This window comes from Pleurodeles waltl, chromosome 7, assembly GCF_031143425.1.
Source record: "Pleurodeles waltl isolate 20211129_DDA chromosome 7, aPleWal1.hap1.20221129, whole genome shotgun sequence".
Taxonomy (NCBI): Eukaryota; Metazoa; Chordata; class Amphibia; order Caudata; family Salamandridae; genus Pleurodeles; species Pleurodeles waltl.
This window is the reverse complement of record NC_090446.1, coordinates 1,508,054,191-1,508,126,049: the sequence shown is the minus strand read 5'-3', so window position 1 is coordinate 1,508,126,049 and position 71,859 is coordinate 1,508,054,191. Positions and strand designations below refer to the sequence as shown.

General features: G+C 47.9%; 1 protein-coding gene across 1 annotated transcript; it reads right to left on the bottom strand.

Annotated features, from left to right (window-relative positions):
* Nucleotides 1–19,136: 19,136 nt before the first annotated feature.
* On the bottom strand, nt 19,137–49,392 carry LOC138246594 (phospholipase A2 inhibitor gamma subunit B-like). The gene is made up of 5 exons (XM_069201291.1): nt 49,237–49,392; nt 29,969–30,082; nt 23,789–23,938; nt 21,804–21,944; nt 19,137–21,303 (listed from the first exon to the last, which is right to left on the bottom strand). Exons 1-5 carry the CDS (start codon nt 49,289–49,291, stop codon nt 21,113–21,115), a joined length of 651 nt encoding a protein of 216 aa, XP_069057392.1. The 5' UTR covers nt 49,292–49,392; the 3' UTR covers nt 19,137–21,112.
* Between the last annotated feature and the right edge of the window lie 22,467 nt (nt 49,393–71,859).

Genomic DNA, 71,859 nt, shown 5'->3' with positions numbered 1-71,859 from the left:
CTGGCTGTAGGAAGTTGGCTCTATATGTACTATTTCAAAGTAAGAAATAGCATGCACAGAGTCCAAGGGTTCCCCTTAGAGGTAAGATAGTGGCAAAAAGAGATAATTCTAATGCTCTATTTTGTGGTAGTGTGGTCGAGCAGTAGGCTTATCAGAGGGTAGTGTTAAGCACATGCAATAAATGAGGAACACACACTCAAAGACAATTCCAGGCCAATAGGTTTTTATATAGAAAAATATATTTTCTTAGTTTATTTTAAGAACCACAGGTTCAAGATTTACAAACAATACTTTAAATAAAAGGTATTTCACTCAGGTATCTTAAGAACTTTGAATCATCACAATAGCATGTACAGTTTTGGCAACAATAGCAATAAGCTATTTTAAAAATGGACACTGTGCAAAAATCAATAGTTCCTGGGGGAGGTAAGTATTTGTTAGGTTCACAGGTAAGTAAAGCACTTACAGGGTTCAAGATAGCCTACCTTTGGGGGTTCAGGGCAACCCCAAAGTTACCACACCAGCAGCTCAGGGCCGGTCAGGTGCAGAGGTCAAAGTGGTGCCCAAAACACATAGGCTTCAATGGAAATAGGGGTGCCCCGGTTCCAGTCTGCCAGCAGGTAAGTACCCGCGACTTCGGGGGGCAGACCAGGTGGGTTTTGTAGGGCACTGGAGGGGGACACAAGTAGGCGCAGAAAGTACACCCTCAGCGGCAGAGGGGCGGCCGGGTGCAGAGTGCAAACAGGTGTCGGGTTTGCAATAGGATTCAATGGGAGACCCAGGGGTCTCTTCAGCAATGCAGACAGGCAAAGGGGGGGCTCCTCTGGGTAGTCACCACCTGAGCTAGGAAGAGGGCCACCTGGGGGTCACTCCTGCACTGGAGTTCGGTTCCTTCAGGTCCTGGGGGCTGCGGGTGCAGTGTCTTTACCAGGCGTCGAGGTTCCTTGAAGCAGGCAGTCGCGGTCAGGGGGAGCCCCTGGATTCCCTCTGCAGGCGTCGCTGTGGTGACTCAGGGTGGTCAACTCTGGCTACTCACGGGCTCGCAGCCGCCGGGGAGTCCTCCCTGTAGAGTTAGTTTTCCGCAGGTCGAGCCGGGGGCGTTGGGTGCAGAGTGGAAAGTCTCACGCTTCCGGCGGGAAACGTGTGGTCTTTAAAAGTTGCTTCTTTGTTGCAAAGTCGCAGTCTTTGTGGAACAGGGCCGTCGTCCTCAGGAGCTTCTTGGTCCTTTTAGATGCAGGGTAGTCCTCTGAGGCTTCAGAGGTTGCTGGACCCTGGGGGACGCGTCGCTGTTGCAGTTTTTCTTGAAGTGGGGAGACAGGCCGGTAGGGCTGGGGCCAAAGCAGTTGGTGTCTCCGTCTTCTCTTCAGGGCTTCAGGTCAGCAGTCCTTCTTCGTCTTCAGGTTGCAGGAATCTATCTTCCTAGGTTCTGGGGGGCCCTAAATACTCAATTTAGGGTGTGTTTAGGTCTGGGAGGTTAGTAGCCAATGGCTACTAGCCCTGAGGGTGGCTACACCCTCTTTGTGCCTCCTCCCGGTGGGGAGGGGGCACATCCCTAATCCTATTGGGGGAATCATCCATCTGCAAGATGGAGGATTTCTAAAAGTCAGAGTCACCTCAGCTCAGGACAACTTAGGGGTTGTCCTGACTGGCCAGTGACTCCTCCTTGTTTTTCTCATTATCTCCTCCAGCCTTGCTGCCAAAAGTGGGGTCAGTGGCCAGAGGGGAGGGCATCTCCACTAGCTGGGATGCCCTGTGGCGCTGTAACAAAGGGGGTGAGCCTTTGAGGCTCACCGCCAGGTGTTACAGTTCCTGCAGGGGGAGGTGAGAAGCACCTCCACCCAGTACAGGCTTTGTTCCTGGCCACAGAGAGACAAAGGCACTCTCCCATTGTGGCCAGCAACATGTCTGGTGTGTGGCAGGCTGGCAAAAACTAGTCAGCCCACACTGGAAGTTGGGTATGTTTTCAGGGGGCATCTCTAAGATGCCCTCTGGGTGTATTTTTACAATAAAATGTACACTAGCATCAGTGTGCATTTATTGTGCTGAGAAGTTTGATACCAAACTTCCCAGTTTTCAGTGTAGCCATTATGGTGCTGTGGAGTTTGTGTATGACAGACTCCCAGACCATATACTCTTATGGCTACCCTGCACTTACAATGTCTAAGGTTTTGCTTAGACACTGTAGGGGCATAGTGCTCATGCACCTATGCCCTCGCCTGTGGTATAGTGCACCCTGCCTTAGGCCTGTAAGGCCTGCTAGAGGGGTGACTTATGTATGCCATAGGCAATGTGAGGTTGGCATGGCACCCTGAGGGGAGTGCCATGTCGACTTAGTCATTTTCTCCCAAGCTGCACACACAAGCTGGCAAGCAGTGTGCATGTGCTGAGTGAGGGGTCCCCAGGGTGGCATAAGACATGCTGCAGCCCTTAGAGACCTTCCCTGGCATCAGGGCCCTTGGTACCAGGGGTACCAGTTACAAGGGACTTACCTGGATGCCAGGATGTGCCAATTGTTGAGACAAAGGTTCAGTTTAGGGAAAGAACACTGGTGCTGGGTCCTGGTTAGCAGGCCTCAGCACACTTTCAAATCACAACTTAGCATCAGCAAAGGCAAAAAGTCAGAGGGTAACCATGCCAAGGAGGCATTTCCTAACACAACCCCCCCCCAAAAAAAATAAAATAAAGAGGATGAGACTAACCTTTCCCAAGAGAGTCTTAATGTTCTAAGTGGAAGAACCTGGAAAGGGCATCTGCATTGGCATGGGCAGTCCCAGGTCTGTGTTCCACTATAAAGTCCATTCCCTGTAGGGAGATGGACCACCTCAACAGTTTTGGATTTTCACCTTTCATTTGCATTAGCCATCTGAGAGGTCTGTGGTCAGTTTGAACTACAAAGTGAGTACCAAAGAGGTATGGTCTCAGCTTCTTCAAGGACCAAACCACAGCAAAGGCCTCCCTCTCAATGGCACTCCAACTCTGCTCCCTGGGGAGTAACTTCCTGCTAATGAAAGCAACAGGCTGGTCAAGGCCATCATCATTTGTTTGGGACAAAACTGCCCCTATCCCATGTTCAGAAGCATCAGTCTGCACAATGAACTGCTTGGAGTAATCTGGAGCTTTTAGAACTGGTGCTGTGCACATAGCTTGTTTCAGGGTGTCAAAGGCCTATTGGCATTCTATAGTCCAGTTTACCTTCTTAGGCATTTTCTTGGAGGTACGTTCTGTGAGGGGTGTCACTATTGATCCATATCTCTTCACAAACCTCCTGTAGTAGCCAGTCAAGCCAAGGAATTCCCTGACTTCGGAGCTACCCAGTCCAGAATGGTCTGGATCTTGGGTTGGAGTGGCTGAACTTGGCGTCCACCTACAAGGTGTCCCAAGTAAACCACAGTTCCCTGCCCTATATGACATTTGGATGCCTTGATAGAGAGGCCTGCTGCTTGCAGGGCCTGCAAAACCTTCTTCAGGTGGACCAGGTGATCCTGCCAGCTGGAGCTAAAGACAGCAATATCGTCAAGATAAGCTGCACTAAAGGACTCCAAGCCAGCAAGGACTTGATTCACCAACCTTTGGAAGGTGGCAGGGGCATTCTTTAAGCCAAAGGGCATTACAGTAAACTGATAATGCCCATCAAGTGTGGAGAATGCTGTCTTTTCTTTTGCTCTTGGTGCCATTTTGATTTGCCAGTACCCTGCTGTCAAGTCAAAGGTACTTAAGTATCTAGCACCACCTAGTTTGTCAATTAATTAATCTGCCCTTAGAATGGGATGGGCATCTGTCTTGGTGACAGAATTAAGTCCTCTGTAGTCCACAAAAACCAAATCTCTCTCTTACCATCCTTGGTGTGAGGTTTGGGGACTAAGACCACTGGGCTAGCCCAGGGGCTGTCAGAGTGCTCAATGACTCCCAATTCCAGCATCTTGTGGACTTCCACTTTGATGCTTTCCTTAACTTAGTCAGACTGTCTGAAAAGTTTGTTTTTGACAGGCATGCTGTCTCCTATGTCCACATCATGGGGACACAAGTTTGTCTGACCAGGGGTTTGGGAAAAGAGCTCAGCAAACTGTTGTAAGACCTTCCTACAGTCAGCTTGCAGTTGGCCAGAGATGGTGTCTGAATAGATCACTCCATCTACTGAGCCATCTTTAGGGTCAGTGGAGAGGAGATCCGGGAGAGGTTCACTCTCAGCTTCCTGGTCCTCATCTGTAACCATCAACTAGTTCACATCTGCCCTGTCAAGAAAGAGCTTGAGGCGGTTCACATGGATCACCCTTTTGAGGGTCTTGCTAGTACCTAGGTCTACCAGGTAGGTGACCTGACTCTTTCTCTCTAGCACTGGGTAAGGGCCACTCCATCTGTCCTGAAGTGCCCTGGGAGCCACAGGCCCCAGAATCCAGACTTTCTGCCTGGGCTGAAACTCAACCATAGCAGCCTTTTGGTCATACCACATCTTCTGGAGTTGTTGGCTGGCCTCAAGGTTTTTACTTGCCTTTTCCATGTACTCTGCCATCCTGGAACGTAGGCCTAGTACATAGTCCACTATATCTTGTTTAGGCTCATGAAGAGGTCTCTCCCAGCCTTCTTTTACAAAAGCTAGTGGTCCCCTTACAGGATGGCCAAACAGAAGTTCAAAGGGGGAAAACCCTACTCCCTTCTGAGGCACCTCTCTGTAGGCGAAAAGCAGACATGGCAAGAGGACATCCCATCTCCTTTTGAGCTTTTCAGGGAGCCCCATGATCATGCCCTTCAATGTCTTGTTAAATCTTTCTACAAGACCATTGGTTTGTAGATGGTATGGTGTGGTGAATTTGTAAGTCACCCCACACTCATTCCACATGTGCTTCAGGTATGCTGACATGAAGTTGGTACCCCTGTCAGACAGCACCTCCTTAGGAAATCCCACTCTGGTAAAGATACCAATGAGTGCTTTAGCTACTGCAGGGGCAGTAGTGGACCTAAGGGGAATTGCTTCAGGGTACCTAGTGGCATGATCCACTACCACTACCACTGTTTACCAGGCAGGTCGCTCCCCTCACCGCCACGCAGCCCCTGTGAGAACGCTGACCGCTGCTTTATTCCTGCGTCCTTTTGCTGCCTTGTACTGCTCCCCTCACCTTTTTCTGCCCAGTTTGTGGTCCTAAATCTCTGTTTCCCTGCGCACCGTGTCTCCCCCTCGCCGCCCGTTTCCTGCCGCCGCCTCCCGTAGCTCCGCCCCCCTCGCACCCCATTGGCCGCCCCGCTCCCACCTCCCAGCTGCTCCTCCCTCCCTCTCCCACTCATATGGAGGCTGCGCTGCGGTAGAGAGAGCGACCTCTGACCCTGTTTACCAGGCAGGTCGCTCCCCTCACCGCCACGCAGCCCCTGTGAGACCGCTGACCGCTGCTTTATTCCTGCGTCCCTTTGCTGCCTTGTACTGCTCCCCTCACCTTTTTCTGCCCAGTTTGTGGTCCTAAATCTCTGTTTCCCTGCGCACCGCGTCTCCCCCTCGCCGCCCGTTTCCCGCCGCCGCGTCCCGTAGCTCCGCCCCCCTCGCACCCCATTGGCCACCCCGCTCCCACCTCCCAGCTGCTCCTCCCTCCCTCTCCCACTGATATGGAGGCCGCGCTGCGGTAGAGAGAGCGACCTCTGACCCTGTTTACCAGGCAGGTCGCTCCCCTCACCGCCACGCAGCCCCTGTGAGACCGCTGACCGCTGCTTTTTCCTGCGTCCTTTTGCTGCCTTGTACTGCTCCCCTCACCTTTTTCTGCCCAGTTTGTGGTCCTAAATCTCTGTTTCCCTGCACACCGCGTCTCCCCCTCGCCGCCCGTTTCCCGCCGCCGCGTCCCGTAGATCCGCCCCTCTCGCACCACATTGGCCGCCCCGCTCCCACCTCCCAGCTGCTCCTCCCTCCCTCTCCCACTCATATGGAGGCCGCGCTGCGGTAAAGAGAGCGACCTCTGACCCTGTTTACCAGGCAGGTCGCTTCCCTCACCGCCACGCAGCCCCTGTGAGACTGCTGACCGCTGCTTTATTCCTGCGTCCTTTTGCTGCCTTGTACTGCTCCCCTCACCTTTTTCTGCCCAGTTTGTGGTCCTAAATCTCTGTTTCCCTGCGCACCGCGTCTCCCCCTCGCCGCCCGTTTCCCGCCGCCGCGTCCCGCAGCTCCGCCCCCCTCGCACCCCATTGGCCGCCCGCTCCCACCTCCCAGCTGCTCCTCCGTCCCTCTCCCACTCATATGGAGGCCGCGCTGCGGTAGAGAGAGTGACCTCTGACCCTGTTTACCAGGCAGGTCGCTCCCCTCACCGCCACGCAGCCCCTGTGAGACCGCTGACCGCTGCTTTATTCCTGCGTCCTTTTGCTGCCTTGTACTGCTCCCCTCACCTTTTTCTGCCCAGTTTGTGGTCCTAAATCTCTGTTTCCCTGCGCACCGCGTCTCCCCCTCGCCGCCCGTTTCCCGCCGCCGCGTCCCGCAGCTCCGCCCCCCTCGCACCCCATTGGCCGCCCGCTCCCACCTCCCAGCTGCTCCTCCGTCCCTCTCCCACTCATATGGAGGCCGCGCTGCGGTAGAGAGAGTGACCTCTGACCCTGTTTACCAGGCAGGTCGCTCCCCTCACCGCCACGCAGCCCCTGTGAGACCGCTGCTTTATTCCTGCGTCCTTTTGCTGCCTTGTACTGCTCCCCTCACCTTTTTCTGCCCAGTTTGTGGTCCTAAATCTCTGTTTCCCTGCGCACCGCGTCTCCCCCTCGCCACCCGTTTCCCGCCGCCGCGTCCCGTAGCTCCGCCCCCCTCGGACCCCATTGGCCGCCCCACTCCCACCTCCCAGCTGCTCCTCCCTCCCTCTCCCACTCATATGGAGGCCGCGCTGCGGTAGAGAGAGCGACCTCTGACCCTGTTTACCAGGCAGGTCGCTCCCCTCACCGCCACGCAGCCCCTGTGAGACCGCTGACCGCTGCTTTATTCCTGCGTCCTTTTGCTGCCTTGTACTGCTCCCCTCACTTTTTTCTGCCTAGTTTGTGGTCCTAAGTCTCTGTTTCCCTGCGCACCGCGTCTCCCCCTCGCCGCCCGTTTCCCGCCGCCGCGTCCCGTAGCTCCGCCCCCCTCGCACCCCATTGGCCGCCCCGCTCCCACCTCCCAGCTGCTCCTCCCTCCCTCTCCCACTCATATGGAGGCCGCGCTGCGGTAGAGAGAGTGCGACCTCTGACCCTGTTTACCAGGCAGGTCGCTCGCCTCACCGCCACGCAGCCCCTGTGAGACCGCTGACCGCTGCTTTATTCCTGCGTCCTTTTGCTGCCTTGTACTGCTCCCCTCACCTTTTTCTGCCCAGTTTGTGGTCCTAAATCTCTGTTTCCCTGCGCACCGCGTCTCCCCCTCTCCGCCCGTTTCCCGTCGCCGCGTCCCGTAACTCCGCCCCCCCGCACCCCATTGGCCGCCCCGCTCCCACCTCCCAGCTGCTCCTCCCTCCCTCTCCCACTCATATGGAGGCCGCGCTGCGGTAGAGAGAGCGACCTCTGACCCTGTTTACCAGGCAGGTCGCTCCCCTCACCGCCACGCAGCCCCTGTGAGACCGCTGACCGCTGCTTTATTCCTGCATCCTTTTGCTGCCTTGTACTGCTCCCCTCACCTTTTTCTGCCCAGTTTGTGGTCCTAAATCTCTGTTTCCCTGCGCACCGCGTCTCCCCCTCGCCGCCCGTTTCCCGCCGCCGCGTCCCGTAGCTCCGCCCCCCTCGCACCCCATTGGCCGCCCCGCTCCCACCTCCTAGCTGCTCCTCCCTCCCTCTCCCACTGATATGGAGGCCGCGCTGCGGTAGAGAGAGCGACCTCTGACCCTGTTTACCAGGCAGGTCGCTCCCCTCACCGCCACGCAGCCCCTGTGAGACCGCTGACCGCTGCTTTTTCCTGCGTCCTTTTGCTGCCTTGTACTGCTCCCCTCACCTTTTTCTGCCCAGTTTGTGGTCCTAAATCTCTGTTTCCCTGCACACCGCGTCTCCCCCTCGCCGCCCGTTTCCCGCCGCCGCGTCCCGTAGATCCGCCCCTCTCGCACCACATTGGCCGCCCCGCTCCCACCTCCCAGCTGCTCCTCCCTCCCTCTCCCACTCATATGGAGGCCGCGCTGCGGTAGAGAGAGCGACCTCTGACCCTGTTTACCAGGCAGGTCGCTTCCCTCACCGCCACGCAGCCCCTGTGAGACTGCTGACCGCTGCTTTATTCCTGCGTCCTTTTGCTGCCTTGTACTGCTCCCCTCACCTTTTTCTGCCCAGTTTGTGGTCCTAAATCTCTGTTTCCCTGCGCACCGCGTCTCCCCCTCGCCGCCCGTTTCCCGCCGCCGCGTCCCGCAGCTCCGCCCCCCTCGCACCCCATTGGCCGCCCGCTCCCACCTCCCAGCTGCTCCTCCGTCCCTCTCCCACTCATATGGAGGCCGCGCTGCGGTAGAGAGAGTGACCTCTGACCCTGTTTACCAGGCAGGTCGCTCCCCTCACCGCCACGCAGCCCCTGTGAGACCGCTGACCGCTGCTTTATTCCTGCGTCCTTTTGCTGCCTTGTACTGCTCCCCTCACCTTTTTCTGCCCAGTTTGTGGTCCTAAATCTCTGTTTCCCTGCGCACCGCGTCTCCCCCTCGCCGCCCGTTTCCCGCCGCCGCGTCCCGCAGCTCCGCCCCCCTCGCACCCCATTGGCCGCCCGCTCCCACCTCCCAGCTGCTCCTCCGTCCCTCTCCCACTCATATGGAGGCCGCGCTGCGGTAGAGAGAGTGACCTCTGACCCTGTTTACCAGGCAGGTCGCTCCCCTCACCGCCACGCAGCCCCTGTGAGACCGCTGACCGCTGCTTTATTCCTGCGTCCTTTTGCTGCCTTGTACTGCTCCCCTCACCTTTTTCTGCCCAGTTTGTGGTCCTAAATCTCTGTTTCCCTGCGCACCGCGTCTCCCCCTCGCCACCCGTTTCCCGCCGCCGCGTCCCGTAGCTCCGCCCCCCTCGGACCCCATTGGCCGCCCCACTCCCACCTCCCAGCTGCTCCTCCCTCCCTCTCCCACTCATATGGAGGCCGCGCTGCGGTAGAGAGAGCGACCTCTGACCCTGTTTACCAGGCAGGTCGCTCCCCTCACCGCCACGCAGCCCCTGTGAGACCGCTGACCGCTGCTTTATTCCTGCGTCCTTTTGCTGCCTTGTACTGCTCCCCTCACTTTTTTCTGCCTAGTTTGTGGTCCTAAGTCTCTGTTTCCCTGCGCACCGCGTCTCCCCCTCGCCGCCCGTTTCCCGCCGCCGCGTCCCGTAGCTCCGCCCCCCTCGCACCCCATTGGCCGCCCCGCTCCCACCTCCCAGCTGCTCCTCCCTCCCTCTCCCACTCATATGGAGGCCGCGCTGCGGTAGAGAGAGTGCGACCTCTGACCCTGTTTACCAGGCAGGTCGCTCGCCTCACCGCCACGCAGCCCCTGTGAGACCGCTGACCGCTGCTTTATTCCTGCGTCCTTTTGCTGCCTTGTACTGCTCCCCTCACCTTTTTCTGCCCAGTTTGTGGTCCTAAATCTCTGTTTCCCTGCGCACCGCGTCTCCCCCTCTCCGCCCGTTTCCCGTCGCCGCGTCCCGTAACTCCGCCCCCCCGCACCCCATTGGCCGCCCCGCTCCCACCTCCCAGCTGCTCCTCCCTCCCTCTCCCACTCATATGGAGGCCGCGCTGCGGTAGAGAGAGCGACCTCTGACCCTGTTTACCAGGCAGGTCGCTCCCCTCACCGCCACGCAGCCCCTGTGAGACCGCTGACCGCTGCTTTATTCCTGCGTCCTTTTGCTGCCTTGTACTGCTCCCCTCACCTTTTTCTGCCCAGTTTGTGGTCCTAAATCTCTGTTTCCCTGCGCACCGCGTCTCCCCCTCGCCACCCGTTTCCCGCCGCCGCGTCCTGTAGCTCCGCCCCCTCGCACCCCATTGGCCGCCCCGCTCCCACCTCCCAGCTGCTCCTCCCTCCCTCTCCTACTCATATGGAGGCCGCGCTGCGGTAGAGAGAGCGACCTCTGACCCTGTTTACCAGGCAGGTCGCTCCCCTCACCACCACGCAGCCCCTGTGAGACCGCTGCTTTATTCCTGCGTCCTTTTGCTGCCTTGTACTGCTCCCCTCACCTTTTTCTGCCCAGTTTGTGGTCCTAAATCTCTGTTTCCCTGCGCACCGCGTCTCCCCCTCGCCGCCCGTTTCCCGCCGCCGCGTCCCGTAGCTCCGCCCCCCTCGCACCCCATTGGCCGCCCCGCTCCCACCTCCCAGCTGCTCCTCCCTCCCTCTCCCACTCATATGGAGGCCGCGCTGCGGTAGAAAGAGCAACCTCTGACCCTGTTTACCAGGCAGGTCGCTCCACTCACCGCCACGCAGCCCCTGTAAGACCGCTGACCGCTGCTTTATTCCTGTGTCCTTTTGCTGCCTTGTACTGCTCCCCTCACCTTTTTCTGCCCAGTTTGTGGTCCTAAATCTCTGTTTCCCTGCGCACCGCGTCTCCCCCTCGCTGCCCGTTTCCCGCCGCCACGTCCCGTAGCTCCGCCCCCCTCGCACCCCATTGGCCGCCCCGCTCCCAGCTGCTCCTCCCTCCCTCTCCCACTCATATGGAGGCCGCGCTGCGGTAGAGAGAGCGACCTCTGACCCTGTTTACCAGGCAGGTCGCTCCCCTCACCGCCACGCAGCCCCTGTGAGACCGCTGACCGCTGCTTTATTCCTGCGTCCTTTTGCTGCCTTGTACTGCTCCCCTCACCTTTTTCTGCCCAGTTTGTGGACCTAAATCTCTGTTTCCCTGCGCACTGCGTCTCCCCCTCGCCGCCCGTTTCCTGCCGCCGCGTCCAGTAGCTCCGCCCCCCTCGCACCCCATTGGCCGCCCGCTCCCACCTCCCAGCTGCTCCTCCCTCCCTCTCCCACTCATATGGAGGCCGCGCTGCGGTAGGGAGAGCGACCTCTGACCCTGTTTACCAGGCAGGTTGCTCCCCTCACCGCCACGCAGCCCCTGTGAGACCGCTGCTTTATTCCTGCGTCCTTTTGCTGCCTTGTACTGCTCCCCTCACCTTTTTCTGCCCAGTTTGTGGTCCTAAATCTCTGTTTCCCTGCACACCGCGTCTCCCCCTCGCCGCCCGTTTCCTGCCGCCGCGTCCCGTAGCTCCGACCCCCTCGCACCCCTTTGGCCGCCCCGCTCCCACCTCCCAGCTGCTCCTCCCTCCCTCTCCCACTCATATGGAGGCCGCGTTGCGGTAGAGAGAGCGACCTCTGACCCTGTTTACCAGGCAGGTCGCTCCCCTCACCGCCACGCAGCCCCTGTGAGACCTCTGACCGCTGCTTTATTCCTGCATCCTTTTGCTGTCTTGTACTGCTCCCCTCACCTTTTTCTGCCCAGTTTGTGGTCCTAAATCTCTGTTTCCCTGCGCACCGCGTCTCCCCCTCGCCGCCCGTTTCCCGCCGCTGCGTCCCGTAGCTCCGCCCCCCTCGCACCCCATTGGCCGCCCCGCTCCCACCTCCCAGCTGCTCCTCCCTCCCTCTCCCACTCATATGGAGGCCGCACTGCGGTAGAGAGAGCGACCTCTGACCCTGTTTACCAGGCAGGTCGCTCCCCTCACCGCCACGCAGCCCCTGTGAGACCGCTGACCGCTGCTTTATTCCTGCGTCCTTTTGCTGCCTTGTACTGCTCCCCTCACCTTTTTCTGCCCAGTTTGTGGTCCTAAATCTCTGTTTCCCTGCGCACCGCATCTCCCCCTCTCCGCCCGTTTCCCGCCGCCGCGTCCCATAGCTCCGCCCCCCCCCGCACCCCATTGGCCGCCCCGCTCCCACCTCCCAGCTGCTCCTTCCTCCCTCTCCCACTCATATGGAGGCCGCGCTGCGGTAGAGAGAGCGACCTCTGACCGTGTTTACCAGGCAGGTCGCTCCCCTCACCGCCACGCAGCCCCTGTGAGACCGCTGACCGCTGCTTTAGTCCTGCGTCCTTTTGCTGCCTTGTACTGCTCCCATCACCTTTTTCTGCCCAGTTTGTGGTCCTAAATCTCTTTTTCCCTGCGCACTGCATCTCCCCCTCGCCGCCCGTTTCCCGCCGCCGCGTCCCGTAGCTCCGCCCCGCTCCCACCTCCCAGCTGCTCCTCCCTCCCTCTCCCACTCATATGGAGGCCGCGCTGCGGTAGAGAGAGCGACCTCTGACCCTGTTTACCAGGCAGGTCGCTCCCCTCACCGCCACGCAGCCCCTGTGAGACCACTGACCGCTGCTTTATTCCTGCGTCCTTTTGCAGCCTTGTACTGCTCCCCTCACCTTTTTCTGCCCAGTTTGTGGTCCTAAATCTGTTTCCCTGCGCACCGCATCTCCCCCTCGCCGCCCGTTTCCCGCCGCCGCGTCCCGTAGCTCTGCCCCCCTTGCACCCCATTGGCCGCCCCGCTCCCACCTCCCAGCTGCTCCTCCCTCCCTCTCCCACTCATATGGAGGCCGCGCTGCGGTAGAGAGAGCGACCTCTGACCCTGTTTACCAGGCAGGTCGCTCCCCTCACCGCCACGCAGCCCCTGTGAGACCGCTGCTTTATTCCTGTGTCCTTTTGCTGCCTTGTACTGCTCCCCTCACCTTTTTCTGCCCAGTTTGTGGTCCTAAATCTCTGTTTCCCTCCGCACCGCGTCTCCCCCTCGCCGCCCGTTTCCCGCCGCCGTGTCCCGTAGCTCCGCCCCCCTCGTACCCCATTGGCCGCCCGCTCCCACCTCCCAGCTGCTCCTCCCTCCCTCTCCCACTCATATGGAGGCCGCGCTGCGGTAGAGAGAGCGACCTCTGACCCTGTTTACCAGGCAGGTCGCTCCCCTCACCGCCACGCAGCCCCTGTGAGACCGCTGACCGCTGCTTTATTCCTGCGTCCTTTTGCTGCCTTGTACTGCTCCCCTCACCTTTTTCTGCCCAGTTTGTGGTCCTAAATCTCTGTTTCCCTGCGCACCGCGTCTCCCCCTCGCCGCCGCGTCCCGGAGACAGACCGGTAGGGCTGGGGCCAAAGCAGTTGGTGTCTCCGTCTTCTCTGCAGGGCTTCAGGTCAGCAGTCCTTCTTCGTCTTCAGGTTGCAGGAATCTATCTTCCTAGGTTCTGGGGGCACCTAAATACTCAACTTAGGGGTGTGTTTAGGTCTGGGAGGTTAGTAGCCAATGGCTACTAGCCCTGAGGGTGGGTACACCCTCGTTGTGCCTCCTCCCGGTGGGGAGGGGGGCACATCCCTAATCCTATTGGGGGAATCCTCCATCTGCAAGATGGAGGATTTCTAAAAGTCAGAGTCACCTCAGCTCAGGACACCTTAGGGGTTGTCCTGACTGGCCAGTGACTCCTCCTTGTTTTTCTCATTATCTCCTCCAGCGTTGCCGCCAAAAGTGGGGGCAGTGGCCGGAGGGGCGGGCATCTCCATTAGCTGGGATGCCCTGTGGCGCTGTAACAAAGGGGGTGAGCCTTTGAGGCTCACCGCCAGGTGTTACAGTTCCTGCATGGGGAGGTGAGAAGCACCTCCACCCAGTACAGGCTTTGTTACTGGCCACAGAGTGACAAAGGCACTCTCCCCATGTGGCCAGCAACATGTCTGGTGTGTGGCAGGCTGGCAAAAACTAGTCAGCCCACACTGGAAGTCGGGTATGTTTTCAGGGGGCATCTCTAAGATGCCCTCTGGGTGTATTTTTACAATAAAATGTACACTGGCATCAGTGTGCATTTATTGTGCTGAGAAGTTTGATACCAAACTTCCCAGTTTTCAGTGTAGCCATTATGGTGCTGTGGAGTTCGTGTATGACAGACTCCCAGACCATATACTCTTATGGCTACCCTGCACTTACAATGTCTAAGGTTTTGCTTAGACACTGTAGGGGCATAGTGCTCATGCACCTATGCCCTCACCTGTGGTATAGTGCACACTGCCTTAGGGCTGTAAGGCCTGCTAGAGGGGTGACTTATGTATGCCATAGGCAATGTGAGGTTGGCATGGCACCCTGAGGGGAGTGCCATGTCGACTTAGTCATTTTCTCCCCTCCAGCACACACAAGCTGGCAAGCAGTGTGCATGTGCTGATTGAGGGGTCCCCAGGGTGGCATAAGACATGCTGCAGCCCTTAGAGACCTTCCCTGGCATCAGGGCCCTTGGTACCAGGGGTACCAGTTACAAGGGACTTACCTGGATGCCAGGGTGTGCCAATTGTGGAGACAAAGGTACAGTTTAGGGAAAGAACACTGGTGCTGGGGCCTGGTTAGCAGGCCTCAGCACACTTTCAAATCATAACTTGGCATCAGCAAAGGCAAAAAGTCAGGGGGTAACCATGCCAAGGAGGCATTTCCTTACACTGGCACACTGCGCTACTGAAGTGTAAAACAAAATGACGCTCCGGTGGCGCAGTGTGCTACTAGGGCCTTGAAAATGAGGCATTTAATGTTTTTGTTTCAATTGCAATACATTCTTTTTTAAATAATATATATATCTTTTTTTCTTTTAAACAATACACAGAATAATGTATCTGGGCATGCCCAGTGTCACCTCTCTCATGGTGTTGCACCTAAACATATATCACATAAAGCAGTCTAATTCACATTTCCTTTACCTTGGACAATTCAGCATCCAACAAATACTATTTAATCATTTCTCATTACGTAAGATTTCTAAGCTTCATTCTTGCGCTGTTATAGTATTGCCAATCGTCAAATTTTTTACATAATATTTACACCACGGACCCCAGACCTTAGTAAAGTTCCTTGGGCAACCTCTGGCTTTACACGACTTGTTCTGCAACCATGTAGAGGTCCATTCCCCTCTGTCATTCCGCTAAGATGGGAGTCTCTGCTGCTTCCCAGTGTTTCACTAGGTCTCTTTTAGCCACAACGAGACTGAGGTTGTTAAAGAGAAGGTGAGCTCTCGGAATATCTATCTCCATAGGGATACAAAGGAGTATGCATTTGGGGTCTGCCAGTTTAGATATGTTGAGGACCATACCCATTATTTGCAATACATTCATGTTAACATACACACAGGATTCTAATCAAAAAAGCTCTTCAACAACAGGAAGAAGAGGCAAATGACTGAGGTGTTCTAGCCACCAGATGGGGGGAGGAGCATGCTGTGGATTTTTGAACTTGCTAAACCTGTCTCGGTGAGGCATAACACCTTACATGGAGTGAGAGGAATGAGGAAGGGGACGAAGAGATAATTGGACTTCTTGACACTACATGTGTTTTTTTCACAAGTGAAAGACAGATTAGATGCTGCTCTTTCAGACTGCCGCGGTAGTGGAGGTCCTCCCGCCATATTATGACCCAGGCGGAGATGCCATGGTGGAAACGCCACCACCGCCAGGCTGCCGCCACCAGGCAGCCAGGCGTGATTGGCGTTTCAAATCCAACGGGGCAGCACTGCCCTTGGGATTATGAGTCCCATTCTGCCAGCCTTTTCTTGGCGGTTTACACTGCCAGGGAAAGGCTCGCAGAATGGGTGACTCGGGCCCCCATGCACAGCCCCGTTGTGAATTTCGCTGCCCGAATTACAGGCAGTAAAATGCGCAATGGGTGCTGGTGCACCTGCCGCACCGATGTAAAGGCCCTGTTTCCCGCTGGGCCGGTGGGAAAATCATAATAGGGCCGGCGGGGCTTCACCGCACTGGCAGTGAAGTGGGGGGAACTCATAATGACTCCCATAGTCTCTGTTCCACTCACAGCTCTTTAATGCACTACCAGACACTCCCTGATCCTCTTTCAATCTTGCACGTCCCTGCAATCTCCCTTTGTGATGGTTCTTCTGTCTCCTTTCTCTTCCTCCTTCTTTACACTTTATTTTTCCCTCTCCTGCTCACGAAAAATTCTGTGTCCCAATCACACGCTGCCAACACTTTCTCTATTCCAACAAAGAAAGGCCAGTGTAAAAGAGCATTTAAGGAAGCATCCTTTAAGGCTCGCCAACCGACGATGAAGAGGGGAAAAGAGGGTTATGGGGAGCATGCTTTGACTTTTTTTACAAGCTAGCCAGTATAGTACATGAGAGCTTGAACGTAATATCCTCCATCAAAAACTTTCCAGTCAATCATGGCATGTTTAGTTAGGAAAATCAAAAAGGATGGAACTAGGGGTCTTGTGTATGGCAAAGTTACACTCTTCCACTGTTGTTGTGCAATTTATGAATGCTACAAAAACAGATGGATGCAATGATTTTCTTTGAATTTTTGTAAGTCATTCTTATGTGTTTTAGGAGTGCATCAAGCAGATAATGTTATAGCTGCTTTCAGGACCCTGTGGCCCAGCGGGAGTAGTTCTCCATCACTGTAATCCATTAGGCATATTGGTCCGGAGCTAAATGATATATCTGGATTCAAGTTTTCTCAATTTCAGAACCCAATCTCCACCTCTGTGAACAATGATGAGGAAGTACCTGCACATTTGTAATAAGACATATAAACTCTGATGCTACAACAAGATGGAGATTTGACAATTCAAGCAAAATAGCGGTAACTCAAAAATTAAAACAACAAACAACATCTGAAATCCAAGAAATGTAAACTGGTCCCACTGTGGGAACAATAGATACATTGAAAATCATGATGGTCTGTCAATTTAAGAATTGAACAACAGTCATCAATTAAATAATAATATCAGCATAGAGACACTACGAATTCTGAAAATCATATTTTAAAAAAGGAACACACTAAGTACCAATCATGGAGCAGTTTTCCCACAGTGGTAATGGCTGCAAACAATTGGATTGACGGTAGCAATCGATATCAGCTAAGCACATCAAGAATTGAAGAAACAAGAGTATTTGATGCTATATTTTAAGATCATGATTTTGTTGACAACAAATGAAAGACCTTGCTCAATGAATGTCATATGTACTGAATTTAAGATACATGAACACTACATATCCCATAAGGCAATAGGTCAACTTGTGTAGGATATAAAGAGACACTAAAGAAGGACTCAGATTAACTGCCGTGATCAAGACCATTGAGGGTCGACGCGCATCAGAGTGCAGCTGATTCCTTTGTTTTTCTAGAAGTGATTATACAGTGGTTAGAGTTAACCTCTCAGCAAGCAAGGACCTGAGCCCCCGCTATGACTTGGGGGTCAGGGTGCAAAGTTATAGTTATAACTGAAGAAACCAAAGGTGACAGTTAGGTGCACATTTTACACACACAAACCATAGCAATTCAGAAGTTATGCAATTATAGTTATACTTATGTTAAGAAACTATAACTCGTGGCCTAACGTTACTTTACAGCACAAGTTATAATTTTCTTCAGATAAGTATAACTCTAAAAGCTGAATTTCTAAGGTTTTGTGTGTGTAAAATGTGGAGCAAGTAAAACATCTCTGTATCCTTTGCTGAATTTGTATGTTTTTTAAAATATTTAATTACCATATGTTAATCCAGCTGCCGGTGCACACAGGTGGCCGCACTGAGCGCCGCGGAGGATCCGCAGATCCTCACCTGGGCCTAAAAAAAAAAAAAAAAAAATGGGGGACATTTCTTGCACATTAGGGGTCCGTCAGAGACCCCTCCATCTGTATATTGGGTCAGGATACCTGTATCCTGACCCCTTATGTCTATTTTTATTTTGTTCCCCCCCGGCTGACCGATAAACAAATGGCAGCTGAACTTTTCTCTCAGGTTGCAGCCAGCCAATCAGGGCCTTGCTTTTTGTTCAGGATCCGCGGATCCCCGCAGATGGATCAGAGGAGGATCGGCGTCCTTGATATACATAAATATTTTTTTCTTCATCAACTCCAGAACTACTGAACAGATTTTCACCAAATTACAAGAAGCACTCTTTCTGGACCACTATATAGCTTTCCGACAAATTTGGTGTAAATCCGTTCCGTGGTTCCGACTGTAGTCATGTCTAAAATCCCTATGGGAAATTGCATGGGGACCCTCCTTTTTCTCAGCCCACCCCTTGACGAATCACCCCAAAACTTTCAACACAGCAGCTGAACAGAGTGACAAATTAGTTTTGAAAATTTCTTGAAGATTCGTCAAATGGCGCCAAAGTCATAGGAATAATACAAAACGCTATTCCTATGGAAATTAGGTCTTAACTAAAAGGAAAATGGGCTGCATTTAAAAAAAATACATTATTTAAAAAACAGTCACAGACATGGTGGTCTGCTGACCCCAGCAGGCCACCATCCCTGTGAGTGTGGCCATTCCCAAACGGGCCACCAATTGCAACCTGCCTCATGAATATTATTAATGAGGCAGGTCCCTTTCGACCCATTTACCAATTGCAAACAGTGTGGTTGATACGGTCGTACATTTTGTTTTGCGACTCGCAATTTGCCATTCGCAAAATAAAATGGTTGTACATCTGGCCCAAAATCCTTAATGCATCAAGTTTACGGCCATTAGGGCTTCCCTGTCTCTGGAGCAGCTCCCAGGGTATGTAAATTGATATTACTGGTCCAAAAGAGAAAATCAAATTTTAGGGGCCATGGATCTATAAAATCTACCTAAACTAGCGTCACTCCCTATATCTTAACACTACAAGGTAACTAATCTGCATGTGCTAGTGAGATGCCTCGAGTCCACATCTTATATTTTTCAAGACATCTCTTCCATCTGTCAATTACCTGACATCAATAGACAGAGGGGAAGCACAGTCCTTTCTATGTCTGCTCATTGTTTATGAACATTTTCGTTTTCCCTCCATTTTGGACTCAATTCATCAAGTAATGTACGAGTACAAAAAAAAATAATGCTACAGGAGCACAGGAGCACTAATTTATGTAATAATGATGCCTTTGCAACTAGCCTGCGCACCTCGTGATGATAGTGGGATACAGCAAACCTTGTAATAGAAAGGAACTGAAGCCTGATGTCTGTTGTTCACTCATAAAGATGACCCATGTGTGTAAGTTTAAAAACCTGCGAGGGCTGCCCTTACGCCTGAGGGGCTCAGGGCTTATAAATAATACACAGTGGTCCTCCTGGAACTCATTTCATCAAGTTTCACTTTTTTGCAGAAAGAAATCATACATGCAATTCATGGAAAGAAAATGTTTGCAAAGCAGCCTGTGTTGTGTGTTACCATATGTGTAAGTTAGCAACCTGCTCATGCGCATGGAGGTTTTGTATTTTGTTTAGGTGCGCCATTCATCCCAAATTGTTTTCCACAGTTGATACGTTTTCCTACGAATCATGACTCCTCAATTTGAAGTTAGAAAAATAAAATCTCAGATTTAAAATCTTTATTTGTACAAGAATAAAAAATAATCAACACTACAGCCTTTTACAAAAATGAGTAATACAGTAGAGCAAGATCTGAACTTCTACTGAGGTTGATCACTGGTATACACAAACTGTACCTTCTCTGCAATGTTGTTGACCTGAAGAATCAATGTAAACACAAGGCAGGGTTAAATAGATTACAAGAACAGGATAGTGAAAATGCTAGGAATAGTCAATAACCGCAATAGGATCAACCACTTGGAGAAGAGCAAAAGCTGTAGTTAATGCATGCATGTTGCCTAATCATGAGGCGTGAAAAAGATACACTAGAACCTTACCTATCTCCTCCTAGCTGCAAGGAGACTTATCTCTTTTACATGAGACCTTTAGAGGGCATTTTCAAAAGCTGTAAAGAAAAACCTGACCCAGAGCAATGTACAGAAGCTATTTACCCAAGTTCCAGACTTAGATCCAGGATTCCCAAGCAGAGGGTGTAAAATGGCCGACTGTGATCGCTGAAGATGGCTAGGAGCGAAACCTGATCTCAACACATTTGTAGACGAAGGAAGGATCAACAAGTTGAGAAGTAACTGCACCACCGCTGCGTCAAAACAAAGTGATGCAACGGGTGGCACAAAGCCTTTGCCGATGAGGCCCTAACTTTGATAATGCTACTCATTGTGCCCTCAGTAGCACAGTGTTCTTTAGTGGCACATGCTGCATGAAGCGGGGAATCTCCTAGGCTCTCATACCTGATTATACTACATTTGGCCAATGGGACAGATTGGAGCTTCAATCTGCCAACTGTTCCTACATCATAACTTAAAACATGTATTTTCTTCCTTAAAAGCTGAAGGTAGAGGAACAACAGAATCCCCATGCTTGAAATCTCTAATTTGAAAATTAAATACAATGCAACACAACACTTAGAAATGTTGCTGCTGTAACGGGCCTGCAGGCTGCCCTGCCTCACTGGCTCCGACGTCACTTCTTCTTTGTTGAAACTGAAGACTGTTCACAAAATGGAGGGTAGCCTGTGCAAGCAAGCAGCTGGCTCGCATTAAAAGAAATAGACACACATAAGGTGCCTTGAAAATAGAAATATAACAGGCAATAAGAATAACCACTATTGAAGAACGTCCAGGGGAATAACAGGAGCACAACAAACCCTGACGATTTTCTGTCCAAATGCTTGGAATTTAGAATCATTAATCTGATGCACTTACTCCATCATTCTTTGTGTCAGATCGAGATACACAAGTCACAAGAACCAGGTCTGTATATTTATTCCTGGCATGATCAAGGAAGACTTAAGTATTTGAAGTCCCTGGCATGGTCTGACATTGCACGTTTCTTGGCGGCAGCTTTTTCCAGCATGCCCTAGTTGGTGTTGTAGTAGTTTGCACTTCCACAGTGCCTGGAGGTAGAGGAAGACTCCCTTTTGAGGATTAAGGGGTGGTGTCATCCTGGGCTCCAGCTCATTTATGCTATTCTGTTCCCCTTCCTTCCCCGCGCCACCTGTTGGGCCCAATGATAACACGTCATTCAACCCCATATTACATCTGAGATCTGTGGGGCTTAAAGGGGCTGGATGGGGATGAGAGAGGAATTTCTGCCACTGCCATCGGACAGACACATGGACCTGATGTTCAGTTCTCTAAAACGTAAAAAACATCTTCTGGCATCAATATCATGTGCATCAAGTCTTACGCCCACGGGTAAGAGGCCATGGGACAATATGTTTGTGTGTCTTCAGACCAGCCGAAGACCACTATTGCAATAACGCAGTATTGAGTCCTTACGGCGTTGAGTGAAAGTGGATGAGATGAGGTAAATGGAAGGAGATGAATGCTGGCATTGCCTGGCCTTTACCCCACTGCTGGTGCATAAAGTCGTGAGGCGCCTCGCAGACAGTACACTCGAGGAGGTTCCTTTGCTCAGGATCAGCTGCACCAGGGAGGTCTGGTTCCATCTCAGGAACCTAGTGCAGTAGTTTCAGGAGCAGGAGTGTGAAGACCGTGAAGAACAAGCCGTGCTCCGGACGGATGGCGCCGTTACTACAGCCCATGACACCATCCGAGGTTGAGCCATTGACAGTGGAGGAGAAAGTACCAATGAAACAAAAGTCAGGACTTGCACAGCCGCGGAATGCAATGTCAGAATTGGTAATACCTGCAACAAAAAAACAAAAAAAGTTATCAACGCCATCCTGCATTCCAGGTAATCCTGTAACCTATACCCCACATCATCCTGTTACCTGCATCGCGAGTGGCCCCCAGTTGGTATGGGATCACTGAATATCAGTTACAGAATATTAATTCACAAAAAATACAGTGGCCTAAATATTGCTTACAAAAATATCTCCCCGTTGGAGTGAATAAAAAATGGAACCAATGGGATTAAACATAAATATTCTGTTTATTTAAGACTATACTTCTATAGGCTTTGATCTGACCTACTACCATCCAGTTAAATCATGTTATCTGCACCTCACACTATCTTTTTACCTACATTCATGTGATTGTGCTATCTCTGCCCTTTGATTCTACTGCTGGCACCTGTTCCCACCCAACATGTAATATGTTATCTATCACACATCGGTTTAGCATTTTTGTAAGGTGCCCCTGGACTGGGGAGCGAGCACAGGCCCCAAGATCAGTCTGCCAGCTTACCTCTAGTCCGGATTCCATAGAAGGCACACATGGTCTGGATCCCTTGGCACTTCATGGTATCCGCAGTGTAACAGTACGTGCTGGTTAATGAGAGGCAGGTTCGGCACGTCACTCCGTTCAGAGTAGTACCAGTTGTTGGCACTAACAAAAACACAATGAGAAAGGCGTCAGCCCGCTGTGCCCAGAACTGGCTGCATACAGAAGGTGGTATGCCAGGAGGCAGGAACGCACAACATCAGAGCTCTTTAATATAGCCTTAGAACCCGCCGTAGCGGGCTCTACCGGCTATTAAAGGCCGGGCATTTAACAAGGGAAAGGGCCTTTAATAGCTGATAGAGCCCGCTACGGCGGGTTCTAAGGCTATTAGAACATTCTGCCACTCAGGGCAGAATGTTCTATTAAATAAAACAAATTGCTCACGGAGCCCGAGGGGATTAAAATCCCTTCGGGCTCCGTGAGACTTTGTTCACAGCTGTTTTCTGTGAACAAAGCGAACACTGGAATGTTGGCACTGCGGGCTTTTGCCGGCCAGTAAAAGCCAGCAGCACTCCATTGTTTTCAATGGAGCTGCCAACGTTCCAATGTTCTAATACCTGTGGCAAGTGGTCACCAAGCTCTCGAAATGTCTGGGCTGGCTCTCCATCTACTGCTTGACACTGAACCACTTGAGAGCTCTGTTATACTAAATTGAAGAACATACCACCTGCCTGGACATAGCGTGAAAAGTGTGTTCTTGTCCAAGAGTAGCTCAGCAATGATTTGAGTTTGTCTAGGTTCAAAAGATGTTTATAAGAGAAAGTCAATGTTTTGTCTAAAGATATTTCAATTGCCGACAAAGAAAGTGTTGCTGTCCTTACATTTCTGGGCCTAAGAGGATTCCAATGTATTGATCAGGACCAATAGTAGGGGCATTTCAATGAAAGATGGAGCAATAGCTTTATTTATAAATGTCTGCAAATAAGCGTAATAATTTCCGAAGCATCCTGTTCTCATGTGGAAATGTGTGTATATTTGGAGAAATAGCTAATATTCCTCAAAAAGGCCTACTAAGCCCCATAGATGCCAGGGATCATGGCTCCCAACTGGAGATGTACAGCCCTTGTATCATGTTTTTTGGGTGGTTGTTATAGACAAGATTTCATCTGTATGTGTATATGTATATATGTATATGACATCTGATATTTGGTATTTTGGCATGAAAGTGTAAAGCTATACCGTGTTGAAGGCAAAGATACTGTCAAGGAGTGATTGGAGCGGACGCTCTATTGTGATAGCAAAGGTGGAATCTTACTTCTTGGCGATCTGGTGTTCTTTAATGGGTCTTCAGTGCTTTCCTAAGTTGGAGCTGGGTTCGCCCAGTCCTGAGGATACAAGTATGTACCAGGCCAGGGGCGCATAAACAGAGAGTGTCTGTTGCTTTGTTTTTTGACTTCTTTGCCTCCAGCCTGGTGATCTCTGGGCTGTGGGTGTTCCTGATGCCACCGGGGTGTGGAGCTTGAAAGCACCAATCATGGTGGCTTCCTGCCATTCATGCACAATAATTGTTTAATGTTATTAATGTTATTTTAACATGCCAACAAAATCACTTTGAGGGAAGCCATCACAAATGACCTACCTTTTACAATATGCATTTGCAGACTGATGGATACTGACATAATGAATGTACACATTTATAAGGGAAAGGGCGGGGAAAGTGGGGTACAGTGATTGTATCTTTCAACCACCACCAGTATTCCTTGATCCTCCCTTGGGGCCTTAACCCTTTTCTGTGCATATGCCGTACAGGCGTGTTTTTCCTTTGGTCATGGTTGGAGCTTCTCACAGGGGTGTGCTATTATAATTAGTCACTGGAGGCTACGTTCAGACCACCAAAATCATTTCACATATTTACATCAAACAGCACAGATGGAGAAGGGAACCAATCATGTGTCCAGAGGTGTAAGTTCATAACACACACAGGATGGGATAACAATATTCATACATACCTGTGGGCTGGCCAGGGTTGCAGTTGTCAGTGGTGCAACAGGTAGAGTTTCCTCTGATTTCAATGTAGGGAGCAGTCATGCTTTGAACCTTGCCACATTTATCACTGTATTGCCCGCAACCTCTTACGTATTCTTTTTTGAGGACTCCATCTGTTAGGAAAATACAACACTGATAAACAAGACAGCCACACAAAGGGAAGGTGTCCTGACAGAGGCACAGCAGCCTTTACTCAGTCCCTAAACTGATGCTTCTTCTATATTCCTAAACTGCAGCTTCTCTTCTCTTCATAACTTGCAACATCTTCTATGTTCCTAAACAGCAGCTTGTTCTCTGTTCCTAAACTGCAGCTTGTTCTCTGTTCCTAAACTGCAGCTTCTTCAGTATTCTGGTGGCAGACATTTCCAGCACAACTTTCTGTTCTCTTTGGGGACTCTATAAATAACAAGCACTGGAGAAGACTGCTGGATTTGATGAGACGACGTATGAAAACACAGTAATGCAGAAATGAGATTTCCATGCATTAGCACATTAATCACTTGGGCGCCATGGAGATTTTTTCACTGTTCACTGTACAACACATCAGTCGCTGTGGATGGAGAGGTGATGTCCAAGCATCCAAGACTGGGAATCAATCTTCTGCTTGCACTAAAGGGATTCACTTTGAAAGTCTCCACCTTGAACTGTAAAGGAAAAGCTTCCCTTGCAAACCTAGGCTTTCTCATTTTTCTATGGCGATCAGCGTGCCATGCAGTTAGACCTGTCAGCCTTAGGGTGGTCTTGCCCTAAACATGTTGCCCTATTTACCAGCAATATTTGCTGAAATTAATTTTTGTTGACCTTAGGACTCTTGGCACCTTACCATTGTTATCCAGTGCTAAAAACTGCCATATTGACTTGGCATAGGAAACCCCTAGCCAAACCTTAAATCCCCCTTTATTACATATGTCACCCCTAAAGTAGGGTCACATGACTGGGTGTAGCTGACTTTTAGACTTTGTGAATTCCTCCAGGACAGTCACACAATAGAGGGATTAGGTGTGCCCCAATGAGCCATCTGCTGGCAGAATAGGGAGGGCGCAGCTGAGCACAGCCCCACTGAACAGCCTGTGCTCTTTCGTCACACAACGGGCCTAACTACCCTGCATTGTAACTGCACTCAGCTTGGACCAGGGAATAGGAGTCAGGAAATTCCATGCACTTCAAAGAACCTTTTAAGAAGCGTCTCCCACCATCCAGAAGAAGGGGACCAGGGTAAAAATAAATAGGACCTTCAGACACACTCTTCAGTTCATTACTGGAGCTGCGGAAGGACTCTCAAGGGGCTGCCTGCTGCTGTGACCTGCTATGCACTCTGCCAGACTGCTGCTGTACCTAGAAAGACTGCTTTGCTGCCTAGAGCCTGCCTTGAAACCTCAGAGGTAATCCCTCCTGGTTTGCCATACACTCTTACCTGCACCCAAGACTACCAGAAGTGATTATAAGGGCTAGTGTGCTGGTCTCCTGTTCAGAGCCACTGAGACATAAAAGGCTCCCACCTTAAACCCACACCTGGACACAGAGTGAGTGCGTCCTGAGCCTCCAGAAAGTGCCCTACCATTCCTGAATCCTTGGTTGTGGTGCTAATGATACCCAGATGGCCAAATCCTAAAACTGAAAAGTTTTGGCCAAAGACTGTGCTGAGAACCCGGAGGAGATCTGGACCAGCCTGCTTGCCTATCTGCCCGAGATGCATCGCCAATAGGATTGACTTTGCAGCTTCTCCTGATATGTTTTTCTCTGCAGCAGAAAATCCTTTCCAGTGGTCCTTCGCCAAAGGGGTATCTCACCTCGTGTATCTCTCTTCTGCTACAGCCCTCTGCCTCGTCCCTCGAGAGATTTTTTACTTCCATTTTTGCGACTAAGACCAAACGTAAAAATCTCACAGCTTTGACCCAAGGCCATCCGATGACGATGCTCCTTCCTTGGACACCTCCTGCAACCTGGCCCTGCTGAACTTTACGTTCTCACTTTTTCTCAGAATTTCTTCCAAGTCCAAAGGTAAGCGCTGACCAGGTCCAATCCACTTCTTTTATCAGAACAACATTCTATCGCCGTTAGGCATATTTTTCGACTTTGATCCCGTCTCGCTTCACTAGATGCCCGCAGCTTTGATCTTTTAGGCACTGGTATTCACTAAAAACTTTTAAAAATCATAACTCTGGTTTTAAGGATTGGTTTTTTTTCATTTTGGTGTCAAATAATTTATTATAATTTACTCAATTTTTCGCTTGGGATTCTTCTTGTGTTGTGTTTTCACTTTATTACTGTTTCTGTGCTGCAAAATACTTTACATATTGCCTCTAAGTTAAGCCTGACTGCTTTATGTGCCGAGCTACCCAGGGTCAAGCACAGGTTAATTTAGTGACTTTTTGTGGCTCATCCTACAAGGCATTGTGGCTGTCGATTTACCAGGGCTCACACCCCAGTCAACCAACAACTTAATTTCTCACACATGCCAAGTCATCATATGTGAAACTGAAAGCAGCTAAAAGTTCTGGCAGATCTTCAGTTTCATTGGTGCTCAGAGGCACAACTCAGCTACACTGGCAAGGAAGGGAGACATTTCCTTTCCAGTGGTATCTCCTCCTAGTGTCTCCCTGCTTGGGGATCTCTGTAGAAGGGTGACCCTCAAGCAGGGATTGATAAAGCTAGACCACTAGGCTAATTGAAGGAGGGAGGAGCCAACTGCTCCTGCCACAGCAACCCACTACGCAAAAAGAACAGATGATGGACGGAATGCAGAACAAATCAAACATTCACCCCCAGTCACAAAGATCTGGGTTTAATCCATCGTTTTTTTGCTCACCACGCCACCCCAGGTTGGCCCCAGCCATATGCAAATCAGTCTTGACCCTGTTCCTCATGGGAACAGTCCAGCCCAAAGTGCCAAGCCAGGTCATACCTGGACCGGAAACAAGCATCAAAGGGCTGGTTTCAGGGTATCACCCTTCATCAGCTAGGCTAGCTTGAATCCAGTGGGGCAGTGAGCACGGGACCCACATCTGGGCATACCCTTCCCACTTGGGGAGACAAATGCAAAAAGAACAGATGATGGACGTAATGCAGAACAAATCAAACATTCACCCCCAGTCATAAAGATATGGGTTTAATCCATCGTTTTTTTGCTCACCACGCCACCCCAGGTTGGACCCAGCCATATGCAAATCAGTCTTGACCCTGTTCCTCATGGGAACAGTCCAGCCCGAACTGCCAAGCCAGGTCCTCCCTAGACCAGAAACAAGCATCCTAGGACCAGTTTCAGGGTATCACCGTTCATCAGCTAGGCTAGCTTGAATCCAGTGACGCAGTGAGCACTATGGCAGTCTTTCTGCGCCATAGAGGGGGTTTGGAGATTTTTACTTCCAAAATTCCCTAAGAGGTGTAGAAACCCATAAGACACCAGTTTTAAAAAATAAAAATGGAAAGAGAGCTGGCTCATTCTGGCATCGGACCACAACCCCATCCCTGTGATTTCGCTTAACTCCAATGTGCCTATGGGATGAAGCAGAAAGCCCACTGGACACCAAGGACTGGTCCATCTACAAGGGTCACAAAGCTCAGATTATGGTGACTCCTGCAGCAGTAAGTGTGAGATCCCCAGTGGGTAGCCACTGATACAGATACTAACCTCAGTGGGTGATATGGAAACATCAAACCTGAACACTGAAGGTTTCTGGTTGGGCCCTACCCAAGAATAAAGACTAGTTTCCTGGTGCAGGGATCATAACACAACCCAAAACAAGTTGAGGATTTAGAAAGAAATAGACAGTAAATTGACAAACTAGCTCCAGGCCTCCTCACTGCTGTTTCCTGTCCCACGGCAGTTAGAGGACATTGCTGGGCTACCCTAGGAAGAGCAGTGGCTCCCCAGCCCTGTCAAGGAGATGTATAACCATCAAGGTTCCTCAATGGAACATGGAATGTAAGCGTGAGTGAGCCACCAGGAATGACAAGTGTATATGTGCTGTGTTCCCATGCTAAATGAGCTGTAGTAATATGCTAACCCAGCTATTCCAGATGTTTGTAGGAGGATATATAGAAATTCATGCTACATATCGTACATGTACATGGCGCTTCTAGACCAACCAGGTAGCACCACTAATTATTAATGACTAAGGGCCTGACTTAGAGTTTGGCGGATGGGTTACTCCATCACATACGTGAAGGATATCTCATCCGCCAAATTACAGGTGCAATTATATTTTATGGCACTTGTAATACTGTGTACAGGATATCCATTAAGTTTGTGATGGAGTAACCCATCTAAGAAGGTTTGAGACCTTGTATACCTATTGTTTTATTTTACAGTTCTGTAAAGCACACTACTAACCTCAAGAGCATCCTAAAGATAACAAAACAGTCAATAAGTAGAATGATAAAGGGTAATTGCAGATTACAGAACAAGTACATCTTCAGCGGTTTCCTAAATGCAAGAAGAAACTTTGTTTATTATCATTTTCTTTTAAAGGGGCGGGCCATGGGGGTGACGAGCAGTGAGGGGGAATGCAGAGCACTCCCCCTCAAAGCGCATGTGTGTTTGGCTGGCCATCTAGGGCCGGCCAAACACAAATGCGCAGCAGGCTTTCTCCAGCCCAGCAACACAGTTGCTGGGACGCCATAACAGGTTCCCCGGCAATCCTGGTGTTGCTTTCATGCTCAAGCTAGCATGAAAGCAGTGCCAGGATTGGTCAGAGCAGCAGTGACTGCCACTCAGACACAACCCAGGGGCCTGTGAAGTTTCTCCAGCCCGGCAGAGAAACCTAAGAGCACACGTGTGTATAGCTGGCCCTCTTAGGCCGTCCAAACACGCATACACACTTAGTGCACACCATTCTCATTCCCCCTCCCATGGCCCAGCTCCGCCTCTCCCTTCACATACTGGCTGAGCCAGCATCAGAAAAATAAAACGATATTCAAGTATTTTATTTTTCTGCTTCTGGCTCTTAATGACGCTCCTCCGTCATTGTGGAGAGCTACTCCTGATAGTTTTACAAATAAGGTTGATAAAACCAAAAGAAAAATATCTGCACTTAAAAAAAATAAAGAAAATCAAACTGAAGGATTCATGAAAAGATGTATCCGCTTATCACATAACTTAAAAAGCCAAATACATTTCCAAAATGGTTCTCTGTCTTGGAGTTCAACACATTCTCCTCCACACACACACACTCATGCATTAATCTCTCTTTTTTTTCTCCATAAAAACATAGCGCAATTCTTACCAAAACTAAAAGCCAAGTCTGGACCCAAAGTCCTAGACTGCCATTGACCACCAACCAACCAGCATTCCACTCTATTTCAACGCCAGCGACCACATCCTGTTGGTCGGGATCATTTTGGCTGGCAAGTAGAGTCCCTCAAGGATAAAACCAGTCACCCAACACCTACAACCTGTGCGTTGGACCACCAGGATTGCTGATCGCACAAGAGCAAACAGCAACTGCTCATCTACTTGCTGATGCATTTAGCTATACCTACAATGTGTGGGTTGGAAAAGCCATTAAAAAAAAACACCTAATTCCATTATTTTTCATGCATTAAATGCTAAAGATATCCATAGATATGTCAAAGGATAGTGTCCCCACCAATATAGGCCTAATATTCTGAAATTCTAATTCACAAGCATGAGCATGTCAGCAAATACCTTTTTCTATTAACGTCCGTGCATCGTTTTGTGTGTCCATTAAAAGCCTAATTCTACAGTTTATATTTTAAAAATGCAATCCCCTGTAAATCTCAAGAAATTCCCTGGGTTTCACATATTACAGCTGTAACAGCCTCATACATGTGGAATTTCCGCTTTTTCAAAGTAAGAAGTTGATACATTTGGTACAGTTCACGGAAGAGTCCTCTTCTATAGTGAGGCAGTTTCTATGTTCACAAGTTACTACAAGATGAAAGGAAATTGATTTTCTTCTTTAAACATTGAAAGTAGAAGCTCTACCTAAAACAAGATGGCAATTAACCAGATCTGATAAATGGGTGAATAATCTGTAAAGGTTTGAAATTTTATTTTAGTCCTGATGATGACTAGGTTACAAAGGTCTTAAAGCCGAAACATATATAAACTTTCACATACATATCATTAGCCTTCCTGTACCTGTTGCATGGGACCCTCTTATTTGGAAGTTTCTACTTACCAGAGGTAGTTTCAGTGTACTTAGTGTAACAAATATCAGTGGGAGTGGGGCAGGTAATGCTAGGGGTCGAGCAGTATATGTTGCTGGTGCATTCCACACAGGAGAGGGCTTCGCCTGAAAGATCAAATGGAGAAACTTTGTGTTAGTCTCACATGCTACTTATAATATGCCTGTGTATCCTCTTTTAGGAGTAAAATCACTGACTGCAAACACAGATTTATTAAAAGTTAAAGTCAAAGGCCTAATTTACAAAGTTTGTTTTTCCATTTGGAAAGCAAGCAAAAAATCGCAAACAGTGTGGTAACCAAATTCAGCAGACCCCAGCTAAAGGAGTGCAGATGGCATTGAGCACATACTGGTGTACATACCTAGGACTTATTCATTTGCTCTGTAAGTAGTCAGCCAGGTGGTCCTTCCATATTTAGGAGTGTGTCTCTAATTCAGCAAAGGATGCAGGTAAAAATGTGCCAGCTTGGCCCTCCTTCCCCTCTACCCGGTTTGTGTATGGAAAGCCACAGAGGAATGTGCAAGGCAGTTAGGACGACAGCTCTGACCCTCTGTCTCTCTTGTGAACTCCCCAGGTGCTGTACAAGTCAAGTCAAGCTTTTTTTCCAGTTAAGCTGCGTGCATTGAAAATTTGCATCTAGAGGTGATGGCCAGTGGTGTAACAAAGGCCTCCGCAGCGCAGTGGGTCGAATCTCAGTGAGCCCCCCTCACCACAGAACTCGGGCCTGAGAGATCCCGAGTGTATCCGAATGGGGCCCTTCCATGTATTTTGCGGGGGGCTCAAGTTTTGTCTCGCCAGTGGTGATAGCCTTTGTGTAAAAACAACTGACGTCACCCACCTGGGTTAAAGCAAAGAGGCTGTTGACGCCAGGTTGCCTCTATACCTTAATAAACAAAGGTGATGGTGTCGATGGATAACAAAGGCCCTGATTCCCAGTAGGTCAGGAAATTGTGAGATATATTGTATTCGGTAAATACCAACACCCCAATATTTACCTCATATTTCTCTAGAAAAAAACGTATAACATGCAGAGTTGGTATTTAATTCAAGCGTCTGCATGTTTTATTGTTTTCAGGCCCTTTTTTCGATATACATTTTAGTAAGTCTGACCTGACGAAATATTTCTAGGTAAAATACCGTGGGGGAATAGGGATTGAAAAACTTGGAATTCCAATCGCTGTGCAAATAGCTGTTTGCATGCGGATCAGTATTTAATTTCGGGCTCTAAATTAGGTCTTGAGTGTGCTCTGGGCACGAGAGATAAGGTGAGAATGTTGTGTTAGCTCTAGAATGGGCTTTTGAAATGTGCAGAGTGGAGAGCGACAGTTGACGGGGAGAGAAGAGGATGTTGGTTGGCGTAGGGATATTTGTTTGGCTTCTAACTAAATAAACCATCGCCACTTCCAATCATTTACTGGTGTCGTTCGTGCCTGCCACTCCGCCCACCCTTCTTACATTGGTGATGTAAAAAAAAAAAAAAAGCGGATCGGAGATGAGCGGAGTCTGCGGATGGGAACGCTGGATTGCTGACAAGTAAACAAGTGTCAGCTGAGCCCTAACAACACGCCTGTGAATCTTCCCTGTCAAGTCGTTTACATCCAGGTATTTCATTTTGTGCCGGCGTGTTTATTTTTGGCTTCAGCCCTTCCTGGAGCTTCGCCGCGCGAGGATCTAACGTGCAAACCCTAACAACAGTAACCATTGACGTGTGAGGCAACGCGTCTTCTGCTGGGGTTTGAGCTTCGCGAGGAACTCACATGCACACCCCTGGCAACAGTAACAATCGACGCGTCCTGAAACAACGCGTCTCCTACTGAGGCCCATGTTCTCAGGCAACTGTAACCTACAGTGTGCCTTCAATCGTGCCTCGCTCTGAGACACCTCAAGTTTTACCTTCTGCTCTGATTTGTGCCTATTATTCTTGTTGTGTTCGGAGTGTTGCGATTTTAAGATCAGTGACAGAACATATTTTTTTCCTTGTTTTATTTCTTTTCTTGGCAATAGAGATATCATCATCAAATTGTGTGCCATTTCATACTGCTGTTTCAAGCTACTTTAACTAATTGTGTGCCATTTCATTCTGCTGTTTCGAGCTACTTTAACTCAACTTGCCGATCACAAAATTCTCTTTTCACTGGTTGCAATGCAGAACGTACCTGCTGCACCGTTCTTTTTAACTTCTCCCGGTGACCCACCCATTCCATGGCAAAAGTGGAAAAAGGTATTTAACAACTATGCTAGAGTGTGTGGTACTTCATTGAGCGCCGAAAGGAAGACATCACTATTAATGCTCTGTTTAGGCACTGAGGGCCAAGAAGTCTTTGAAAATCTACCTGATCTTTCAGATACAGACTCTACTGGCCTCAACGAATTTGAGATTTGTTTAAGGAAACTGGATCTGCATTACTTACCAAAAGTAAGTACAGTTCTTGAAAGGTACCAATTTGGAAAAAGGATGCAACGCCAAGGTGAGACGATGGAACAATATATAACGGAGCTCAGAAGACTTGCTCCTACTTGTGCGTTTGGAAATTCTTATGAGGAACTTTTGAGGGATCAATTCATGCTTGGCTGCTCCTTGGAGAAGGCAAAGGAGAGCATGTGGCAAAAGGACAATCCATCCCTAGATTAAGTCCTAGTATTGGCAAGAACCTGTGAACACTCCAGGAAATGTGTTGAAGTTCTTCGAAAAACTCCATTGTATCTGACACAACAAGAGAAGAAGGAGCCTCTGTGAAAGCAATACAGTGCAACAATACTTACAATAAAGTTGGTGGGGATTCAGTAAAGAGAAAGAGAACATTTGCTGAGAAATGTTTTAGGTGTGGAAATATCGGCCACGTGGCCAATAACAAGGAATGTCCTGCCTGGAAAATACTCTGTAGGAACTGTGGTAGAGTTGGACATCTTGCAAAATGTTGCAGGGTGAAGAATAACACAAAGAAAATAAGAGAAGTGTGGTGTGATGGTGACACAAATTATGCCGAAGCAGTGAATGTGATTCAGGTCTTACAAACAAGTGTTGGGTCTTTTGATGGTCCTGTGGAGTCAATCTTGGTTAATGGTAAACCCCTCAAAATTCTCTTTGATTCTGGGGCAAACATTACATTAGTACCAAAAACATTTTATGATCAGTATTTAAAGGGGACAGTCGACTTGTTAAAACCAGATGTGATACCCAAGGGTTATGGTGGCGAACCAATCAAGTTGTTGAGTTACTTTTGGGGAACTATAGAATTTAAGGAACGCCTCATTCCAGCAAAAGTGTACGTCTCTGTAAAAGGGGACTCCTTAATTAGTTGGTTTCATCAACGTGATCTCCGAATTTTGCTTGATCCAAATGAAGACCCTCCTGTTAGGCTGAAGGATAACCACACAGTTCAATCCGTTTCAGAAGATGTGTGTGTTTGGGTGAAATAATTTCCAGATGTGTTTAGCAAGAGATTAGGTTGTCTTAAGAACTATGTACATAAAATTAGGCTTAAGCCTGGAGCACAGCTGAAGGCAGCGAAAGTGAGAAATGTACCCTTGTTGGTAAGGGACAAAATGAAAGCTGAGATCGATAAGCTCATCATGAATGGGATCATTCAAGAGGTTGAGGCTTCAGAATGGGTGGTGCCAGTTGTTATGACAAGGAAGGCCAACGGCGAAGCTAGACTCTGGGTTGATCTCAGAGATCTAAACAAGTCCGTCATCATAGACCACTATCCTCTCCCAAATATTACAGAGTTGTTGTGTTCGCTTTGTGGGGCAAGGCACTTCTCAACTCTAGATTTGACCTCTGCTTACCATCAAATTAATTTGCATAATTCTTCCCAAGAACTTTCCACTTTTATAACACCATTTGGCACATTCAAGTTCCTTAGAATGCCGTTTGGGTTGATTTCTGCAGCGTCGGTTTTTCAGAGGGCCTTGGAAAGAATTTTGAGAGGCATGGAGGGGGTGAAAGTGTATCAGGACAATCTTTTAATCACAGGGACCAATCAAGTAGAACACAATGAGAGACTGAGGATGGTTTTAGAGAAACTACGAAACAATGGCCTAACGCTCAAAGCTGAGAAGTGTAGGATAAATATTCCCAACATTGAGTACTTAGGTCATGAGATTTCGGCAAAAGGAATTCGTCCCAAGGCGAGTTTAGTCAATACTATAAAAAATGTACCCAGTCCACAAAATAAAGAAGAACTTGTAAAGTTTCTAGGGATGGCGGAGTTTTATAATAAATTTGTCTCACGCTTTGCAGAAAGAACCTATTACATGAGACAATTGTTGAAGAAAAGAGCAGAATTTAAGTGGGGTCAGGTATGTGAAAGAGTATTAGGACATCAAAGCCAGCCTGGATAAGGCAGCAGATTTAGGGAGTTTTGACGCACATGATGAAATTATTTTGATGACTGATGCCAGCTCAAAGGGTCTTGGGGCGGTTTTATAGCAAAAAAAACACGGTCAAATTAGGACAATCCTTTTTGCATCTAGATGTTTGAAGGGAGCAGAATTCAATTATTCAGTTGTTGAAAAAGAGGCGCTTAGTGTCTTTTGGGCAGTGAGAAAACTGAGGAAGTTTTTATGGGGACATAAATTTCAGATAGTGACTGACCACAAGCCTTTCATAGAAGTATTTACTAAAAAAGGAATAGAGATGATCTCACATAGAATCAGGAAGTGGGTAGTGGCATTGCAAGAATTTGTATTCGTGATTTCCTACATGCCTGGGACATTAAATGTTCAGGCTGATTGTCTTTCGAGACTGTGCCCAGACACGGGAAAAGATGATGAGATCATTGAAGGAGGGTGTTTTGCAGACATTGTAGCTGATGAGGAGATACAGGTATGTATTGTTACTGAGGGAACGATTTCGGAACCAATGTGGGTAGATGAATTGTCAAAAGACGTCACGTTGCAGGAAGTACTAAGTAAAATTACAAATGGTTGGGGTGTCAAGGAGAAACTATGTGAAGAAATGTCAGGTTACTGGCAGGTCAGAAATGAATTGTCTGTGGTTGATGGGCTATTGATGAAATGCAGCAAGTTGGTTCCACCAGCCAGCTTGAGAAAGGGTCTTGTTAATCGTTCTCACTCAAGCCACATGGGCATCTCCAAACAAATGAGAGATTAAGGGACGCCTACTGGTGGCCTGCCATGGACATCACGGTTGAAAGAGATGTGAGGAATTGCCATGAGTGCGTGTGTTCTGATAAGGTATTAAAATGTAGGATTCAGCCCATGGTCATACGTGAGGAGTCTTCCGGTCCCTGGGTTGACATAGCCTTAGACATTTTAGGTCCAATTAAACTTAAATCTGTTGACCGATACGTTTTAGTCTGCATTGACATGTTCTTCCGCTGGCCTGAAGTCAAATTTGTGAATTCGGTTGAATCAAGAGACATAATTAATTTTCTTGATGACCTGTTTGAAAGAGAGGGCTTCCCCTCTACTTTACTGACTGACAATGGGGTGCAGTTTGTCTCTGAAGCAACGAAGTCTTTTTTAAGAGAAAGGAATGTGGTACATAAAAGAACAGCTCTTTATCACCCAGAGTCTAATGGAGTTGTTGAGCGCTTTCTAAAAGTGCTGAAACAATGCATGCAATTAGCGCTTGGTAATAGTGTTGAGTGGGAGAGTGAAGTAAAAAAAAAAAGGTTCGGGAATATCGTTTAACACCACATTCCAACACAGGGGTGACTCCTTTCCAGTTGTTCAAAGGTAGGGTGCCTTACAGTGAGATTGAACCCAGGTGGGTAATGGAGAAAAGGAAAGAGGTTAATGATCAAGTAGATAACATTGAAGGTTGGAGAGAGAGAGAGAGACAGAGAGAAGTGAAAGGGAAAAGAAAGTTGAGGTATGATGAGCGAAAAGCTGTAAAAAGAACAGTGTTGCATGAAGGTGATTATTTTAAAATAAGGTCTCCAAGGAAGGAGGGGAAAACCATCTAAATTCAAGGGTCCATTTAAAGTCATAAGACTGTTTAGGAATGTGGTGAAAACGGAAGACCACAGGATATGGAATCTGAATAGGGTGGCTAAATGTTTGGGACCCAATGTAGATGTTCAAGACTCTCACTGGACGTTACTGCTCAAGATGCCCGAATCACTCCATGTGTTACTAAGATGCGAGACCCAGCTGAGACTTGGCCAAAAAGAAATGTATCAAAGCCGTCATGGTTCAGGGACTATGTAAAGTGAACTTTGAGCTATGTTTTATCTTCATGGACTTTGTGATGCTATGTTCAATCAGTTTGCCTTAGTTTGTAAACAACATAATTTGTTCAAGGTCTATGTGCAATTAGTATTTAGTTCTGCTAAGAATTTTTGTTAATCTGATATGGGGAAGGTGGTGTGGTATCCTAGTAACGTGTAGGTGCGTGCGCTCTGGGCACGAGAGATAAGGTGAGAGTGCGCTCTGGGCACGAGAGATAAGGTGAGAATGTTGTGTTAGCTCTAGAATGGGCTTTTGGAATATGCAGATTGGAGAGCGACAGTTGACGGGGAGAGAAGAGGATGTTGGTTGGCGTAGGGCTATTTGTTTGGCTTCTAACTAAATAAACCATCCCCACTTCCAATCATTTACTGGTGTTGGTTGTGCCTGCCACTCCGCCGACCTTCTTACAAGTGCCAGTCATGCATCTGCCTTTTATGCCGAGATAGTAGTGTATAGACCCCTTGGGTGGACTCTTCATCCCTTCTCCAGCATGCAGAGCCCCTCTGAACCAGGGCATCTGCGTGCAGGCCCATTGCACACCATGCTAAGCATTGTACTCGATGCTCTGTGCAATATTAGTCCTGGCATAACATTCCAATCCCTGGGCAAACTCGTTTTTGCAGGGATCTGAATTAAAAGCCCTGGGTGTGGTGAATTCCAGTAGGTATGGGGTAAAAATGTGTGCTTAATACTGTGAAAGTTAAGAATGTGTTTTCTGTGCATGTACAAGATGGCGGCAGGAGCTGGCGTCTCGCGCTGACAGCTTTCTCACTCCAGGAGAAGATGCTCGCTGACTGCACGTCTGTAGCTCACGTGTGGACCCCTCAAACCACATGAGCTTACAGACCCCCAGAAATACGGCCAGGAATGTATTTGAACATTTCTATGTGTACATCTATCCCCAGTGTCTTCATATGAGACTGTTTTTCATGGGCACAATTTATTAGCCATTAGCCTGAAATAGTGGATATTAAAGTGAAGTGTGCTGTGATTGGAAAATACCAATTCCAGTAAGCCCATGCTTCAATGCTATACATTACTTCTCTAATACATCTATATTGATGACCGACAACTTAAAGTTTTCGAATGCATTAGCAGCATCAAAGACGTCAATATATGGCAAAGGCTTGTCAGTCCCGGTATTTACATAGTAATGAAAATGAAACATTTATAGCAAAAAGGATTCGCAAACTCTTTCTAAACAAAGCATTCAAAATATTCAGTATGATCACTTTATAACATTAATGGAAAAAAGAGGCGGGGAAAAAATAAAAGATAGAGGAAAAAGAGAGATAGATAAAAGGAGAAATGAAATAGAATCAAACATAAGTTTTAACTATAAATTACAATCACACATCTGAAAATATCATGGTACACGTTTTGGAGGGGACGCTGGCCCCTTGTACACAACGCTTTAAAATTTTGAACCATAGGATACTGAGATCAAATTTGTAGTGTGGTTGAACAATTTTTGAATGTACTGCATAAACCTTGTGAGCCAAAAAGTATATTTTGGGGTGAGCCTGCGAGTCCACGCGCTAGTACATGCGTCTCACATGCAAGACTCTGTTGTGTTCAGTAAAGAGCTTGAAGCCCGCCTGTCACTCACCATTTGTTGGTTTGCGTGGCACTCTTCTTTACAGCCTCGTAATTCTTCAAGGCAGGCTTGGCATCATTTCAGTTTGTCTGTGTGGAGCAGGCATCAATTATTAATTGATTTCAACTTAAATAGTGCCCGTCCGCTGCTCCCGACGTGATGGAGGTACTATTTTGTTCTAATTTCCAATGCCTTGCAAACAGAAGGCTTGCTTAGATTCTGTTATCGAGTACCTGTTTTCTCCTGATGTTTAGGTTAAGTTTATACTTTTATTGAAAGTTTTAATATTGCTTTTTCGCCTATGCTCTCTATGACGAGGCGTATGCTTGATAGCACTACACACTGACGGCAGTAAAGACTATTATTATTAGAACTATTATTTTCTTTGGATACCTTGAGCAGTGTTTGTCGTTTCTCCTTGATGATACATATTCTGTTCACTTAAATTTGGAAAAAAGATATACTGGGCATTTTAATGTCATTCCTCACATGACAATGAGTTGCCAGGTAAGATCAGTCCTTCTCCTACCCAGCTGCCAAGAACTGGAGAAATCATCCCAACCACCCTCCACCTTTGCACCTCACACAATCTCCTTGTTCCATCAACTTGTACTTCTTTTCCCTGTCTGGGTCCATGATGGAACTGTTTGGCAGGTTTCTCCTTGTGATGACTGAGCTGAGTGATATCAGAGGATGGCAGTGGATTCTGTTTGTCTTGTTTCAAGTTGCTTTGTCCACAGAAAACAAATGACTGCACTCTCCCACATAGGAAGGCATTGTTGGTGTACTTTTGGGGCGTCCTACTGGTCTTTTGGGTATTGATCTGGCTATTTCTGTTTCATAGGGATTCATTTCCAAACTCCAGGAGTATCAATTGACTGAAAATAGCTTCATCCTGATCTTTTGTGGTTGTGCTATTCATCGGGTGAGACACATGCGTTGAACATCCCACATGTTGACATATGCGCTAAATAACGATCCCATTGTGCACACTAAAAATTCATAATCTGTGTTTTTTAACATCTGTGTTTTTTTACTGAATAGTGTAGCATTGTTATTTACCCTATTACCCTATAAGCAAATGCAGTGGTATTTGCCACCAAACTCGTAACCAAGGCCTTTGACTTTTCCAAAATGAAGAAGATCTGGCCTGGTTTTAGGGAGTTGGGACAGATAACCTTGAGAGAATGGTACATTGATGGTCAGATGCTGTAGGAGGCAGGCCTGGTGTGTGGTGGGTACCTATGGTACTTACACCTTATACCAGGTATCCCTTATTAGTGTAGTGTAGGTAGTGTCTAGAAGCCAGGCTCTCTAGAGGTAGCTGTGGATGAGCAGCCAAGGCTTATCCAAGAGACACGGAAAGCTCATGCAATACCACATTAGTCACACATTACGGACACACATGAAAGAAAAGACTCAGTGTTACAAAAATAAAGGGACTTTATTTTGGTGACAAAAATACCAAAAATTCCATAGAGGCTATACTCACTTAGGATTTAAGTAATACACAAATTATATACACTAGTATGCAGAAATAGGCATAAAACTATGAGAAAACAGTCTAATATAGTGAAATCACAATAGAGAATAATGGCCCTGGGGGAGCACAAACCATATACTAAAAAAAAATGGAATGCGAGAGTCGGTCCCCCACCTAGGTAAGTGGAATGTGTAGGAGAGCTGGGAGCACTAGGAATTGCCCAAAAGGTAAGTACCACATTGTAGGAGGCTGGCATGGCTTATAGTGGGTACCTTGTGGTACGTACACCCTGTGCCAGGTCCAGTTATACCTTATTAGTAGAATAGAGGTGTTTCTAGCAGCTTAGGCTGATAGAAGGTAGCTATGGCAAAGCAGCTTAGGCTGAACTAGGAGACATGCAAAGCTCCTACTATACCACTTATATCATATAGCACAATATCATAAGAAAACACAATACTCAGAGTTACTAAAACTAAAGGTACTTTATTTTTATGACAATATGCCAAAAGTATCTCAGTGAGTACCCTCAGTTAGAAGGTAAGTAATATACACATGTTATATGTACACAAACCCAAAACAGGTAAGTAATAGTAAGAAAAGTAATGCAAACAGTGTAGAATTACAATAGGATGCAATAGGTGAACATAGGTCTAGGGGCAACACAAACCATATACTCCAAAAGTGGAATGCGAATCACGAATGGCCCCCAGACCTATGGGAGCTTGTAGAGGGTCGCTGGGACTGTAAGAAAACCGTCAGGGTGTCCAAGATACCCCACCCCAAGACCCTGAAAAGTAGGAGTAAAGTTACCCTACTACCCCAGAAAGACACAATAGTAGTGATAGGGGGATTCTGCAAGAACCACAAGCACCAGCAAAACACTGAAGACGGATTCCTGGATGTGAGGACCTGCAAGGCAAGGGGACCAAGTCCAAAAGTTGCGATAGTGTCCAGGGGGGGCAGGAGCCCAGAAAACCCTGAATGAAGGTGCAAAAGGGCTGCCTCCGGGTAGAAGAAGCCGAAGATTCTGCAACAACGAAAAGGGCTAGGAACTTCTCCTTTGGATGGAAGATGTCCCACGGCGTGCTGGATGTTGCAGAAGTGTTTCCACGCAAAAATACCGCAAATAGGCCTTGCTAGCTTCAAGGGTCGTGGAAGAGGTTTTTGGGTGCTGCTGGGACCAGGAAGGATCAGGATGTCGACCCTTGGAGGAGGAGACAGAGGGGGCGCTCAGCAACTCAGAGAGCCTCCACAGAAGCAGGCAGCACCCGCAGAAGTACCGGAGCAGGCACTTAGAAGATTTGCGAACTGGAGTCCACGCAGAGTCACAAAGGAGAGTCCCACAACGTCAGAGTCCAACTCAGAGGGTTGAGCACTGCAGGACGGAGTGCTGGGGACCCAGGCTAGGCTGTGCACAAAGGAAACCTTGGAGAAGTGCACAGAAGCCGGAGCAACTGCAAATCATGCAGTACACAGGTTTGCAGTCTAGCTTGGGGAGGCAAGGATTTACCTCCACCAAACTTGGACTGAACGATCACTGGACTGTGGGAGTCACTTGGATATAGCTCCTGTGTTCCAGGGATCACGCTCGTCGAGATGAGAGGGGACCCAGAGGACTGGTGATGCAGACGTTTGGTGCCTGCATTAGCAGGGGGAAGACTCCGTCAACCCACAGGAGATTTCTTTGGGATTTCCAGTGCAGGGTGAAGGCAGACAGCCCTCAGAGCATGCACCACCAGGAAGCAGTCGAGAATGCCGGCAGGATTAGGCGCTACAATGTTGCTGGTAGACGTCTTGCTACTTTGTTGCGGTTTTGCAGGCGTCCTGGAGCAGTCAGCGGTCGATCCTTGGCAGAAGTCAAAGAGGGAAGTGTGTGGTATTGGGGTGACAATTCCATGATATTAGACATGTTACATGGCCATGTTTGGAGTTACCATTGTGACGCTATACATAGGTAGTGACCTATGTATAGTGCACGCGTGTAATGGTGTCCCCGCACTCACAAAGTCCGGGGAAATTGCCCTGAACAATGTGGGGCACCTTGGCTAGTGCCAGGGTGCCCACACACTAAGTAACTTCGCACCCAACCTTCACCAGGTGAAGGTTAGACATATAGGTGACTTATAAGTTACTTAAGTGCAGTGGTAAATGGCTGTGAAATAACGTGGACGTTATTTCACTCAGGCTGCACTGGCAGGCCTGTGTAAGAATTGTCAGATCTCCCCATGGGTGGCAAAAGAAATGCTGCAGCCCATAGGGATCTCCTGGAACCCCAATACCCTGGGTACCTAGGTACCATATACTACGGAATTATATGGGTGTACCAGTGAGCCAATGAGAATTGGTAAAATTAGTCACTAGCCTGCAGTGACAATTTTAGAAAGCAGAGAGAGCATAAACACTGAGGTTCTGGTTAGCAGAGCCTCAGTGATACAGTTAGGCACCACACAGGGAACACATATAGGCCACAAACTTATGAGCACTGGGTACTGGCTAACAGGATCCCAGTGACACATACCAAACACACTGACAACGTAGGGTCTTCACTATGAGCACTGGTCCCTGGCTAGCAGGATCTCAGTGAGACAGTGAAAACATCCTGACATATACTCACAAACAGGCCAAAAGTGGGGGTAACAAGGCTAGAAAGAGGCTACCTTCCTACACACACACCCCCAAGCAACCAGGAAAGCAGGAGTAAATCACTGTAAATTCCCCAGAACACCCACTTAAAAGAGAAGAAGAAGAATCTGAAACCCAGAAGAGACTGCAAGACACCAACAGTGGATTTCTGTACTAGAGGCGCTGTGGAAAAAGGGGACCAAGTCCAACAAGCACAGCAGAGTCAAGGAAGGGTAGGAGCCCTACCCACCAGACTGAATGTGCAAGAGATAAGTTGACGGTGATGAAGGAGAGTCAGCACTGCACCCTAGAAGATGGAGTCGAGTTCCTGGAGGATGCAGGTGAGTTTTTCAGAAAGTCCCATAATCACACCTTTGAGGGTTTTGTTAAATCTCTCAACTACCCATTTGTTTGGGGATGATAATGTAAAGTGAACTTGTAGGTTACACCACAATCTTTCCACATTGCTTTTAGAAAGCCAACCCTGGAAAAGATTCCAAAGAGGGCCTTTGCCACTGCAGGAGCTGTAGTGGTCCTCAGAAGTATTGCTTCTGTATATCTAGTGGCATGGTCCACTACCACTAAAATGAACCTATTGCCAGAAGCAGTAGGAGGGTCAAGGACGCCAACGTCAACTTCTACCCTTTCAAAGGGCACCCCAACCACTGGCAGTGGGATCAAAGGGGCCTTTGGAGTGCCACCATTCTTACCACTGGCTTGGCAAGTGACACAGGAGCGACAATACTCATTTGTGTCTTCTGACATGTGAGGCCAGTGAAAGTGAGAGAACAGTCTGTCCCAGGTCCTACTTTGCCCCAGATTCCCAGCAAGGGGAATGTTATGAGCCAGGGTCAACAGAAATTCTCTATACTGCAAGGGAATGACCAGTCTCCTGGTGGCACCAGGTTTTGGGTCCCTTGTCTCTTTGTATAGGAGAATGTTTTCCCAATACACCCTATGGATGTCACTGACATCACCTGCCTCTTGTTTGACAGCTTATTGCCTTAAACCCTCAAGTGTGGGACAGGTCTGTTGAGCCACACTTTAACTCCTCCCTGGCAGGCCCCCCCTGCACCCAAGAGTTCAGCTGTGTCTGCCTACAGCTCCTCTGGCATAGGTTCTGCACAGGGAATAGACTCCTCCTCATCAAAAGAGGGATCTTCAGTGGAGGGAGGGATAGTGGATAACTTTTTACCCTTTCTACCCCTGCTTTTGGGAAGCTCTTGGTCCACTGATCCAGGGTCCTAGTTTCCCTGTCCTCTTTGCTTCTTGGCCTGAGCCCTTGTCAAAGCAAAGATGTGCCCAGGAATGCCAAGCATTGCTGTATGAGCCTCCAACTCCACCTCAGCTCAAGCTGAAGTCTCCAAATCATTTCCTAGTAGACATTCTACAGGTAGGTCTGTGGATACCACAACTTTCTTTGGACCAGTAACACCCCACAGTTGAGATCAACAACAGCCATGGGGTGGCTAACAGTGTTGTTATGGGCGTCTATCACTTAATACTAATGACCAAGTAGGTGTTGCTCAGGGGCCACCAGTTTTTCAGTCACCATTGTGACAGTGGCACCTGTGTCCCTAAACACCATTTATTAGGGGTTGTTGCTTGTAATTATACATAAGTGGATAAGCAACATGGGTAGCAAGATAAATGCCACCATCAGAGACTAAAACAGCCTCCATGGTTTCCCTAACTAAACCAACCCCCACTACACCTCCCAGAGTGAGACCTGCTACACCCTTGGTTTGGCTATTTGTAGTGTTATTTTTCCCACCACCACTGCTATTGCTGGGAGCACCAGTTGAAGCAGTGGGGGTTGTGGTGGTGGGAGCTTTGGTGTTTTTCCTTGGACAAGTACTGTCACTTGCCAATGGTGTTTATTCTTACACATATAACATCAAGGCCTCTTAATCTGATGGTTAGAAGATGATTTACACCCACCCCCAGAGGATTTTTGTGGGCTTGATGAAGACCACTTGTTTTTATCTTTGTTGTAAGAATACCATACTTGCCTGAATCTTCTTCTCTGACAGTGAGACGTCTATCCCTCCCCTTGTCAGAAAAGGCCAACCACAGAATAGCAGCCCACTGCCTTTGTGCAGCAAACCACTTATAAATACCATCCCCCACCTTGTATGGGGGAACAATTTTGTGCAGATTTCTAGTCAATGGTGCCCTCCCTAACTCCATAACACCTGAAACTGATGTCACCATGGGGAACCAACTCTAACCCCTGCCTTTCCATTTCCACTGCCAAGGCCTCCATATCTAGGGCTAGCTGCTGCAGCCTCAGCCTGGCCTCCTCCAGTCTCAGTTGCCACAGCTCCCTATCTATAGAGTCATCACCTGGAGTTGAACCATGGGATCCCTCAGAAACTGAGGTGATATGGGAATGGGCAGAGGTAGATCTTTCCCTAGCTTCGAAAACCCTAGTGACTTGACCTCTGGGTGTTAAGGGAGCCCTACCTGAATGACTACCCCTCACACTACCAGCTACACTAGTGGGTTTACTAAGAGGTATATCTTTGGAAGAGCCCTCCCTTGAATCTGAAGGATGATTCTCTGATACTAAGGGGCTAGAATCTTCCTCCCCTCCTCCTCCTGGTTATCAGCATGTTCCTGATCATCCTGAAGGAGAAGCTCAACAGAAAATTCTTATTGGGGTTCTTCCCTACATCTAGGCTTCTTTCTGAGCATAGCCTCTTCAGTTCCTTGAAGGTCATGCCCTCATAGGGAGTACCCATGACCTCAGGCTCAGAGCTAGGCCCAGCAGTAGACATGATGTGATTGTGTGTTAGTGTAGTGTAGGAAAACCTAACCTACCTAACCTCTAGTCTCTTGGAAAGGAAAGTAAGAGATTAGAACCCTGTACTAGGTATATGTATGTATAGCATTAGGTATAGAGTACTCTTTCCTGTGGAAAGCACCAGTGACAGAGTGAAAAGGCAACTGCAAGTACTTATCCCACCGCTGCCATCAATGTAGGAGGCTGGTCTGGTTTCTAATGGATACCTAAGGTCCTTACACCTTATACCAGGTCCAGTTATCCCTTATTAGTGAAATGTAGGCAGTGTCTAGAAGCCAGGCTCTCTAGGGGTAGCTGTAGCTGAGCAGCCAAGGCTAATCTGCAATACCACTGTAGTCACACAATACTCACAGACATGAAAGAAAATATTTGGTGTTAGAAAAATAAAGGTACTTTATTTTGGTGACACAAATGCCAAAAATACCATAGAGACTATACTCCCTTAGGAGGTACATAATACACAAATTATATACACTGATATGCAGAAATAGTTGTAAAAACATTTAGAAAACAGTGCAAATAGTGAAAATCAAAATAGTTAGAAATGGCCCTGGGGGAAACACAAACCATATACTAAGAAAGTGAAATGCGAAAGTCGGTTTCCCACCTAGATAAGTGTAGTGTGTAGAGGGGCGCAGTATTCTAAAACATCAAAGGTTAGTAATAGAACCCACCCCAGAGCCCAGGAAAGCAGGAGTAAATCACAGTAACTCTCCTAGAACACACAAGAAAGAAGATAATACAAGAACCAGAAGAGACTGCAAGACACCAACTATGGATTCCTGGGCCTGAAGACATGTGGAAGAAGGAAACCAAGTCCAAGAACCACTGAGGAGTCCAGGGAGAACAGGAGCCCCTGCTAACACAGATAGAGATGCAAAAGAAGAACCACTGGTGAAGAAGAACAGTCAGTATTGCAACCAAGAAGATGGATGCAGGTTCCTGGTTGGTGCAGATGATGTCCCATGCCGGATGGATGATTGCAGTCAGCTTTGTGTCGCTGGATTCCGCCAACAAGCCTTGGCACACGCAAAACTTGCGGTTAGTGGAAAATGGTGCTGCCAGGACCAGGAGGACTCTACCCAGGAGAGTGACTCAGAGGGGGATCTCAGAAGACCAGCATGCACAGGAGTCCCACAGCACGGGGACAAAGGAGGTGCAAAAGAAGGCCCACGCAGCACAATGGCAAAGGGTCTCATTCCGCCAGAGAACCACGCAGGAAGCTGTGCGTTGCAGGAAGGAGTGCTGGGGGGCCAGAGCTGCACGGTACACAAAGAATTTCGTGGAAGGACACCAACAAGCCTTGGCAACTGCAAAACACACAGTGCATGGGGGTACTGTCTTGCATGAGGAGGCAAGCTCTTATCTCCACCAAAGTTGGACAGTTGGACTTCAGGACCATTGGGATCACTTCAGTCCACCACCTGTGATGCAGGATCCAGGCAGCTCATCAGGAGAGGGGTCCCACACAACCGGTCGTCATTGCAGAGAGGTGCCTGCTGAAGCAGGCGAGTGACTCCTTCACTCCAAGGGGGATTCCTTCGGGCTTCTGGTACAGGCTGAAGACAGGCTGTCCTCTGAGGATGCACAAACGGGGAAACAGTTGCAGTTGCCTGCAGGAGTTGAAGATGCAATGTTGCAGAAGTAATCTTTGCTTCTTTGTTGCAGTTGTAGAGTTGCTCGAGGGTCCAGATGCAGTTTTTTCAGTAAGAAGGTGAAGTACATGATGTAGAGGATTCCTGCTGGAGTCTTGCAATTCAAATCTCAAGAACCACCCAAAAGAGAGACCCTAAATAGCCCTGAAAGGGGGATTGGTCAGCTACACAGGTAAGCACTTATCAGGGGAGGGCTCTGACGTCACCTGCTGGCTCTGGCCTCTCAGATGATCCCAGAGTTCCCTACCAACTTGGAATCCAAGATGGCAAAAACCCATGGGCCCTCTGGAGGAGCTCTGAGTACCACCCCTGGGGTGGTGATGGACAGGGGAGTGGTTACTGCCCTTTCCTTTGTCCAGGCTCCCAATAGTCCTCGGGAAGCTGTAGATTGGTCACCCTCATGAGAGTGGTGTCGTGAACCCATTTCACGGATGCTGTCTTCATCCATTCCTAGCTTTTCAGCCAACATCATATTGCAGTTTTGCTTTTTTTAACACTCCAAGTATGGGCTCAAAAAACCTTTTCACGCAGGCTGCAATGGAAGTTCTGCAGAACCCTTTGCTTGGGCTCTTTATGGGTGGCAAAATATATGCTGCAGCCCGTAGGGATCCCCTGGAACCCCAATGCCCTATGTACCTAGGTACCATATACTAGGGACTTACAGCAGGGCACCAGTGTGCCAATGGTGTGATGAAATACAGAGTTTTGGGAGAGAGAGCATAATCACTAGGGTCCTGGTAAGCAGGATCCCAGTGAACACAGTCAAACACACTGATATCAGGTAGAAAAGGGGGGTAACCATACCAATAAAGAGGGTACTTTCCTACAGATGCCAAGACCGTTCACAGAGGTGAAAAGTTAGATTTGTGGACATACGCTAGTAGGATGCTTCTATACATCTTTCGGCTTAGTCTTCATCATTTTGATGATGTTTTAAATATCCATTTCTGACCTTTGGCTCTGATGATTTTTATTTTGTTGGTGAAAAAAGTGAATTAATTAGAATTGGCTACTGACATAATAGGTGTACAGGTGTTTGCTTGAATGTATTTACAAAGGGCACCCAAAGGATTAGGAAGGGGGGAGCTTTGTTCTTAGATGTAATTTGTTTTAGGTGTTAAGAAAGACAATATCCATTTCCCGTCGCTCTGACTTTGATACAGAGCATTAAAGAATATGAATTAGGCCAGACTTTAAAGTAAAATGAATTAATTTCTTAATTTCTAATGGGTAGACATTACACCGCAATTGACTTGAGTTGCTTTAGAAGTGTTTATGTGTATGGGGAGCAACAGAGACAGTGGGGTCTAAAATTCCTTTTTCGTAACCCTTCAGGATAGGATCAACACAGACAGAATTGCCTCACTCTTGTACACATCACTTGTGCGTGTATTGGATCAGATTTAAATGTTTGTATCACATTTTCATCAACAGCAGCAAAATCGAGATGTTAACCCCATGAAATGGCTGCCTTTTGATCTACACGTTACAGGTGAAGCCAGGAGCCGCAGTGATGCGCTATTCATGCTGACGCGCACAGAAGAGTGCTAGAGCAATGCGCCGCGCCCGGAGAGGCTCCCAGTAGTCCTCGGGAAGCTGTAGATTGGTCACCCTCGTGAGAGTGGTGTCGTGAACCCATTCCACGGATGCTGTCTTCATCCAGTCCTAGCTTTTCAGCTAACATCATATTGCAGTTTTGCTTTTTTTAACACCCCAAGTATGGGCTTAAAATTACTAGCATGCATAATGTTAATAGCCAACAAACAGAAAGGTGTCACACACACACCACATGGGACCACTTGACAGCTATGTGTAGAGAAGGGGGGGTCACCATCAGTCGAGGGAGCAGAAGACACTGGGTGGGTATGTCACCTCGGCAAGGGTGCGGAGGGGATCCCGGTGTCAGACAGAGGTAACTTGTCCGTTAGCCAGGGAAGTACAAAGGATACAGGGTGGACAGAGATAGGACCTCATCTTCAGCCGTAACGGCAGAGAGGATACAGGCTACAGTGAGACTGAACCTTAAGCCAGGAGAGCAGCAATGATACAGGATATTAGGAGGTCCCTTTCATCCAGGGGACACGAGAGAGACTACATACAGGCTCTAGAGAGAGGGGCAGAGGATACAGGCAGCAGAAAGCACCCCTGCATCTAGGGGAGCACACAGGATACAGGGTACAGAGACTAAGGGAAACTCGTTTAGTGAGCAGCAAGTTCATCCTTCTGAACAGACAGGACACAGAAAACCTCATCTTCAACCTGTAGTGCCTAGATCACACAGGTTACAGACAGGGAAACATTTGTATTCAGCCTGTAGAACAGAGAGGATACAGGCTACATAGAGGAGGAATCTCACCTAAAGCAGGAAAGCAGAGTTGATACAGGCTCTAGAGCAGGGCCACTACAATTATGAAGCCGTTGTGATTTTGGCATAGTTGTAGATTCGCTGCATTTGCCACATAATCCATCATCTCCTGTATAATCTATTGATAATCTACTGATTACTGATTTTAACAAAAAAAGTTTCTAGCTCAAACGCTTAAAACGTTACTAAAGATGCAGGGACACGTGTTATCGCGCAGTGGAAGGCTCTTTGGAAACCTGGAATGGTCACCTTTCTTTTGCTTAGTGGTACATTTTAGTGTTAAACTGGTATTCACGAGGTGCAGCCAATGCCCATACAGAATTAAAAATCTTAAAAATGACGAAATAATGAAGTAACACTATTACATGTGCCGCATAATTTGGCTTTTCTTGCTGCATAATTTACTGAACGTTGCCGCATAATTTGGCCATCTCCTGTTGTATAATGCCAGGGGTCCTGTTCTAGAGAGAGAATCCCACCTCCAGCCGCTGGAGAAGACGCCTGTAGGGGGGTGGGGCGCGGCAAGGCTCCTTACCTTCCACAAGGAGGGCAGCCAGGACACAGGTGAGGAGGAGGACAGCTCTCGGCATGGCGTCCAGTGTCTGCAGCGGGTGCCTGTGCTTCTGGTCGCTAGCTGGGTGTATTTACGTGCGCCCGGGTGAGGGAGGGGGCGTGCAGTGACTGTGCAGTCTTTCCAGCTCCGTGTGTTTAGCCCGGTGAGGGAGGCCGGGGAGTGGCTCCGCGGCGCCTTGTTACACAAGCGAGTTTACACACCTCACACGGGCATCCCTCGGGGCGTGTCACGTGCGGGGCTTCCCCCTTCACGCTGCCGCTCTTCTGCCTTAGGTGCAAGGTGACTGAGTGGAGGGTGCTGGCACTTCACAGACATCTAGAGCGCCCTGGCACTGCTCGAGGGCACTACCGTAGCGCAGTACTAGGACCTCTCAGCAGGGCTAATGCGAGGCCATCCTGGCACTTCTCTGAAGTGCTACTATAGAGCCGCTCTGGCGCTTCTTTACAGTACTGATGTAGTGAAGTGCCGGGGCTTCTCAGCAGGGTAGATACACAGTACTGGCGCTTCTCGGCAGCACTGCTATATAGTAGCACTTCTCAGGGGCACCGCCGTAGTGCTGTACTAGAACTTCCCAGCTGGCACTTCTCCGCAGCACTGCAGTAGGCCAGTACGGCATTTCTCAGCAGTGCTACTATAGAGCCTCACTGGCACTTCTATACAGTACTACTGTAGTGCAGTACCGGCGATTCCCAGCAGGGTAGATAAACAGTACTGGCGCGTCTCAGCAGCACTGGTATATAGCAGCAGTGGCACTTCTCAAGGGCACCGCCATAGTGCTGTACTAGAACTTCTCAGCAGGGCTGCTACAAGACAATGCTGGCACTTCTCAGCAGCACTGCAGTGGGGCAGTACGGCATTTCTCAGCAGCGCTGCTATAGAGCAGTACATCTCCTTTCCAACACCGACCCAGGCACTTCTCAGCAGGAACTCTTTGAGCAGTATTGGGAATTCCCCACATCGCGGCACTAGGACAGTGCTGACACTTCTAAACAACACTGCTGCAGAGCACCACAGGCACCACTTAGCAAGACTGCTGTTGGGTAGTGCTGGCACTGCTCAGCAGCACTTCAACAGGGTAGTACTGGCACTTCTTAGGAGGGCTGAAATAAAACATTACTGGGCTTCTCAGGAGGGAGGCATTTCTCCACATCACTGCAATAAGGCAGTTTATGCATTTCTCAGCAGGGCTTCTTTTGGTGGTACTGACACATTTCAAAAGCACTGCAACAGGACAGTACTGGCGCTTCTTCATAGGGCTGCTATGTAGCAGTATTAGCAGTTTATCACAGGGCTATTGTATAGCAGTACTCACTTTTCTTAGAAGTGCTGTTAGTGGTCAGTACTGGCACGTCTCCATAGGTCTGTATTTAAGTACAGCAGTGCCTCTTGTCAAGGCTGCTATGTGGCAGTGCTGGCACTTAGCGGCACTTCAAGACAGTACTGGCATTTCTTTGCAGGCTGCTCTGGGGAAACACCACTGCTTCTCAGATAGTCTGTGCTTAAACGGGCCACTAGTGATGGTTCCCAGAAGAAGCCCTGTAAATCCGGCCATGCTGGTAGGGCAGCCTGTAAGAAATTGGGTTATTAGCTGAGACAGTGAGAACCCTGCTCAAGTAATAAATACAATCCTTATCAGCAATGTGTAAAACATGTATGCAGCCTCAAACAGTAGTAAAGTGAAAACACAACAGAAGAAAAATCCTAAACCAATTAAGAAAAGTAGATGAAAATGTAATAAATAAGATTACATCAAAACAACAAAAATTCAATGAGTACAAGTTCTTAATTTTTACAATTTCAGGAACAAATAGCACCAAGAAGCACAAAGCGCTGCTTGCAATTATTTGGTTATGCTGGATTGGGAAAAGTCACAAGTTCAGGCTGATCGCGACGGAGCACGGGTTAGGTATGGAGACCAGGTTTGTCCCAGTGAAGAGTTTACCTTCTCCAAGTACACACGATTAACCACGGCTGAAGCTTCCCTTTGGTGGAGGACGGAAGGAAGTTGATGTCGGCACGAGGAGCAATCTTTGCTGGAGCTTCACGTTGGCAGTAGGCCCAGGCCTACTTGAGGCGCCTGCACGCAGTCGCAAAAAACCCCAAACATATGAATTTTCATTTGGAGTGCTCTTTGTAGATTTGAGGCAAGGGGAGTGCTCTCTGATGCCAGCCAAGGGTTGAGAAGTTAGAACCTCTTCGAGATCAGAACTCACTCCAGCAAAGGCCAGCAGCAGTCTTAAGCAGGTCTGGTGCCTATCAGCTGGGGAGTTGCATAGAGGCCTCTGGGAGCTTGTTGTGTTCCTGTAGCTCAAGTCAATTCATGGGAGTCCTGGATTCAAGGTAAGTAGGTCCACTTCGTTTTTGAGACAGGAGGGCAGTCCTTCTGAATCTTCCACAGATCCAGAGGTGATCTGATTAGAAGTCATGAAGGGGCTATTCTTATACCCAGGGACGGATTTAGGGTGTGTGACCAGGGTGGCCGCACTGGGCGCTGACCTGGAGTAGGGGCGCTGACCTGGGGTGGGGGCGCTGTGTTTAGCAATAACCTACAATTTAAAAAGCACCTGAAACAGAGTTTCATGTGCTCAAGCTGTCAGGCAACAATACAAATGTCAAGCTAACTTGTGTGATTAAAGTTCCTGATATAGAGGTAGAGAGAGATCAGAGTTTTGGCCAGTGGCAGTTTTGGCTCTCCATAAAGTAGCTTAGAGGGTTCAGATGCCTGTTGCAAAAAACAGATCTGTATTTTGTGTGGATAGCGGAGTAGATTAGTAAAGATGGCCTTTACCAACTCTTTAAAACAAATGAAATGTATATGAGAAAGGGGCTATGAAGAGATAAGGGGCATTTTTTGCAGGATGATAGTGCGTGAATCCGAGGAGAAGGTCATTAGGGGGGTGCCAAAATAGATTGCACACAGGGCGCCACCAACGCTAATGCCAGCCCTGCTTATACCCAGTGCCAGCATGCGGGTGGTTGATGCTCCATTTGTCTAACCTTCCCCCTTTCTTGGGTTTGGCTCCAATCTGTCTATTGGGGCAAAGGCAGGCAGACCTAGGAGTGAACTGCACATGTCAATGGCAGCGTAGGCAGCCCCTAAAAGTCAGGAAGGGGGTAGGCATAGCTTGCAGGCAACCCTTTGAAGCTCAGAAAGGGTACAACCCCCAGGCCATGCTGCCCAGGAGAGGAACCCCCTACCCCTCAGCCAAGTACTTTTATCCCCATGTCTGGAAGAAATACACATTGCACCATGGAAGAGCTATTACAGTCATGTGGCCCTAGACACTAAAAAACAGCCAAAACATATGTGAGACAAATTAGGGAGGGTTTCTTGCCCAAAGGGTACCTCTCCACCCAAAAACATCCTCGGTGGCCTAGTAGCTGCTTCCCTGCTGTGTGACCGTGGTCCTACTCACAATCGTGCAGCAGGAATGTACTCAAAAGAGACATCTGGAAAAGGAAAAACTGTTTTCTTTCTCCCGTTGTCTCCCTTCCCATTTGAACCCCCCTCCTAACAGGTGAGAGGACTTACCAGAAAGGTGCTTCCTCACTGACGCACTGGAAGCGAATGGCTTCTAGTGTGTGTCTGGCTAATAATGATGACATTGGCGTGCCATGTGTAACAAGGTAACCCAGTGTTAGTCTATGGAAAAGATAGTCTTGCTACAGTGAGAAAAAAAACTTCAGTAGTTTTTACTGTCATGTAAAATATAAGTACACATGTGCTACTTTTTGAATGCCAGGCACCCTGCCCTATGAGTTGTTAAGCCTTATCTTTGGGGTAACTTATTAGTATTAAAAAGGAAGGTGTAGGTTTGGAAACAGTTTATTTTGCCAGGTCAAAATGGCAGTTCAGACCTGCACTACAGGCTGGCGTGGCAGGCCAGAGACACATTTTACAAGATTACTTTAGTGGGTGACGGAATGAGCACGGCAACCCACTAGATGCATTTAATTTACATCCCCAGGGTACATGTAGTACCATGTACTAGGGAATTACATGTAACTTAATTGTACCAATCATGTGTATACCAATTGTACCATGTTTAAAAGGGAGAGCACAAGCACTTTAACAATGTTTAGCAGTGGCAAAGTCCTAATGCCAACTAAAACAAAATCAGTAAAAATAGCATAGGGAAGGCAAAAAAGTCTGGGGTGACATTACTGAAAGGGCCAGGTTCAACACTGCCCTATTTAAATTGGACATGCCTGGTCATGGCAGTAAAACCGGCTGCTGTAATTAAATTCAGTAGTACGGGTACTTCTCAGCAGGCTGCTGTGAGGTAGTACAGGTGCTCCACAGATGAGCTTCTGTGCTCAAATGGGGCACTAGTACAGCTTCTCAGCAGAGAGCTGTACTTAAATCAGCAGCACTAGAACTTCCCAGCAAGTTGTGTGTATTTTTTATAGGGTAGTACAAGATTTGACAGTAATGGCACATTAGAGAATGGCTGCTGTATCAAGACTTTCAGCATGGATGTTGTACTTAACTGGGCAGTACTAGCTATGTAGTACATACTGCCACATCCCAGGAATGCTGCTGCACATACATATGTCAGTACTTACACTGCTGATCAGGACTGCTGTACTTAATATGGCAGTAGCTGATATAGAGTACTGACACGTCTCAGCGAGAATGCTTTACTTAAATATTTGTTGTACTGACACTTCTCAGGGAGCAGGACCACATCTCCATAGCTATTACTATTGCTGTGATGCTGTGGACCACATGTTAGGGCCACTTCTGTGTACTTGTACTACTCAGCCTTTGGTTGGAAGGGAGGGTGGTTTGTGTATTGCTTATAATAGGGCCCATGCCACTCTTGCTAGTAGAACGTCTGCACTTAAATAGGGCAGTACAGGCACTTCTCAGCAGGGCTGCAATGGCTCAGCTGTATGCACTGGTAATCGGTACATTTGTAGGAAAAAGAAAACTGTAAGCCTGGGCTGCTTTGCTGCTATGAATCACGGACAGTGAGTTTTGCTGCTTATCAGATACACCCACACAGTGCTCACTCAGCCTCTGGCTGTTTCGACCTGTGCCGGTTGGCCTCCGTAACTTTAGTTCACATCATTAACTTGTGATTCCTAGGTTACACTACCTGGTTTTGCCTGCCTCAGGCCCTCCTTCGAACATTTTGAAAGCTGTCACATGGCTGGGCGTGAAATGGAAACAGGATCGCTGGTGAGCTCTGTCTCATAGTTTCCGATCCCTTCTGAGAAGTGCCCTTACCACGTCGTTGAACTGTGGAATCCCTTCTGGCTGTCAGTGATTACTGGGCAGTTCTGTTGTTTGGCTGTGAGTACTGCTCCTCACTGGATGGCAAGAGTTTCTTTCTAGGCCTTTGCTCTCTCAGGGGTAAACAGGGCATGTGGTAAAGGCATACCTTGGCTGGAGGTGTAGGAGGCTGGTCTGGTTTGCAGTGGGTACCTAAGGTACTTACACCTTATACCTTATACCAGGTATCCCTTATTAGTGAAATGTAGTCAGTGTCTAGAAGCCAGGCTCTCTAGAGGTAGCTGTACCTGAGCAGCCAAGGCTTACCTAGGAAACATGCAAAGCTCATGCAGTACCACTGTAGTCACAAACTACTCAGACACATGAAAGAAAATACTCAGTGTTAGAAAAATAAAGGTACTTTATTTTGGTAACACAAATGCCAAAAATACCAAAGAGACTATACTCCCTTAGGAGGTAAGTAATACACAAATTATATACACTAGTATGCAGAAATAGCTGTTAAAACAGTTAGAAAACTGCAAATAGTGAAAATCACAATAGTTAGAAATGGGCCTGGGGGAACACAAACCATATACTAAGAAAGTGGAATGCAAATGTCGTTTTCCCACCTAGGCAAGTGTAGTCTGTAGAGGGGAGCTGGGAGTATTAGAAAACACCAAAGGTAAGTAACAGAACCCACCCCAGAGCACAGGAAAGCAGGAGTAAATCACAGTAACTTTCCTAGAATACAAGAAAGAACATTATGCAAGAACCAGAAGAGACTGCAAGACAGCAACCATGGATTCCTGGACCTGAAGACCTGTGGAAGAAGGGGACCAAGTCCAAGAAGCACAAAAGACTCCAGGGTGAACAGGAGCCCCTGCTAACCTGGATGAAGGTGCAAAAGAAGAACCACTGGTGAAGAACAACAGTCAGTACTGCACCCAAGAAGACGGATGCGGGTTCCTGGTTGGTGCAGATGATGTCCCACACCGGATGGATGATTGCAGTCTGGTTTGCATCGCTGGATTCCACCAAAATGCTTTGGCACACGCAAAGCTCGCGGTTAATGGAAAATGGAGCTGCCCGGGACCAGGAGAGACCTGGTGGACTCTACCCAGGAGGGTGAGTCAGAGGGGGCTCTCAGCAACTCAGAGAGCCCGCAGAAGACCAGGCAGCGCGCACAGGAGTCCCACAGCACAGGGACAAAGAAGGTGCAGTATCCCTTGGAGTTGCTAGAACTTATTAGATGAGTTAGTAGTGTTGAATACTGTGGAAGGTCATGTATTGATAGTGGGGGGGGGGTTTCCTTTACCGACTAGGTGGTCTCACACACTATATAGTGTCATGCTTCATCATATGACCACCTAGCCCCACTCAGGTAGGACAGTGCCACCTGGGCGGACTCAACCTCACTGTTTAAGGAACAGGAGGGAGTGCGTACATTTTAACTGTTCTGAAAAATGTGGGATCCAGCTAAGCTAGGGTATTTGTACTCGATTTAGCACACCTTGCACTAACAAGGAACTACTTTGAATTTGAAAACATCTTTTATCTGCAAATTCAGGGGACCTCAATGGGCAGTACTTTTGCCCCTAGTCTGGCCTGCCTGTATGTAGACAGTTTCGAAAAACAGGTGGTTCTCCATGATGATAACCCGTTCCTAGGGCAGATCAAACTATGGAAACGTTACATATATGACATTCTATTGATCTGGACAGGAACCAGAGATGAGGCTCTTACCTTCTCGCACTGGCTTAAAACGGCTAACCCGTTTCTGAATTTACCATGACAATAGGCGGTAATCAACTGCCTTTCTTGGATCTACTAATCTATGAAAAAAATGGATCCTTAGCCACAGAGGTCTACTATAAACCCACAGATTGCAATAACATTCTCCAATTTCAGAGCTTCCATCCAAGGTCCTTGAGGGAAAACCTCCCCGTGGGGCAATCCTTACATTTAAGTCGGAACTGCTCTAACATTACAGATTACATAAAACATGCAAGCTGTCCACTAAACTTCAAGAAAACCCCACACACTTGTCAGAAGAGCCAATAAAAGAGCATGCAACAACAATAGAGACCAACTGTTGCAACCACGCATAAACAAACCCAAGATGGAACAGATAGTGTGCGTGACCACGTTCAACCCACTATATAACAAGATTCAACAAATCATCTGAGATGACTGGAAGATCCTGACATCTGGAGGCCTCCCTTTACAACAACATTTGCATGCCTTCAAGAGAGCCACCAATATACGTGACATGGTGGTTCCCACAAGACCTGCCTCTAAACCTCTTAACAAACAGACAGCACTCTGGCACCTACCACCTCCCACAGGCCACCACCCGTGTGGCAACTGTAGTGTATGCCAGTTCACACAGAAATCCACCACGGTACACCTTGGTCTTAAAACCCTGTGGGTCCTGAAATCACTCACAAATTGCAACAGTAAGAATGTGATTTATATGATCAAGTGCTCTTGACAGCTTAAATATATTGGAATGACAACGAGGAAGGTCGGCACCCATATCTCTGAACACAGGAGCACTATCCGATGCAAACGCGATGCCACAAAAACTTACAAGCCACTTTACTCTGAGTAACCATTTCCCAGATGATCTGATGTGGAATGTTCTAGAGCAACTGCCTCCCACGACAAGAAATATGACACAGAAGGTTTTTTTCTATTAACAGCAGAGGGTTTGGAGACTACACTCGGATACAAACGGATTGAACAATGAGATCCCGTGGTTTTCACTTAACAAATGCTCTCCTTTTTCCAATATCATGGCATTCAGCCAAACCATGGTGTACTATTTACTAGTCCCGTGGATAACTGTCTACCGGTGACCTCTCTCTCTTTACCCTCCCCCACAGCCCCCGTTCCTCACCCCCTCCCTCCACTCTCCTCTCTTTCCTTCTTTCTTTTTCTTCCTCTTCCTTTTTCCTTCTGTCTCTCCCCCCAGTCCTACATATTTTTCTGCACCTTATTCCCACTCTTCTCTCCACTGCTCTTTTTGGACAAACTCTCCTTTCTCCCCTCTTTCTTCCCTTTCTTTTCATCCTCTAATGTCTGTACCCTCACCCCCTCTCTCCTCTTCTTACCTTCGCTTTCCATTTCTTTCCCTCTTTTTATCTTTTTATCTTCTGTCTCACCCCCCTCTGTCTGCACCCCTTCTTTCCCACTCTTATTCTTCCCTTACCCCCTTTTTTCTTTTTTCTTTCCCTCCAGCACTCCTTCCCTCCTGTCCCCCTACCCCCTTGTGCACGCGCCTATCTCGCTAGTTGCGAGAGGACTGCAATTACGTCACCGGGACTGCTGGGAACTACGTTTCCCAGCAGACTTAGAGCAACGTGGCACCACATGACTTGTTCATGCTGACGTCGCGTATCCAACAACGCCCGGGCCCTGAGATCCAGCCCAGGATGGCGGCGGTGATTACGCGGTTTGCGCGCCGTTTTGAACCATTCTGATCTCCTTATATTCCGCCCCCACGCGGGACCAGTACCTCAAGCGGTCCAGCGAGGGGGCGATCTAGGCACACAGCGAGCGCCTCCTTTGGAGTTGTGAGTGAGAACGTTTCTTGTGGTATACTGCGACATCCTTGGCACAGATAAGATCTTTTTAATTTATTTTCTTTCACCAGCATTAGGCCTCTGACCATGGGGGTATCTCGTTGTATATCCTCATATCCTTCTATTAACCAGCAGAAAGCAGATTGTAGAAACAGATAATTACTTTTCCCGGTATATTTCCTATATGTAGTGTTTACCTGCCCCCGTTGGGATCATATATTATGCCACCTGGCACTTACAATTGTTAACCCCATAATAAGTGTGAATTACGACCAAGCAGCATCCCTTTTTTTCTCTATATTCCTATATACCTTTCATGTTCTTTCTGCCCTGTTTATCTTCTCCTTAGTGTGTGACAATAAGGGGACACTCCCCCTCCTGGAATCCTGGGGCTAGTAGCCTTCAGGTATCGGGTAAAAGATTCTCACTCCTCTTTGGATATGTTTCAAACACATGTGCAGTGCATGACTTTTGCTTGCCTTGTCAGGTTTTGGGTGCTGTGTTGTGTAGTGTTGTGTTTCACATACCTATTTATATGCTTTCTTTGTTTCATTCAGGCCTCCACAAGGTAATTCCTTGTTTAAGGAAGGCCCTTTACCTCTTGTTCTCACCCTCCCACACTCACTCCCCTTGAATGGAGTAGTTTTTGCTTACACTGCATAAGGTTTGGGGATCCGGTGCCCTGATGAATGCCCCAAGACTTTCCTTGGCTCATTATAGAGGGCAGAAACATGTTGGCCATTTCTAGATAGGCGACCCAGTGAGTCCTTGCTCTCACAGTGGTGTCCCATTTTTTTGTTTTTATTCACACCAGCAGACGCCATTATTAAAAAGTGTACTCTCATACAAGGTGACTGTCTAGGTGTTTTTATGCATACCCTAGTGTTGGACCTGGCTTTTTGACAGGGACATCCCCAAACTTTTTGCCTCCTTCCTCCTATTTTTTCTGACCTGTTGTTGTTGGCTTTTGACCTCTGGGCACTTTACCACTGCTAACCAGTGCTAAAGTGCATATGCTCTCTGTGTACATTGTACTACTGATTGGTTTATCCATGATTGACTATTTAATTTACTTGTAAGTCCCTGGTAGAGTGCACTACATGTGCCTAGGGCAGGTAGATTAAATGCTACTAGTGGGCCTGCAGCACTGGTTGTGCCACCCACCTCAGTAGCCCCTTAACCCTGTCTCAGGCCTGCCATTGCAAGGCCTGTGTGTGCAGTTTCACTGCCACTTCGACTTGGCATTTAAAAGTACTTGCCAAGCCTAGAACTCCCCTTTTACTACATATAAGTCATCCCTAATGTGTGCCCTAGGTAACCCCTAGAGCAGGGTGCTGTGTAGGTAAAAGGCAGGACATGTACCTGTGTAGTTATATGTCCTGGTAGTGTAAAACTCCTAAATTCGTTTTTACACTACTGTGAGGCCTGCTCCTTTCATAGGCTAACATTGGGGCTGCCCTCATACACTGTTGAAGTGGCAGCTGCTGATCTGAAAGGAGCAGGAAGGTCATATTTAGTATGGCCAGAATGGTAATACAAAATCCTGCTGACTGGTGAAGTCAGATTTAATATTACTATTCTAGGAATGCCACTTTTAGAAAGTGAGCATTTCCTTGCACTAAACTCTTGTTGTGCCCTTCAATCCACGTCTGGCTAGGTTTAGTTGACAGCTCCTTGTGCATTCACTCAGACACACCCCAAACACAGGGTACTCAGCCTCACTTGCATACATCTGCATTTTGAATGGGTCTTCCTGGGCTGGGAGGGTGGAGGGCCTGACCTCACACAAAGGACTGCCACACCCCCTACTGGGACTCTGGCAGACACGATTGAACTGAAAGGGGGCTTGGTGCATTTCTTAGACACTCTTTGAAGTCACCCCCACTTCAAAGGCACAACTTAGTATAAAACAGGGCCTCTGCCCTACCTCATGAGACACTTGCTGGAGAAGAAACCTGAACCAGAAACTACATCCTGCCAAGAAGAACTGCCTGGCTGCTCAAAGGACTCACCTGTCTGCTTTTCTACAAAGGACTGCTGCCTTGCTGTTGGCCTGCTGCCTTGCTGAACTCTTGTCTGGCTGTAAAAGTGCTCTCCAAGGGCTTGGATAGAGCTTGCCTCCTGTTCCCTGAAGTCTCAGGACCAAAAAGACTTCTCTCTTCCTCTTGGACGCTCCGTGCGCCGAACTTTTCGACGCACAGCTTGTTCCGCGGCAAGAAAAACACCGCACACCGACGCTGATCGATGCGACGTCTTCGGGACGACCAAAACTTTAACGCACGGCCTCACAAGGACAACGCCGCCCGACTTCCCGGGAGAAATCGACGCGACGCCTGCCGTGAGATCAAAACTTTGACGCACGGCCTCGCAAGGACAACGCCGCCCGACTCCACAGGAGAAATCGACGCGACGCCTGCCGTGAGATCGAAAATTTGACGCACGGCCTCGCAAGGACAACGCCGCCCGACTCCGCAGGAGAAATCGACGCGACGCCTGCCGTGAGATCGAAACTTCGACGCGCAGCCCCGCAGAACGACGCGCAGCCGGAAAACAAGCAGGAAAATCCACGCACAGACCCGGGACATCTGGTACTCCCCGCAAACCACAGTAAGAGACTGTCCGCGCGCCGGAAAACGACGCCCGACTCCCCGCGTGGAAAATAACGACGCAAGTCCGTGTGTGCTGAGGAGAAATCGACGCACACACCAGTTTTCCACGCACCTCTTCTCCTGTGGCCCTCTGAGGAGATTTTCCACCAGAAACCAGGTACTTTGTGTTTGAAAGAGACTTTGTTTACTTTCTAAAGACTTAAGACACTTTCTATCACTTTTCAGTGATACCTTTACAAATTCGTATTGCAACTTTGATCGTTTTGACCTGAAGATACCCAGATAAATATTATATATTTTTCTAAACACTGTGTGGTGTATTTTTGTGGTGTTATGCTATGGTGTTGTATGATTTATTGCACAAATGCTTTACACATTGCCTTCTAAGTTAAGCCTGACTGCTCGTGCCAAGCTACCGGAGGGTGAGCACAGGCTGATTTTGGATTGTGTGTGACTTACCCTGACTAGAGTGAGGGTTCTTGCTTGGACAGAGGGCAACCTGACTGCCAACCAAAAACCCCATTTCTAACACCTAGCTAAGCTGGATCCCACATTTTCCAGAACAGTTAAAATTTACGCACTCCCTCCGGTTCCTTTAACAGTGAGGTTGAGTCCGCCCAGGTGGCACTGTCCTACCTGGGTGGGGCTAGGTGGTCATATGATGAAGCATGACCCTATATAGCGTGTGAGACCACCTAGTCCAGTGGTTCCCAAACTGTGCGCCGCGGCACCCGGGTGCACCATCAAAGATAGCCAGGGGAGCCGTGAACAGATGCAAAGTGAAAGTAAATCTTTTGACTTATTAGGATATCAGGTTTCTAAACTGTAAATTGACATAATAATCGGTCTTTTTGTTCATTCCTCTCTTACTAGAACATAATATGTTGCACAACAGTGACATAATTAAAACATACAAAGAGTTACTAAAGCCCTAATTTGGGGGTTTTATCGAGGAATTAAGCTAGTCACATAGACAGTATTTCACAGGCTCTGATGCCACCTACTGGAAAGAAATTGAATAAAGTTCAAGTAAAAGGACTCCATTTATTCCTGTACGAAATTTTTAACATGGTTACCTAATGTTCTCGGTTATTCCAGTGTTCAACATGTGGGCTACCTGCTAGCTGAGGGGAAAAATTCTTACATTGATTAAATATAGAGTCTTGCCCACTGGTAGAGTGTAAGCAGCTTCATGTTTTTAATTGAACAAATACATTCCGGCTCACACATTGCAGTTTGCCTTTTATTTCTGCACATTGGTGTGGAAAACAATCTGCTTTTCTCATCCCAGAAAATTCCTCTGTCATGTTAACCACCATTCCTAGGCCCAGTTTGGGTCTATTTATTTCCGATTTTCCCCAACAATTTCCTTCAGATTAGTTAATTTATGCCAAAGCACTCTGGCTTCAAGTACTGCATGTACTGCTACTGCCTGCTTACAGCTGCTTACTCTCCTAATCTCGGAGGCTTGTGTATGGAGAGTAAATATTCTGTGCCACCAACATTGTGAAGACTTTCTGGAGCAGCCTGGCTTGCATATACAGTTGCACGATCTGGAAAAAGTATTAGATTGCTTCACTATTGGTGTGCATAAGGTTTACTATGCAAATTTAATCTCACTTTGATCCGCATAAATCAGCTATCTGTAGTAAGCATGGTTTCCCATTTATCTCATGCCTATAACTGTTTCATGATGTTTTCTTGCAAAACTTGTTTTGGAGCAGAAATATCATGCAAGAATATATCTCATGTTGTTTTTTTTTCCCTCACTGCAACTCCATGTAGGTTCCTCTTAAAGGATTTGTATGTGAATACAAACCCCAAATGCCTTTTTCTTGAGACACATTGAACAGTGGAGACCTTATATAGGACCCATAGTCTTCAGAAGTGTAACGAGCAGCCCAGGTCAGATGTAGGGGAGCCTTCCTACTAGTCCCGCTTTTGCTTCTGTTTGGAGATCCCATTATAACGCCGGGCCCAACTACCTGGCTTGTACCGAGAATTAAATAGACACAGAGGCTCTCCAGTGGAGATTCATGGAGAGTGTTACTGTGCTACCTGTCTTTCAAGCTGTACTTAGGTGAAACTAAAACAGGTTGCGGGTCCTGTTGAGGCTCTTGTTTTAGCTTGTAAGTGGTCCTGTTTGGATTCAGACGCAAGTCCTCATCAGCCCTGCCTGCTAAGGACCAGGTCGAAAAGACTGTCTTCAAGCTTGCTGCCACCACATGCTCACAGGTAACCGCGTAAAACTAGCATAGCTATCAGTAGCCTGTAGCACCATTTTGGGATTTTCGGCTTACTTGGTTATTTTGTTATTAGCTATTTGTATGATTTGTTTGACTGTCATCAACTTGTACAAAGATTGTGACTTTCGCATTGTACAGATGGCTCAACTTCCACTTGTAATTTTCCAGCAATCTCCACCGCCATTCTTGAGACCTAGAAGACAGTCGAAGTGTATGCATGTTTATTGCAGTCAAAACGTATTAGTCAGTTGTATTTCTCCATGACCTCTAAGCTCTGACAGCAGCCCTATGTATTCCCTGTGCATATTCGCAACCTTGTTTAAGAGCTGCTGCGTATCTCACCTGTGTGACCGCAACCTTAGTTCTGTCGCTCTTATATAACAAAAGTGCCTCCTCAACTAAAATGGCCTGCTCCGTATGCAATCGCATGAAAGGTGCCAATGAAAATTATTTATTTTGTTCTCCCGCCCATCTCACCCTTCACTTGGTTCTCAGGAGTAAGCCCCTAGCCTAGAGGCAATTAAAAAAAATAGTTTAAAAAAATTCCTATGTACATCAATGTGATAAAGAGTATTGTTTCTGACTTTACCAATTCAAGTTTTTTTTTTCTTAAACAAGTGTTACATTTTTTATTTTGTTACATCAACAATTATTTTTAGGGAGGAAAATGGAAGTACTGCCAAGGCCGGGCTTACATCCCCCACCCGCCAAAACAAATAACATAATAGGGAGCCACGGCCAACGGGCAATAGGTCAAAGGAGCTGCAGGTCAAAAAAGTTTGGGAACCACTGACCTAGTCCGTAAATGAAACCCCCCCCCCCCACTGTCAACACATGACCCTCCACAGTATTCAACACTACTAACTCATCTAATAAGTTCTAGGAACTCCAAGGGATACTTCCCCTGTCAGTAGCTCCTCTATTATAAAGTGAACCCCGTACTCTTGTGTTTGATTCAGGTTCCATATATAGGGAGATAAGTAAGGTTGCATTCCTTCTGATTTGTTCTAAATACAATTCTTCTCTCCCTGACTTTCTTTATGTGTTTTGATGACAAAGAAGGTGCAAACAACAACAAAGGGTCCCACGTCGCTGGAGAACTGCGCAGGAAGCTGTGCGTCGCAGGAAGGAGTGCGGGGGGGCATAGCTGCAAGGTGCACGAAGAACTCCGTGGAAGGATGTCAACAAGCCTTGGCAACTGCAAAATACGCTGTGTATGGGGGTACTGTCTTGCGTGGGGAGGCAAGCTCTTACCTCCACCAAAGTTGGATAGTTGGACGTCAGGACCGTCGGGACCACTTCAGTCTACTACCCATGACGCAGGATTCACGCAGCTTGTCAGGAAAGGGGTCACACACAACCGGTCATTGTTGCAGAGAGATGCCTGCTGAAGCAGGGGAGTGACTCCTTCAATTCAAGGTAGATTCCTTCATTCTTCCGGTGCAGGCTGAAGACAGGCTGTCCTCTGAGGATGCACAACCAGAAAACAGTTGAAGTTGCTGGCAGGAGCTGAAGATACAATGTTGCAGAAGTCGTTTTTGCTTCTTTGTTTCAGCTGTAAAGTTCCTGGAGGGTCCAGATGCAGTTTCATCTGTAAGAAGGTGAAGTAAAGGATGCAGAGGATTCCTGCTGGAGTTTTGCAATCCGAATCTGAAGAACCACCCAAGAGAGACCCTAAATAGCCCTGAAAGAGGGATTGGTCAGCTATACAGGTAAGCACCTATCAGGGGAGGGCTCCGACGTCACCTGCTGGCACTGGCCACTCGGATGCCCCCAGAGTGCCCTGCCAACTTGAAATCCAAGATGGCAAAACCCAGGGACCCTTTGGAGGAGCTCTGCGCACCACCCCTGGGGTAGTTATGGACAGGGGAGTGGTCACTCCCCTTTCCTTTGCCCAGTTTTGTGCCAGAGCAGGGACTGGGGTTCCCTGAACCTGCGTAGACTGGATTATGCAAAGAGGGCACCTTCTGTGCCCTTCAAAGCATTTCCAGAGGCTTGGGGAGGCTACCCCTCCCATGTGTGTAACACCTATTTCCAAAGGGAGAGGGTGTAACACCCCTCTCCCAAAGGAAATCCTTTGTTCTGCCTTCCTGGGCTTGAGCTGCTCATAGAACAGGAGGGCAGAAACCTGTCTGAGAGGTGGCATCAGCTGGGGCTGCTTGGAAAACCTCAGAAGGCTGAATGGCAATACTGGGGGTCCTCTAAGGAGCCCCCAGAGTGCATGGAATCATACAACCAATGATTGCAAAAGCATTGGGGTATGATTCCAATATGTTTGATACCAAACATGCCTATGTTCGGAGTTACCATTATGTAGCTGGGCATAGGTAGTGACCTATGTCCAGTACACGCGTAAAATGGCGTTCCCGCACTCACAAAGTTTGGGAAAATAGTCCTGGACGTTGTGGGGGCACCTCTACTAGTGCAGGGGTGCCCTCACACACAGGTACTCTGCACCCTGCCCTCAGGGCTAGAGGTCCTGCTATGGGGTGACTTATAAGTGACCTGGTGCAGTGTAAATGGCAGTGAAAGGGTGCATGCACCTTTTCATGCAGGCTGCAATGGCAGCTCTGCAGAAGCCTTTGCATGGGCTCCCTATGGGTAGCAAAAGAAATGCTGCAGCCCATAGGGATCCCATGGAATCCCAATGCACTGGGTATCATATACTAGGGACTTATAACGGGGCACCAGTATGCCAATTGTGGGTGAAATACTGAGTTACCAGTATGCAGTGACAACATTTAGAGTGAGTGGAGAGGGCATAATCGCTGGGGTCCTGGTTAGCAGGATCCCAAATAACACAGTCAAGCACACTGACATCAGGCAGAAAATAGGGGTAACTATGGCAAAAAGAGGGTACTTTCCTACAGGAGGTCAGAATATCAAGACTGTAAATGGAGACAGGATGTGGCATCATGGCCAGAGCTGCCCACTTTGTAAGGAGGGGGAGGGGCAGGTTCAAATCAGCGTCAGCTCATCATCCTGTCATTCTGGGCAAATCATCTACTTGCTTAAAAAATGAAGGTCGCTGTGTGTAATGTAACTTGCGTTCGCTCTCCAGTCACTGTCCAGTCAGAGCCACAACTAAGAAACAAGCATTGGCAAATCCAACAGGTCTGGCATTTTCTGAAAATGCAGATATGCTTCTATTCATGCAGTCACTCATCCATCTGTCCTTGTACTCAATCACCCACACATGTATTCATAAAAGCATTCACTCATTGTTGCATTCACAAACTCGCCCATCCACACTACACACAAACTCACAGTCAGTAGCAAAAAGCTTTCTGTTACAAGGCGACTCTCGAACGTTTGCTGCAAGTTTGCAGGGGTAGGGAGAGGTGCTGTGGAAAGCAGTGACTGATGAACTTTGAGGGGTGCAAGAGTGAATTTGAGGGTGTGTGACTGCTAGTCTATTTTGGGTGTGAGTGTTTCCAGTAGCATGTGACTGCTTATGTGTGATGTGCTGTGAGAATGCTGTTGCAGTGTGTGCCTACTAGTCTGTGAGGGATGTGAGAGTACTATCAGTAATGTGTGACTACTAGTCTTAGAAGTGTGTGAGAGTGTTTCCAGCAGTGCATGACTGTCTGCAACAGGTGAGAGAGTGCTATTGGCGGTGCAAGACCACTAGTCTTTCAAGGGTGTAAGAATGTGTTTGGTACTGTGTTGCTGCCACTCTGCATAGAGTGTGTGTTGAGAGATATTGAGGACTGTCAGTAGTTTGTGCAGTATGAGTGAGATCTGCTGGTAAGACTACTACTCTTTGAGGGGTGTGAGTGTTGTTGCACGTGAGTTGAGAGGTACAAGAGTGCTGTCTAATGTGGCTGATACTCCTATGAGTAGGAGTACTGCTGGTACGCTCAGGTGTGTAGCTTGGTCAGCAAGGTTTGGAGGTGCGAGCTTCAGATTTTCTGACAATCAGGCTGGCATATAATGTTCAAACACATAATACCACAAGCAGGGTGCATGAGAGGGGCTTATGGGGGCAGCGGAAAAGGAGAGAAATGCGTATTTGTAGGTGTACTAAGAGCGAAAATACAATATTATGTAAAATAACCATAATTTTTTAGGACTTTCAAAACAGAAAGGTAGAGTGTGCATGCATTTTTGTCTCTGTTTATGCAAAAAGTCCTGGCGAATCTGACAGACATCTCACAATACCCGACTGAAAACACATGTGCCCAGGGCCAGCTTTAGGGCAGTGCGACTGGTGCACCTGCACTGGGCGCTGATCTCAGGATGGAGCACTGTGTTTAGCAATTACTTACAATTTAAAAACACCTGCTGCAGAATTCCTTGTGTCCAGTTCTCAAGCAGCAATACAAATGTCAAGATAACTCTTGTGACTAATGTTCCTGCTAAAGAGAGATTGGAGCTTTGTTTAGTGGCAGTTTGACTCGCCATAAAGTAGCACAGGGAGTTAATAAGCTTGCTGCAAAAAACATGTACCGCTGCAAAAAACACGTACCTTGCAGACCAGAGATCTGTACGTTATGTGGATAGCTGAGTGGATTACTGCGTCATTCACAGAGACCCTTTTGTTATCACAGTTCATAAGCTACAACTCTAATATAGAACAGTGACTGCTACGAACTGTCATCAAAGAACTGCATGCAAACTACCAAATATCGGTTAGGATGTTATGTTTTTGTTCCTCAGTCTTTCATTATCTATTCTTAATGTTTCTAAAAAGGGTTAGTTTGGGTAGATATACATTCTCATTAGTAAAGCCAGCCTTTACCAGTGATTTAAAACAAGTGAAATGTCTGTGACAGAGGGGCTAGGGAGAAATGAGGGGCACTTGTGCTCTGTGGGAGTGAGGGAATCCGAGGGGGAGGTCATAGGGGTCCCAAAAATGACAGCTGCACTGGGAGACACCAGCACTAAAGCCGGCTCTGTCTGTACCCAAATAATTATTAGAATATCTGTTTTATCAGGGGGGTGTAACACGCCACATAACCCCCCCTCCGAAGCTACACCACTGGGTAAGGTGAGACTGCTTTTCTGCAAAGGATGGGGGAGCTTTTGCTAGTGTACAACTAATAGTTTGGGAGGGTGCTGTCAATGGTATGATACTACCTGTTTGTGGGGTTGCGAGAGCAGTGACTGCCTGTAGTGTGATACTGTCTTAAATACGTTTCTTATATAATCTGCCTACCTTATGAGAGTAGTTCATTTTCAGAAACAATGAAAAAGCCATTTATGAAAAGATGTGAGATTTGACGCAGGGTTTTCTGAATGACTCACGTCTTTCTATTTATTAGTACTATGGAACTGCAACTCAACACCAGTAGAGGAATGAATGATTGAATGGTGATTTCCGCTCTGTGCATACTCTAACAAATGTCTTTGCATGAAAGTCTTTAGTTGTATAACAGCTCTGGGTCGCAGTGGAAAAAATGGCAATCCACATATTATCCCAGTCCAGAGACTCAGTGCATTGAAACTTTCAAATCAGCTTCTAAATTAATGACAGGAGGTAAATTAGAAATGGACAAACCAAGATGCCCTGTTACTATGTTACTACAATAAAGAGTACACACTATAAGAGCAGTAAATGGAGATGTTGCTTCTTAAAATTGGTCCCTGCAATAATAAAGTTTTCTCACAATTACAAAACTTTGATTCCCTTTATAATAAATACAATATCATCTGTTTCTCTATATGTAGGAAGGTAGCCTCTTTCTAGCCTTGTTACCCCCACTTTTGACCTGTTTGTGAGTATATGTCAGGGTGTTTTTACTGTCTCACTGGGATCCTGCTAGCCAGGGCCCAGTGCTCGTAGTGAAAACCCTATGTTGTCAGTATGTTTGATATGTGTCACTTGGATCCTGCTAGCCAGGACCCCAGTGCTCAAATGTTTGTGGCCTATATGTGTTCCCTGTGTGGTGCCTAACCGTATCACTGAGGCTCTGCTAACCAGAACCTCAGTGTTTATGCTCTCTCTGCTTTTAAAATTGTCACTGCAGGCTAGTGACTAATTTTACCAATTCTGATTGCAACACTGGAACACCCTTATAAATCCCTAGTATATGGTACCTAGGAACCCCAGGTATTGGGGTTCCAGGAGATCCCTATGAGCTGCAGCATTTCTTTGCCACCCATAGCGAGCTCAGACAATTCTTACACAGGACTGCCACTGCAGCCCGAGTGAAATAACGTCCACGTTATTTCACAGCCATTTTACACTGCACTTAAATAACGTATAAGTCAGCTATATGTCTAACCCTCACTTGGTGAAGGTGAGGTGCAAAGTTGCTTAGTGTGTGGGCACCCTGGCACTAGCAAAGGTGCCCCCACATTGTTCAGGGCAAATTCCCCGGACTTTGTGAGTGCGGGGACACCATTACACATGTGCACTACATATAGGTCAATACCTATATGTGGCGTCACAATGGTAACTCCAAACATGGCCATGTAACATGTCTAGGATCATGGAATTGTCATCCCAATACCATTCTGGTATTGGGGGACAATTCCATGCATCCCCGGGTCTCCAGCATAGAGCCTGGGTACTGCCAAATTAACTTTCCGGGGTCTCCACGGCAGCTACTGCTGCTGCCAACCCCTCAGACAGGTTTCTGCCCCCCTGGGGCCTGGGCAGCCTGGTCCCAGGAAGGCAGAACAAAGGATTTCCTCTGAGAGAGGGTGTTACACCCTCTCCCTTTGGAAATAGGTGTGAAGGGCCTGGGAGCAGTAGCCTCTCCTGGCTTCTGGATATGCCTTTTGAAGGGCACAGATGTTGCCCTCTCTGCATAAGCCAGTCTATACCTGTTCAGGGATCCCCCCAGCCCTGCTCTGGTGCGAAACTGGACAAAGGAAAGGGGAGTGACCACTCCCCTGACCAGCAACTGCCAGGGGAGGTGCCCAGAGCTCCTCCAATGTGTCCCAGACCTCTGCCATCTTGGATGCAGAGGTGCTCTGAGTGGCCAGTGCCAGCAAGTGACCTCAGAGACCCCTTCTGATAGGTGCTTACCTTTCTCAGTAGCCAATCCTCCTCTGAGGGCTATTTAGGGTCTCTCCTGTGGGCTATTCCTCAGATAATGAACGCAAGAGCTCACCAGAGTTCCTCTGCACTTCATCTTCGACTTCTGCCAAGGATCGACCGTTGACTGCTCCAGGACGCCTGGAAAACCGCAACCAAGTAGCAAAAAGACTACCAGCAACATTGTAGCACCTAATCCTGCTGGCTTTCTTGACTGTTTCATGGTGGTGTATGCTCTGAGGGCTGTCTGCCTTCACCGTGCACTGGAAGCCAAGAAGAAATCTCCCGTGGGTCGACGGAATCTTCCCCCTGCTATTGCAGGCACCAAATTTCTGCATCACTGGTCCTCTGGGTCCCCTCTCATCTTGAAGAGTGTGGTCCCTGGATCCAAGTGACCCCGACAGTCCAGTGGTCCGTCTGTCCAAATTTGGTAGAGGTAAGTCCTTGCCTCCCCATGACAGACAGTAATCCTGTGTACTGCATGAACTGCAGCTGCTACGGCTTCTGTGCAGTTTTACAAGACTTCCTTCATGCACAGCATAGCTCAGGTCCCCAGCACTCTGTCCTGCATTGCCGAACTCGCTGAGTTGACCTCGGACTTTGTGGGACGTTCTTTTGTTGTGCTGAGACGACCCCGTGCTCAGATTTCTTGAATGCCTGTTCAAGTGCTTCTGCAGGTGCTGCCTGCTTCTGCGTGGGCTCCCTCTGTTGCTGAGCGCCCCTCTGTCTCCTCCTCCAAGGGGCGACCTCCTGGTCCTTCCTGGGCCCTGGCAGCACCCAAAAACTTCAACGTGACTCTTGCAGCTAGCAAGGCTTGTTTGTGGTCTTTCTGCGTGGAAACAACTCTGCATCCTCCAGCACGCCATGGGACATCTTCTGACCAAAGGAGAAGTTCCTGGCACCTTCTGTTGTTGCAAAATCTTCGGCTTCTTCCACCCGGAGGCAGCCCTTTTGCAGCTTCATCCAGGGTTTAGTGGGCTCCTGCCCCCCCCTTGACACTTGTGTGACTCTTGGACTTGTTCCCCTTCCTTTGCAGGTCCTCAGGTCCAGGAATCCATCTTCAGTGCTGTGCAGTCAGTTGTTGTCCTTGCAGAATCCCCTATCTCGACTTTATGGTCTTTCTAGGGTAGTAGGGTAACTTTACTCCTACTTTTCATGGTCTTGGGGTGGGGTATCTTGGACACCCTTAGTGTTTTCTTACACTCCCATCGACCTTCTACACACTACACTAGGCCTGGGGTCCATTCGTGGTTCGCATTCCACTTTTGGAGTATATGGTTTGTGTTGCCCCTAGGCCTATTTCCTCCTATTGCATTCTATTGTGTTCCACATTGTTTGCATTACTTTTCGAACTGTTACTTACCTGATTTTGGTTTGTGTGCATATAATTTGTGTATATTACTTACCTCCTAAGGGAGTATATCCTCTGAGATACTTTTAGCATATTGTCCCTTTATTTTTAGTAACTCTGTTTTCTTGTGATATAGTGCTATATGATATAAGTGGTATGGAAGGAGCTTTGCATGTCTTCTAGTTCAGCCTAAGCTGCTCTGCTATAGCTACCTCTATCAGACTAAGCTGCTAGAACACTTCTAATCTACTAATAAGGGATAACTGGACTTGGCACAAGGTGTAAGTACCACAAGGTACACAATATAAGCCAGGCCAGCCTCCTAAACTATAGGTGTACTTATTGTAAGGGGTTGTATACAACTCACTTGCACAACCACAATTTTAAATAATAAAGGTAATGAAGGAAGGAAAAAACAAGCATTGACAAAGCCAATTGGTCTCAACAATTCCAGAGTGTAGGAGGCTGGACTGGCTTGTAGTGAGTACCAAGGGGTACTTACACCTTGCACCAGGCCCAGGTATCCCTTATTAGTGTATAGGGTGTCTAGCAGCTTATGCTGATAGATAATGGTAGCTTAGCAGAGCA

Excerpts from the sequence above, each read along its gene's own strand:
- LOC138246594 (XM_069201291.1), bottom strand. The coding sequence starts at position 49,291 with ATGCCGAGAGCTGTCCTCCTCCTCACCTGTGTCCTGGCTGCCCTCCTT. Across the intron at positions 30,083-49,236 it reads GGCTGCCCTCCTTGTGGAAG|GCGAAGCCCTCTCCTGTGTG; the intron begins GTAAGGAGCCTT and ends TTGATCTTTCAG. Across the intron at positions 21,945-23,788 it reads CAACCCTGGCCAGCCCACAG|TGCCAACAACTGGTACTACT; the intron begins GTATGTATGAAT and ends TGTTTTTGTTAG.